The following is a 72089-nucleotide window of genomic DNA, read 5'->3' on the forward strand; positions in this document are numbered from 1 at the left end:
GTAAATCCGGTGGCATTCCGGCCGTCACCTCGGGCGCCTGCCGAACAAATGCAGGAGAGGGCGTTTCTTGCGAACTATCTGCGCGCTTCGCTTCACTTCTGTCCCCATCAAAATCCGCGCTTTCCCTTTCCTCATTTCGTGAATACTGAACCGGTGCCGACTTGAGGCGATTTGCGTGTATCCTTATCAAACGCCGGTTCACGTCTCGGACTCTGAAGTTTCCCGGAGAAAGCTTCTCGACAACCTCGCACGGTCCTCTCCACTTCGTCTGGAACTTACGAGCTAGCCCAATCTGCCTTTGGCAGTTTTCAATGTACACGCTGTCCCCCACATCAAACGGCGCGTCTCTAGCACTGCGATCGTGCACCTCCTTCCTGCGCTTCGCCGCTTTCTTTAAGGCCTCCTTTGCGATGTCCCTCGCCACTTGCAAGCGCGATTCTAGCTCAACCTTATAGTCGTCCAGTGAAGCGTATGGGACACGACGGGGGCCCTCTGGCACTTCACTAGGCTGGTCCGGGTCTCGGCCGTAGAGGAGAAAGAATGGCGATTCGCCCGTGCTCTCGTGTGCTGCGGAATTGTAGGCAAACATTGCATACGGGAGCCACAAGTCCCAGTCCCGCTGGTCGCGCGAAACAAAATGCGACAGGAACCCGGCCACGGTTTGGTTCAGTCGCTCCACCGCGCCGTTGCAAGCCGGATGGTACGGTGTTGTCTGCTTCTTAGCGATCTTAAGCAGCTCGCAAACTCTCCTCATTAGCTGCGACACGAAGTTCGTTCCCCGATCTGTCAAGAGTTGCCTCGGGGGTCCATATCGGAGCACGATCAGTTCGACAAATGCTCTTGCAACCGTGTCTGCCTTCTGATCTGGGAGTGCTACCGCTTCCGCGTATTTTGAAAGGTGGTCGACAAATACTAAAATGTACTTGTTTCCGGAAGTGGTCGTGGGCAATGGGCCCATTATGTCCATACCTGTCCGCTCGAAGGGAGCCGAAACCTCGGGGAACGGCTGAATTGGAGCTGGTCTTCGTCCCTTGGGTGTTTTTCTTTCGAGACAGGAATGACACTTCGCACAGTAGTCTCCAACATCCTGTCGCATGCCACTCCAAAAGTACAAACGCTCCACACGCCTGCGTGTCTTTGCTACGCCAAAATGACCGGCGCATGGCGCATCGTGAAACTCGCGAAGAACCCTTTCTGTCCACGACCGAGGTATGACGACTCTCTCCCAAGCGGTTTTCTCTGGTCTCCCTTTCCTGGTTGGCCTCGTGCGCCGACACAGGGTGCCGTCTTTGTATATGAAATAACCTAGCTGTTCGGGGTGAGACGGTGCGCCCTCTAAGCTTTCGATTATTCGCTTCAGGTCAGGATCTTTGCACTGCTCTGTGCGTAATTCGGCGGGGTCGACTACGGGGACAAACTCATCTATAGCTGCCACGGCAGCTGTGCGGCTGAGTGCATCAGCATTCAGATGTGTCTTTCCTGACTTGTGCTCAACTTCAAAGCAGTATTCCTGCAGGTGTAGATTCCATCTAGCGAGTCGCGAGCTAGGGTCCCTGACACTCATCACCCATTTCAGAGGATGGCAGTCTGTGACTAGCTTGAATTTGCGGCCGTAAAGGTAGCATCTGAAGTGCTTTACTGCCCAGACAACGGCGAGGCACTCCCTTTCCGTAGCTCCGTACTTTTGTTCTGTGGGGCTCAGCTGTCGGCTAGCAAAAGCAACGGGATGTTCTTTGCCCTCGATAACCTGAGATAGCACGGCACCAACTGCGAACTTTGACGCATCTGTGGCCATAACGAAGGGCAAACTAAAATCCGGGTGGCGCAACAGCGGTGCACTCATTAGCTTCCTTTTCAGGGCCCCAAAAGCATTCTCCGCGTTTTCGTCCCAGCGAAAGGCGACATTTTTGGCTGTTAAGGCGGTGAGCGGCTTAGCGAGCTTGGCGAACTCCTCTATGTGCCTTCGGTAGTAACCGATCAGGCCGAGAAACTGCCGGACCTGGCGGACGCTAGTCGGGGATGGAAAATCCGAGACACACCTTAGTTTCTCAGGGTCCGGTCGCACGCCGTCAGCTGAAACAACGTGCCCGAGGTATTTCACCTCGTTTTTGAGGAATTGGCACTTAGAGGGCTTCAGCTTGAGACCCGCTGCTCTTAGTCGCACCAAAACCTGCTCAATATCGCGCAAATGGTTATCAAAACTGTCACTGTATATGATAATGTCATCCATATACACGAAGCACAGCCTCCCCAGAAGACCTGCCAAGATAACATCAGCGGTTCTCTGCCAGACAGCAGGGCTGTTGGCCAGACCCATCGGCATTCTTTTCCATTCATAGTGCCCTGAGGGCGTGTTGAATGCCGTTTTCTCGGCATCTGCCGGATCCATTGCTATCTGCCAGAATCCCGCCGCCATGTCCACTACCGTGAAGTACCTGGCAGAGCCCAGCTGAGAAAGCGTCTCCTATATATTGGGGATGGGGTATGGATCGATGCGAGTTACGGCATTTAGTTTGCGGTAGTCCACTACCAATCGATACGAGCCATCTGGCTTTTCCACTAATAATGCTGGTGCTCCCCAGGGTGACTTTGAGTGTTCGACAATGCCGCGATCAATCAGGTCCTGCACCTGCCGCTCCATCTCCTCACGTTGGGAGTAAGGAATCCTGTACGCACGCTGGTAAACGGGCGATGAAGTGCCGGTTTCTATCCTGTGCTTTATAACGCCACAGCAGCCCAAATCCAGGTTAGACGCGGCGAATACCTCCGAGTAGTCGTTCAGCAAACCAGCCAGAGCCTCCCTCTCCCTGGATTTTACGTGAGAAAGATCGAACGACACCTTTGGAGCAGCCGAAGGACTAGCATGCTCTACAGTTGCGAGTACCGTATCGGTGGGCTCACGTTGCTCTATCGCAGAGGTGAAGAAAGCCAATGTTTTGTTCTTGGGAAGGCTCAGTGGCTGCTGGCTACAGTTAACCACCCGTAGGGGCACTCTGTGGGCGTCATTAACTGTCACGAGGCACGCGGCTGCCTTCAGGCCATTGCTGAGAGAGTCGACCGGCTCAAGCACTCCCACGGCGCCGCTCTCTACATCTGAAGGCACAAACGCGTACAAAATGTGCTCCGACCAAGGAAGGACGACCGCCTCCTCGACCAGCCGGACGGCAACCCGCGAATATACCTTCTCCAATGATCCCACAGTTTGACGGGTGTAAATATCGGTAATGCGAATCTCAGCCCCTCTCCTGTTCAAAAACGGAACTTTTGAGCCGCCCGCATTAACCTCTTCCTCAGAGAATGAGACTACTACCTTCCCTTTTCTCAAAAAATCCTGCCCTAATATACCTGACACTCCGTTTGGCAGAGACACCGTGTCCGGGCATACGTAGCAGGGGTGCTCCAATGCAATTCCGCCGAGAGAGAAGTGTAACCGGTAGAGTCCACTTATGCCAAGAGGATCCCCCGTTATGCCTACAAATTTGGTTGCCATACCACCAGACGCTTCCAACACCTCGCGGTCCCCCTTCCTTCGAAGCGTGTTAAAACTGCTCTCCTTAAGCAATGTCACCTTTGACCCCGTATCTATCAACAATTCCATACAACAACCATTTAACTTGCAACGCACAACAGGGCATGCCTCGTCGGCCACACAAACTACCACCACCTCATCATCTACTGCTCCCTCCCCACGCTCCTCAGGCTGGGGAGGACTAACTAGTTTTTTGACTCGGTATCTGGAGCCCCGCTGTAGGCTTGCTTAGGGCATGTCTCGCCTGCTTCTCTTTGTGGCTCCCCACGGCGCACGTTTTGGCAGAACCTGGCGATGTGTCCGCGACCCTGGCAAGCGAAGCATACGATTTCTTCAAAATCTCGCATACCGCGCCTGTAGCTTTGTGGCGGTCTCCGGTTTCCAGCGAATGAGCGCTGTTGAGCGCGCGCTTCAACCTGGTGTTCTACCTGCTGAGATAGCAGCTGTTCTAAGCGATCTAATCGCTCTGTCAAGAGAGCAACCTCAGGGTTGAGCACCGCTCTCTCTATGACGCGTACTATCGCTGCGGCTGTCGTTAACGCCTCATTTCGTTCCTCATCCAATGCGGCCTCCACGGCTTGGTCGAAATTGCTCGGCTTGCGCGAGAGCACGAACCGGCGCACGGGGTCTTGCAGACCAGCCACGAACAAAGTGGTCATTTCCTCTTTAAGTAGTTCCTCCGCGTATTTCTTCCTAAGCTGGTCTCCTTCCTCCTCCCTGCTTAACGTATCGCGTGCTAGGCGCTGAAGCCGCGACGCAAATGTTCGCACGTCCTCCCCTACCTTCTGTTCGGCGTCACGGAACCTCTGTACCCGCACGTGACGTGGTTCAGTGTCGAAATGCTCAAACGAGAGCTTCTTAAATTCCGCAAATGATTTTGTGGATTTTACTTTTTCGTCTCGCCATGCAAAATCATGAGCAGCTCCTGCCATCTTACACCTCGCCATTCCAAGCATTTGAGCATCGGACCATCCCCCCATTTTCCCAATCTCTTCTAGCATGGAAAAGAAATCGCAGATTGGAACCCCTGTCTTATCTCCCGTAAACGTCGGAATGACGCTTCCTAATGCCAGCATGCTTGCTCCGAGCGACGGCTGTGGAGTGGGAGCTCCCTCAGATACAGTCTTTTTTTTTTTCAAGCCCTCCAGTGCCTCAAGCCTCTCAAATGGGGGTAAAAGTCCCACAATCAGTCCCGTGATTCCCTTTTGATTACAATTTTGAAGTCATGAATGTCACAGCATTCAGAGGACATTTGCTTTTGAGACCCCACTTCTGACACCAGTGTGATGACCCCCATAATGCGCAGGTCCACACGGGACGGAGAGGCAAAGAGACACCGTATGGCTCAGTTTAAACAAACAGGTATATTCAATAATTACACATGATGAAGATTATACATCAGAGGCTGGGGCGTCCGAGCTTACGTGCCGACGACTTCATGGGGGCGATGGAGTGGCTCCGGAGTTGGGCTCGAGCGGTTGCTGGCAGAAGCTGCACGCCGTCGGGGCTTCGGCGCTGAAGGCCCTCTTGGCGAATGATGTCGTCCTGAGCGTGTATGCAGTAGAATTTCAATAGTCGACCGTTTCTTCGAGGATGGTTCCCAAACCCTTCCTCTAGTGTCGTTCGGCTTGGAAGATGAACAGGAGGCGAGCTTGTAGATGATGACAGCAGAGCATAATTTTACAACAGAACAAACTTTGCACTACTTTACTCATCGACCGGGCAGGTTAGTGCCTAAGTAGCATCACATTTCATACTAAGCATGGAGCCCCAGCTCAGACTGAACTGCATCCGTTTACATGCGCTTTTAAGCACTTGATTAACAAAGGACTAAGGGCGGTCATTTCCAGTGGCCCGCCCAAAGCATCAATTCTCCAATCCAAAATAACATGCGAGATGGGGACCACCCCTTGGGCTGGGCTTAGCCTCGACCCCAGAGTCTTAACAATACAGACTAAATAAACAACAAAAATGCCACCACTCTCTCTCAAGTGAGAGTATACACAGGCTCTCTCTTCGGAGCTAATTCACTAGCGCCTGTCTTTCCACATTCTTGGCGAGTACTACCTGTCCGCCATGACAGGTGTCCGTCGCGGCCCTTCTGGGAAGCTGTGGGTGCCTTCCCGGCGATAGCCCACGACAAAGGGGGGGGGAGGGAAAGAATGTCGTCTTCGCGGTTTCGCATAGCGTCGGCTGTGGTACGGCGCGCTCTGGCCCGCTGACAGCTCCCTTGTCCTGGAATGTAACCGGAAATTGGGGAGGATAAAGCCTGTTTCCCCGGGGCGGCGGCGGGACCGGTTTTTCTGGTCGTCACTCAAAGAGCATGGCTGGGTAATTGATGATGCCGCTGTCACGGGTCTCCGTCTATGCCGCGCCGTCGAACGTGGATCCTCGTAGCACACACGGAATGTCACAGCGTTCATGTCACCTAATATAATTATCTCGCCCTGTCTTCCTAGCTCATCAATGTCGCTTGCAATACATTCTAACATTTTCCTGTTTTCCTCTTTGACATTAGCTCCTGTCCACAGGTATACAAAGCCAAGGAGTGTTTGCTTGCCTGCCACTGTTCCTTTTAGCCATAAATGTTCCTTGCACCCCAGTTTAACCTTTTGAAAATTCATACTTTTATGAATGAATGCCCCAATTCCACCCCCCTTTCTGCTACCCTCTATTCTATTGCAGTATTCCCATTCGTAGTCTGGGTTACAGGGCGGCTGCTCCATGTCTCTAAGATGCGTTTCCACTAACCCATATACCATTAGTTCCTCCTGCCTTAACTGTGCTTCTATTTCCTCCCATTTCAGTCTATTCCTGCCACCTTGTATGTTAATGAAACCTATATCTGAATTAACTTGCTGGCCCTGGCGCTTGTGTCTATTTCTTCTCCTATGGTTCCATCGTCCCTTTGATCTTGGTTCTTCCTTCTCTACACTGGTTCCCTCAGAGCTCTGGGTCCCCCAAAAAAGCTGTTGCCTGGCGACCTATCCGACTACCCAGCCTCTTGCCAGTGGCACTACCATAGTGAATGCCATCCTGTGTATAAGGGTGGGGCCTGACCTCGTATACTTCCCTGTTGACTTCCTTCACCGCATATCTTAGTCGTCGACTCAATAACCTAATTACCCTGTTATCCTCAACGACCGTCCTTTCCGTTTCGCCTGCCTGCTTCTCGACCTCTGGAATTGTGCATATGGTCACATGCCCACTCTCAGAGGCCTCTCTAAGCCTATGCATCCCCCCTTCTAACTGCTTCTCGAGATTCTGCTTCTCGAGATTCCCCTGCAGCACTTCATTGAGACCAGCATGGATAACAACAAGGTGTTCGCCATCCAGCCTGCCCCCCACCACCTCCCGGGCTTTGGCCATTGCATCCACGATGCACTTCCCCGACTGGGCCTCCACCTGCACCCGCCTGTCCACCTTCACTGCCGTCAGAACGCCTCCCCCAGCCCTCTCTATGTTCGAGTCCCCGACCACCAGAACCCTCCTGCGATCTAACCGTTCGCTTCCTTACTGCGACTGTTGGCCTCCGGATCGCACTAGCTGTCTCTCCTGCCGCCGCACGCTATTGTCGCGAGTCTCCATACCCGTTTTTACCTCTTTCTCACTCAAAGCTCGCTGCGCTACAGCACTGTAAGATCGACGAGCCTCGTCACCCACTTGACACTGCTCCGAACCGGGGTGCCCTGCCGGCCGCGACCTGAGCGCTTCTACCTGCTTTTCTAGCTGGGTCCGCTTTTCCCGCTCCTCTTTCAGCTCGCCCACAATTCGCTCCAACAGGTCGGCATTATCCCCCTCCTTTTTATTATCCCCCTCCAGAGAAGCTGCCGTCGCGCGCCATCTGTTGGGGAAGTGGCGTAGATTGCGAGGATGAGGAGAGGAGAGTGAGTGAGTGAATAACCCAGCAAACAACGTACCTCCCCAGGAGCGCCCAGAAAGGATGGAATGTCCCAGTCCCAGTACAACATTTATCGAACATTTCCAGGCCGTAGAGGCAGGACACAGAAACACACGCAAAATAGAAGTGCGCCCACTAATGTCCTAGAAACGTTGTTTCGAGGGTGTTAAGCAGAAACAAAAACAAATCATAGCATTTTGGTCCCAGAAAGGTAACTGGGAGAACGTTTTTGGGACAAATGCTTTTCAACAAAAAATACAAATTGACTCCTCGCTCCATTTTCTCTCTCGCGCGCGCCAAAAGCGACGGGGAGAGAAGGTTTTGCGCTTGCACTCGCCGTTTTGAGAAATCAGTTTTGTTCGAACAGCCGAAGGAAGCGCAGTTCACCCCGCATCTCTCTCGTGGGCGGTCGGCTCCATGCTGCAGGCAGGCAGGCGACGGCGGTCTGCCTTTTCATCGCATCGCCGCGGGAGCGGCGGTCACCAACGTGCCCGTCTTCTATATTGTTTCTAACTTCAGCACGGTGCGGAGGTCCCTGCAAGCATCTCCAACTACCAGCAGTCCTCGTTGCGCCGCTGTCCAGCAGAGGCGCAGTAATGGGCCTCCCGTCGCTCGCCCGACTTCCTCGCTGAACGGAAGCCATCTTGCGCACACGTATTCGCGCAGCCCCTAGCCGCTCGCGCGCAAGCCCCAGCGCTCAGCAGCTCTTTCTCTCATCACTTGGCTGTCGTGAACTTCGTAGCTGCGGATTCATGGCAGCTTTCCCGCGCAGCTCGGCGTGCCCACATAATTACTTTTGGAACTGGTGCAGCGGCGCGCGGCGCATCGCAAGTCTTTTGCACAGCTTCACGGCCCTACGCCATAATGGCGCTCTTACAGGCGTCGTTCGCGGCAGCGGATTTCAAGGCCATGAGCGACTCTTAGCGCGCACTCTGCATCCCTCAGCGCCTCCGACGAATGTGGCGTGTTGTTGGTGACAGCGTGGCCGTCCACTGTGGTCATAGGCGGGAGAGATCTTCGGAAGCCCACCAGACTCTTGCTGCGAGTGCCCATGCATTAACCTGCTCTACCTACATTGCCGACCTGCCGCGGCGGTATAGTTTGTGTTGTGTTCGCGTCGCTGACTCCCAACCCAGCCCCACCGGATTACTTGTGCCTTGATCACCTTGATCTCGCCTCCCACGCCATATTCTGCCGAACGCGTGGTCTGCTGTACCATGGGTGCGGCGAGCCAGGGCTCCTACCTCGACGTCCCCCTTTCCATCCGGCTCCAAGCAGTCTTATCTCCACACTTAGTCACAAGAAAATAAAACGGGGGTGTAACGAGGATGTAACGCGTATGTTTGAGCGTTCGCTTTACCGTGAGAAGGCGCAGGACAGAAGGCTGCGTTGAACTCATATATATAGTTGCAGCATTTTATTTCATCCCCGGGTTTCTGTTGGCAACATCGTCAAGGTATGTGGTTTATGCTCGTTTTTTATTTTCGCCTCGTAGAATTATTTTTTTTCTTCCTGTTTTGATAACACGCTCAAGCTTACTCCGAGGCTCGTGCAATAGGCAAAGCGAGAGGGAGGTTTCACCCTGCAGGACATCCGTAACCTGAAACCGCGTATCTGTATCGTACGCCCATATCGTCTTTTCTTTTGGCACCCAGGTTGCTCTTTACATGCGTTTGCTTTTGCGTGTGCATATATGCTTTTGTACCCCTTTAGAATGTTTGCTTAATGTGCATCAACTTTCAGCCTGTATTATGTTTTTATTGCTCCATTTTTTTTTCAGATTTCTCAGAGCTAGAGAAAATTTTGGCCATTATTATTTGCTGGTGTCGTAGTCCTCCGTACATTGTGTGTTAAGTGGTGCATACACATGCGTCTCCTATTTGTATTCATTTAAATGCAAAGAGCATATCTAATAAACTGAAATTACATCTGTATTGCGCTGCTATTTCCTGTTATATGGGCGGGATCGGGCGACGTTTTGAATTCATATTTGCTTTGTGTGTAAAATTCTAGCATATTTCATGTTCTTGTGGCGGGAGCAGCGCAGCACGAAACAAAGAAGAAAGAGGCGGGAATCAACGCTGACTAACAACCAGATTTTAAATCCACGTTCGATCGAATATATACATCTCGCTCGTGCAATAAGGAAAGGACAGAAGCATGACAAACGCATAAGATGTACACGTGGTAAAAGATTAGGACAACGCACGCAGATAATCAATTTCGCTATCGCGAAACGCTATCGAAAGTATGCTGACGCATATACGTCGTTCTTTTGCCCGATGTTGAAGGCTTCTTCAATCTCCCTGGTCCGTTGATCAAAATACGACAGGGTGACTATTGTGTTGATAAGCTGCGGAGCGCATTCATGCTCTCTGCAATGTTTTGCTAATTCACTGCTGATTGCGCCCTTTAGATATCTTTTGTGCTCTCGAAGCCATTCATTCAAACAGCGCCCTGTTTGACCAATGTAGGTGCGTCCGCATGACAGAGGTATTTCCTAAACCCCGCTTTTCACACATTTCACATGTTTTTTGTTTCGGCGATTTTTCTTGCATTGATTTTTCTTTGCTCGCTGTTGACTTTTGCGCACAGGCTTCTTAATTTGTTGGGTGCTGACATGAGCACTTTTACACCAGCTCTTGCGCCTACCTTTTTGAGACTGGGAAATGCCATTAATGTAACGAATGGCCGCGTACGGCTTCCTTTCTTCTGATGTGGTTGTGACATATTTTCTGCCTCTAAGTGCTTGCAGAATCCCTTCCGCGACACTGGATAGCAGTCTCGTTGGGTAAACTGCTGCTCTCAGCCGACTGTTCTGGGCGTTAAAACTGCCTCGAACTTCATGATGACAGGATCTCGTCAATGCGGCTCTCATTGCTACTTTTGCTAAGGACTAGAAGAACTAGGGCTCGAAATAACAAGTGCACTCCCAGAAAACAACGTTATGCGATTTCTTGACTTGACGCTAGCCTTTCTAGGCGCTCACATATGCTGGCGGTACGGACCACGAAGCTAGAAAGGACTGCTCCCCTACACATCTGCGCACTCCAAGATCATCAAGCAGGGGTAGAAAAAAACAGCAATGAGAGCCGCATTGACGAGATCCTGTCATCATGAGGTTCAAGGCAGTTTTGACACCAGAACCGTCGGCTGAAAACAGCAGGTTGCCCGACGTGACTGCTATCAAGTGTCGCAGAACGGATTCTGCAAGCATCTAGAGGCAGAAAATGTCACAACCGCATCAGAATAAAGGAAGCCGTACGCGGTCATTCCTTGCATTAATGGCATTTCCCACAGTCTAAAAAGGGTAAGAGCAAAAGCTGGTGTAAAAGTGCTCATGTCAGCACCCAACAAGTTAAGGAGCCTGTGCGCCAAAGTCAACAGCGAGCAAAGAAAAAAATCAGTGCAAGAAAAAAATACTGAAAAAACATGTGAAATGTGTGAAAAGCGGGGTTTATGAAATACCTCGGTCATGCGGACGCACATAAATTGGTCAAACAGGGCGCTGTTTGAATAAACGGCTTCGAGAGCACAAAAGATCCCTAAAGGGCGCCATCAGCAGTGAATTAGCAAAACATTGATGAGAGCATGAATGCGCTCCGCAGCTTACCAGCACAATGGTCATCCCGTCGTATTTTGATCAACGGATAAGGGAGATTGAAGAAGCCTTCAACATCCGACCAAAGAGCGACATATGCGTCTGCATACATTCAATAGCGCTTCGTGACAGAGAAATTGATTATCTGCGTGCGATGTCTTAATATTGCACCACGAGTACATCTTATGCATTTTTCATGCTTTTTTCTTTTCGTTCTTATACGAGCGAGATGTATATATTCGACGAACGTGCATTAAAAATCCGGTTGTTATTCAGCGTCGTGTCCCGCCTCTCTCTTTGTCTCGTGCTGCGCTGCTCCTGTCACAAGATCATGCACCAACCAGCCCAAATTTTCACCTTGTTAAAGCACATTTGATGTAAACTGCAGGTAAGTCTGAATGGCTAAGCCAGCAAGCATTCACGCGAGTGGACAGATGTATTACACCACCTGTAACGTAAGCATGTGCCTGAAACTTGGCACATATGTGCGCATAGATGCCTGAAGTCTGCACGAAAAAGAAGAAATTATTTTATCGAGCCAGAGCCGAGAAATCTAGCAGTAACCTTTTGGGGCCGTCCCTGGGACGCACAATTTTCTGGACACTAGTTGTAGGGACGTTTTTTGGACGTCTTCGGTTAAAATGAGAACCTCCTGGGGACGTTCCAAATGTCCGGATGGGATATTTCTGGGAGATCTTGAGGAGGTTTTGTGTTTGTTGGGAAACTTTATTGCTCTAATAAAGGAGTCTTGCTGCTTGCCCGAAGATTGCCGATGTCTTCCAGGCTGAGCGTGGTTGGCGCCCCTAGTCCAAGGCACCACTGTCCTTGGCCATCCGGCATGCGTGGCTCACTAGGTCTCTTTGGACCTTGAGCTGGCTGCTGGGAGGAGAGATTTTTCGCTCACGGCCAACGCAGCCGACGACGACACCGGCTTTTCTGCGACACGGGGCCCTTAACGCTGTTGCGTTAACACAACTGGAATCAATTGGTTCCAACTGGACTTTCCAATTGGAACCAATTGGTTCCAATGGTTCTTGGTGAGGAGCTAACGGTTACGGCTGCGGTTGCGGCAGCTCCGGCGGGTCAGGAAGCTAGCTCTGCTCCCGGCGGTGGGGCGGGGGAGGAGCGCCCACCTTTCAGAGAGTAAAAAGGAACGAGAGGAGAGAAGGCGCGAAGGCGCTGAAATTCAAATTCTGTCTATAGATAACTCAGCTTCTACAAAGCGCATTAAAAATTCGTGCTGGAGGATATTCGTGAAGCGTTGTTCTTCAACATATCCCAGGCACATTGCAACTTTAATATTAGAGTCCCTTCCAGAGCCCCTTTGAATATCAATCCCAAAGGTGAAGGAAAAATGTCAGTTCGGAAAAATTGGTTTTGGGGGAAAGGAAATGCAAAATGGTTTTTGGGGAAAGGAAATGGCCCAGTATCTGTCTTACATATCGGCGCACACCTGAGCCGCGACGAAAGGGAAAAGATAAAGGAGGGAGTGAAACAAGAAAGGAAGAGGTATCGTAGTGGAGGACCGCAACGCAAAGGCGCCCGTGTGCCACTGCACATTTTTCTTTAATTTATGCCTTCACTTCACCGCCACCCGTGTGCTTTGCGATGTCAGTGCATGTTAACGATCCTCAGGTAGTCGAATTTATTCTGGAGCCTTCCACTGCGGCACCTCTTTCTTCTCTCAGTACATCATTTATCCCATCTCTCACGGCGCTTACGGCACGGTTCAGGTGTCCGCCGAGATGCGAGACAGATACTGCGCCATTTCCTTTCCCCAAAAACCAATTTTCGACCGCTGCGTCCGCGTTTCGATGAAGGCGAAACGCTAAGGCGCGCGTGTGCTGTGCGATGTCAGTGCACGTTAAAGATCCACAGGTGGTAAAAATTATTCCGGAGCCTCCATCGAAACGCGGCCGACACGGTCAGGTTCGAACCTGCATGGGTACTCCGGCTTCGGCACTGAGTGGGCTCAGTAGGTCGGTTTCAATTTCAGGCAAAAATGCAGTTATAAGCACAGATACCGTTCAAAGAACCGAAAAAGTCCTGTAACGGAAGACGTGACGAAACAAATAGCAGATGTACTGGGGACACTTGCAGTCTTGACAAAATGCGAAGCGCATTCTTATTTGGCTACATTAAGCGAATACATGCTTCAAATCAGGCAACAATGGGATAGCGCTGCCGCCGCGGACTTGGCGGACTTGGGCGGGGAGCGGACTTTAGCTGAGCTACGCGACTCAGTTGTAGTGCCGTATCAAGCGTACCGTAGGTCCTTACTGCTATTGCTTCTTGCTTTTGAACAGACTTCCTCACGTAAGTGTATGCAGAGGATTATTCCCCGCGCTTGTGATCGTCATATAACTGGGAAATGGCCGTGCGTATCCTAGGCGTGCAGTTTCTGGTGGTTGACGTTTTGAGCGGTACGTCGATCCAGTGGTGTGCGTCGTTTCGCGTTTCATGCAGAATTTATTAGACGCAGTGCTTTTAGCCACCGCTCGCAGAAGCAAGCATGTTTCCTTGAAACATCTGCTAAGAATCCCATGACTATCGCTGTGTTGACTAAAAAACACTAACTTCATAAGTTCTTTGTGACCAGAATACGCACCTTTGAATTTAGTCTCATGTTTTCGTGCTTTCTCGTTGGCTTGCACGTGCTTCATATTGTTTTGTGCCCGTTAGGGTAGGGTAACAGTCGCTGCCATGGAGGACGAGAGGCAAGCGGGTGACGGTGAGGAAAACCCGATGTCCCCAAAGTCGCAGCCTGCGAGATGGACACCTAACCAGCACCACCTTAAAGTCCTCATGGGAATGGGAATTAGTCGCAACGCTGCGGTAAAGGTGAGCTGGCGACGGAGCTTAAGTGATGGCGTATTTTTATCGTTTCGTAAACAAAACTGTGCTTTATTAGATTAAAGAGGGACCAATTAGTGATGGGCAAGCATGCCGTAATGGCTATTTAATTTTACGAACTAGGCGGCAACATTTCGTTAGTTTGGACTCTGCCGGGTGCGTCAGTGCCTCATTATTTACGCTTTGAACTGTTAGGCCGATGATGCACCACCTATTTGTTTAAAAAAATTGTTCTTAGTTTTCATCCATGCACTGTGCAAACAAGATGGTTCTACATCTGCTAATTAGCTCTGTGCGAGTAAAGTTAATCATTTAGATAACCTACAAAGCATGTGGCATGCAGTCAAACATATTACTGAAATCCAGTCATTCTGCTACTTTACTCTGCCCTTAACTGCATCTATCTGATTGCATATGGTGAAATCTTTTGTACATTGTGTAGCCAACTTTTTGAAACACTTCCTCTTCAGAGGAACAGAAAAGATGTATTGGTTCATATTTCACATGAGCAACAGTAAAATCAAGCAGTTCAAATAATAAAAAAATGAATGAAAATATAGTGAACTGCCTGTTTTCATGTCTTTTGGAAACTATACTAAAGTACCTAAACTGTACAGCTCATTCTAGAGCTTTGCTAGACAGGACTAGTCTCTTAAGAGACACCACTTCATACAAAAATATGTAGCCGCAGTGATGAAGTTGGGGCAAGAATTGTGTTTACCCATTTGGCATGAATTGCAAGCATGAGCTAAGAACAGTATACTGTATGTTAACCTAGATGGCATTATTAGTAGGAAGTCCCTTGCTAGTCGTGAGCTGTCTGCACAAGGAAGCCCTGTGACACAAACCATTCAGTTGTCTTGCTCTGCCTTGTATTGTAAAGTTTGTGCTAGTTGTAGCTATTGCCATAAATTATTGTGAAATTCTTCAGACTGGAGGAATTGAGAAAAAGATTGCTGGGTCTGGTTTTCAGTTTCACGAAAATGTAAAGAACGTTCATGATGAAGACCTCTTCAAATCACATTTCTTTTCGCAGTGGCAGCACAAACTTAATCTTTTTATTGCACTTGCTTTCTCTTTCTCATTTCACCTTTTGCTAGTAATGATCGTGGTAGTTACAACCTTGCGAGATGGTTTGTTGATGAGGGGTGAGATTACACGTGGTTGGTTGAGAGTCAATGCTAGCTTGCCAAATCACCAAAATGTGACACTCCTCAACACTCGCATTGTTTTTAATAAGGAACGTTTAGCCTACATTATGTATAACTCAGTAGTTTTGAAAGGCCCTGAGACGTTGCCTTGTTGTCAGCTTTCTTTCTTTTTCCTTTTTTTTTTATGGTCATTTGTGTGCTGTAGCTACGAGCACACTTTTTATAAGTAATGATGGACAGCAGCTTCAGCATGCCTGTACTATTATTTAACTGCCTTCAAAAATGACCTAGTATGGTCAGGCTAGAATGAAATGCAGACAGTCAGAGTGACAGGTCAACATTCTTTATACGCAGTTGCTTGTCTGAAATGTGAGAATGATGTGCAGCCACTTGCTTAGCATATATTTGTGATGGTCCTCTGTGTTACAAACATGGGTGAATGAGTCGCTGTGGTGGCTCAGTGGTTATGGGCCTCAGTCTGACCCGAAAGACGCGGGTTAAAACCCAGTCGCAGCGGTCACATTTCGATGGAGGCGAAATGCGACAAGCCCTGTGTACCATACCATGCGAGTACTTTACCGTGCCACGTCAGTGTACATTAAAGACCAGGTGTACCAGTGTACCAGGTGGTCGAAATTATCCGGAGCTCTCCATTACGGCATCCCTCATAGCCTGATTCGCTTTGAGACGTTAAACCCAGTAAACAGGAAAACAAACATGGGTGAATGTAAAAATACGAAAGTATGTGTATGCTGATTTACATTAATTGCTTGCATTCCACCTTGACAATACTGCTGGAAGGATTGGTTCTCATATCTCAGTGTTCTGTATGTTCTTATTAGTGTGAATTTATGGCTTTTCTTTGCCTCCCTCCCCGCCCCTCCTTAGTTGTTATTATTTATTCTTTTTCCAGCCTTAAACTGTCGAGCTTCTCATTCAGTGCCTCCCTATGCATTTTTTTCTCAAAACGCGGTCACCCAAAAATGCAGAGGTTCTTAAAATCGTGGGGTGTTTAAATAGCAGCTGATTATCAGTATAATGATACAGGGAACGTGCTTTGAATGCATGGTACTCATTTGGCTAAGCAGTCTGGTGAGACGCCAGTTAAATCTTTTCTGCTGTTCTGATGCTTGAAGACCAGAGTAAAGAACATTGTCTCCATTGCTTGAGTGTCTTGTACGATCTTCTGTGGGCAACATCCGTCCATGTTCACTTCTTTGCAGGCCCTCTACTACACTGGGAACCAAGGCCCTGACTTTGCAGCTGCGTGGATCTTTGAAAACAATGATGAAGACATTGATGCCCCACTTGATGTGAGTGAAACTAACTAGTGTTATGAAAGTGGAAATTAACCAGTGGGCCAGTGAGGACCTCCATTCTTTTTCTGGCAGATGGAAGGATGAAACATAGGTGATTGTCGGTTCACTGCGTGTGTGGGTCGGCAGTTACTTGATTGTGGGGTGTGGACTTGGTTGCAAGGTACCATATTAAATGATGATGATGAGGATGCCAATTTCAAATGTGGAAGCCCTGTTAATAGTGGCTGCTGCATTGCTAATGTATATGTAGAGCTCTTCAATTTTGGGTTTTACCCAGTTCTTGCACCCTGAACCCATTTTTTGGTTAAGCCAGACTTTCCCCAAAATGACATTCTAGAAAACACACAAGAGTAAGGGAATGAGTTACTCGTTAAGGTATATGTATATATGAATGGGCATAGAGAATAAGTTTTTCTGAACAAAATTGAAGACACCACACGACAATTGGTCGTTATCCTGCGCTTATTAGCCAGAATTATCAGTTAAACTGGTGATCTTAAAGCTCTTTCGGTACTTGTGTTGTGCCAATCAGTATGAGGCCGGCACGATGAAGGAAATGTAGAATTTATTGGCTGAAGTGCTAGAACGTCTGATGGCAGGGAGCCGAACAACACGTGACGCCGGCACGAGGAGCGAGCTCAATTCGACCGCACTTCGGCGCCATCATCTTCGACTGCTGGTGCTACTCCTGCTGCGTAAGGCCGCTGCTGCTGCTACAGGAGGCCCCCCCTGCTAGTGAAGGAGTCCGGTGAAGCTGGGAGCCGGAACGATACTTTCCCCTTCTGAGGAGTGGCAGGGAAAGATGGCAGAGGAGGGCAGCCGGCCGGTGGGGGGCAGAGAAAGCACACATGAAGGCCCAGTGGGTGGGGCATCTTCTTTGAAAGCTGGCTTCAAGCGGTCGATTGAAATGTTGTCAGTGCGCCCATGAATGCCGACGATGAAGAACTTCGATGTTCTTTCCAGTACACGGAAGGGGCCGTCGTAGGGGCGCTGAAGCGGCTCGCGGATAGAGTCTCGGCGAACAAAGACGTGCGTGCAAGTCGCTAGTTCGGATGGAACATGTGAAGATGGTCGAGACTGGCATTGAAGGTGTGGCGCTCTGAGATGGCGGCAAAAATAGCGGAGCTGCGTCACGCAATCGGTAGGGTCGGGACTTGTAGACGAATCGGTAGATTCGAAAAATTCACCAGGAAGACGCAGGGGTGAGCCAAAAACAAGTTCTGCCGGAGTGCAATGAAGATCTTGTTTCAGTGTAGCACGGAGGCTGAGCAGAACCAGTGGTAAGGAGGCAGTCCAGTGGGTGGTGTCGAGTTGGTCTTTGAAGGATGTTTTTAGCGAATGATGGAAGCGTTCGATCATACCGATGGCGATGGGATGGTAAGCAGTAGTTCTAATTCAGGAACTTCCAAGTATAGTCATAAGGTTATTAAAAAGGGAAGACTCAAACTGGGCGCCACGGTCAGTGGTGATGGTCGAGGGAACCCCGTACCAGGAGACCCAGCCGGCGACGAAGGTTCTGGCGATGGTGTCACTGGTGGCGTCAGGCAGAGGGAACGCTTCGTGCCAGTGAGTGAACCGATCGATGCAAGGAGGTATGACTGTCCAGCAGAAGGCGGCCAGGGACCCAAGATATCGATGTGGACGTTGTCAAAACGAGCTGACGGCGGAGGGAACGAGCCAAAGGGAGAGGCCGTGTGTCGCTGAGTTTTAGACTGCTGGCAAGCCAGGCAGGCATGGGCCCAGGCGCTCACGTCCTTGTTGATGCCGGGCCAGACGTAACGCTTTGAGAGGAGATGCTAGAATTCCAGGATGGGACAGGCTGTGGAGGACATCGAAGACAAGACGACGAAAGGCAGAGGGCACCAAGGGGCGGAGTGGCGGTCGAAGTGTATCAGATGATGGGGACAGGGCACGAAGGGAGGAGAATTTCACGGAGAAGCAGCAAACGAGGGTTCTTGCAAAGGTCCATAACTTCAGAGTCGTGTTGCTGCTCTTTTGCAAGGGCGGCAAAGTCGAGGTTTAGTGGTGGAACAGCAGAGGCGAGGGAAGCAGTAACACGTGACAGAGCATCCGCCGGGGCATTGTCAAGATTTCGCACATGTCTGATATCGGTCGTGAATTCTGCCACGTACGAAAGGTGACGAATTTCACGGGGCGAGAATTTACCGTTCCCCGATTTGATGGCAAAAATAAGTGGTTTGTGGTCGGTGACGATGTGGAATTGCCGACCTTCAAGGAGGTGCTTGAAATATTGCACAGACATGTACATGGCAAAGAGTTCACAGCCAAAAGTACTGTAGCGGCTTTCGGCAGCGGAAAACTTGTGCGAGAAAAAAAGATAGAGGACTCGTCAAGAACCATCCACGAGCTGGTGGAGCACGGCTCCAACGCCGGAGTCGGAGGCGTCGGTCATGAGGCGTAGGGGTGCATCAGGGCGCGGATGAGCAAGGAGAGCGAGGTCGAATAGTTTCGCTTTGGCAGCCTGGAAAGAATCCAGAGCAGCTGAAGACCATGTCAGTTGTGCGGAGTTTGTTTTCTTGCCTTGGAGCATGTCTGTCAGTGGTTTGAGGAGTGCAGCACAGTGAGGGATGAAACGGCGATAAAAATTGATAAGGCCGAGAAATTCACTGAGCTTGCGGATTGAGGCAGGCTGAGGAAAGTCTTGAATGGCCTAGACTTTTGATGGGAGAGGCCGGATGCCGGCGCTGTTGACACGGTGGCCAAGGAAGTTGAGCTCCAACTTGCCGAATTCACATTTCGCTCTGTTGATGATCAGGACGTAATCAGAGAGACGTTGAAAAAGCTGCCAGAGGTGTTACATGTGCTGCTCCGTATCGCGGCTGAATACGAGGAGGTCATCGATGTAGGCCCTGCAGAAAGGTAGACCTCTTGAAACTGTGTCCACGAAGCGTTGGAAGTATCTGGCCAGAGTTACGGAGGCCAAATGGCATGCGTAGGTATTCGAAGAGGCCAAATGGTGTGATGATTGCAGTTTTGGGTACATTGGGTGGGTCTACAGGGATTTGGTGGTAGGTTTTGATGAGATCGATTGTAGAGAAAATTGTAGCGCCATGCAAAGCAGCAGTAAAATCCGCGATATGAGGTAGGGGATGACGTTCTGGAACGGTAGTGTTGTTGACGCCGCAGTAATCACCACAGGGACGGCAGTCCCCCGGGGATTTTTTCGGTACCATGTGTAGAGGAGACGCCCATGGGCTAGATGAAGTTTGGATAATGCCGAGCTCCAGCATGTGTTCGAACTCGTTGCGGGCGATCTGTAAAAGGTCTGGAGCAAGGCGACGGGCTCGAACGTGCGTGGGCGGTCCAGTGGTCACAATGTGATGCGTGACCTTGTGTTTGACGGGCAGTAAGAAGTTGGAAGGACGGAGCAGAGAAGGGTATTCATCCAGGAGGATCTCTAGGCCGACTGGTGTGGGCTGGGTATTTTGGCAAGCGGTTCTCGAAAACGGAGGCCCTGAACAGAGCGGTTCATCGTGCCGTCTACGAGACACTTGCTGTGCATGTTGACCAGCAGATTGTAGTGGCGCAGGAAATCAGCTCCGAGGATTGGGTAACGTACGTCCACGATGAGGAAAACCCATCAGAACACACGTCAGAGGCCCAAATTGAGTGTGAGAGCATGTTCGCCGTACGTAGCGATGAGGGTGAGGTTTGCGGCTTGTAGCGATGGGCCAGTGCGGCGAGAAAGTGAGGATGTAATGCTGCAGGGGAGGACGCTTGCCTCTGCTCTGGTGTCGACAAGAAAACAGAGGCCCGATATGTCGTCGTGAATGAAGAATAAGCGGTTGTTCTAAATGGTGACACCACTTGCTGCTTCTAGTGGTGTCGTGGGAAGTTTCCCTGGAAGCGACCGGGAGGGGTACACAGACGCACTGCTTCACCAAAGATGCGGTGATACAAGCACTCGCTGGTTTGAAGAGGTGCGGTAGCACTACGTCGGCAAGGTGAGGCCTGGTGACGCGAAGGCAAAAGAGAGCGGGAAGTTGACAGTGCGGCGATTTGGTCGGAGAGACGCGTGATCTGGGCGTGGAAGTCGTCACGGAGGCTCTGAAGGTCCATGCTGGAGGAAAGCGATAATGGCGGGCTGGGAGGCTGGGATACTGTGCCTGCCGAGAGAAATTGTGGAGTAGGGAACGTCCATGACGGAATCCGCCAGCTCAGCGAGCTTCTCCAAAGACAACCCCTGGGTGGGCACAAGCACCAGGCGGATTGACGACGGCAAGCGCTGAAGGAAAAACTCACGCAGGAAGGCTTGGTCAAAGGTGGCACCCTTGTCGACCAGGAGCTGCTGGAGCCGCCGCAGCAACTGTGTTGGCTTGCGGTCCCCCAGTTCTTCGGAGGAGATGAGCTGCTGCAGGTGGCGGTGTTCCGAGATGGCTGTTCGCTTGATGAGATCAGCAGCCAATGTGTCGAACGGGGCCAAGGCGGGCGGAGTTATGAGGAGGTCGCATACTTCAGCGGCAATCTCAGGTGGTAGCGACGCAGCGATGTGATGAAACTTTTGCGCCTGGGTGTTGATGCGGCAAATAGTGAACTGGCTGCTGACTTGAGCGAGCCAGATTGAGGATCGGCCGGCGAGAACTGGGGAAGGCAAAGGGATAGCGCAGAGACTACAGTGGAGGGTCCGTCACCGAGCATGGCGGAGGCATTGTCGTCGGCGTTGACCATGGTGGGGGCGGCTGTTCGAGCGGACGTCCGGAGTCACCAGTTTCTCACCGGCAGTATGAGGCCGGCACGATGAAGGAAATGTATAGTTTACTGGTTCAAGTGCTAGAACGTCTGATGGCGGGGAGCCGAACGGCGCTTGACGCGGGCACAAGGAGAGAGCTCAATTCGACCGCACTTCGGCGTCATCATCTTCGACGGCTGGTGCTGCGCCTGCTCTGCTGCGTAAAGGCGCGCTCACACTAGCGGGAAGCTTCCCGCACCGGCACAGCGTCAACGTCGACGCTGCCTCGCAGCTCCTCAGAATGACGCTCACACTGCGCACGTTTTCTCGCTGCGGTTGTCTTGGAATGTGGAGAGAGGAGGCATGAGGGAGGACCCGAACGAGCAGAAAGAGAAGGGGATAGTCACGTGACACCAGAGAAGACTGGAAAGTGCACCCTTTTCTCGCGTCGTCGTCTTGATCGTCTGCTAGCTCCCCTCCCGTCGCCCTGGCAAAGCAGCCGCCGAGTGCCCGGCCGGCCGGCCGGAAGCGCGCAGCCTCCACCTCCGCCGTCGGGGTCACTGAACTGGGACCGACGTCACGGTTCACGGTCGGCGCCCATTGGCTGTTCTCGTCACCGGCACGGGAAAAATAGGTACCGAACCCATCGCTCCGCGGGACGACACAGCAGGCTGTCCGCGGGAGAAAAACCGGCTTGGGCGGGAAGCGGCACACGGAAAACGCCCTGCGTTGCGCGTTTTCCCGCTAATGTGAGCGCGCCTTAAGTCCGCTGCTGCTGCTACACCTGTTATTCATGACGTGACCTAATTGGAAGGTATGTTCAAAAAACAACTTTTAGTAGAGAGAGGCCAGAACATGGGTACAGAAAAGGCATTTATTCAGCATCATGCATAAAGTGCTGTCCACACTAACGATGTCCTGATATAGGGCTCTTGTCTATTTAAAATAGCCTCTGTAATGTTTGATGATTATTTTCGTAGTGTACAAGTCGGACAGGTCTCGCATGAACACGAAGTGCTGCATAGGAGATTGGTAATTTACGCAACAAAACAGTTGTAATAGATGAGAAAAAAAAATCTAATTTCATGAACAGTTTTTATCCGTGCAGCCTGTCATTTCCATTTTGTTTGTGAAATATTGAACGAAACATAAGGAATTTTGTGTCCCACACAAAAACATGTGCTTATAGTATATTGATTTTTGCTGCTAAAAAAGGATCCTAAAAAACCCAAATTGTGGTAAATTTTGCTGAACAATGTGACTTGTACTCAAATTTGAATTAAAAAATATCGCCCGATTTTTACACCCCCCCCCCCCTGAATTCTGGAAAGAAATGAGACCTGAAAACAAAGGCCCCAATGTATATTTGACAAGTCATGACCTGAAATTTATTGAGTTCTACTACTGCCAAAAACTTTGGCTATCTTCGTTGCCAGCAGCACGTTTGAGTTTATTGGCACATTAATAGAGGAGGAGGTCTTGCGGTAGGCTAGCTGTCAACAGGCAAATGGTTAAAAAACTAACACATAATGTGTTTAATAGAGGGAAGCAACAAATATTAAAACTATAGCAGCCAACACTATTTATAATCTGTCTATCTTAAGCAAGTCCTCTCAGTCATGATCATGGAATGGTATGCAGAAGGAAATAGTCCAGTTTTTGGCACGATGGCACAAATGTTTTGAGTGGCCTTGAGTGATTTGCACATCAGTGGCATCCATATGTGGCATAATTTTTAATGTCTTTTACTTTTCACTTTTTTTATGCTGATATGTTGTTTGTTCAAGTTTTCTTTTTGTAATGTTTTTTGTTTTAGAGTTATTGTTTCATTAAATATTTTTCACCAAATATTATTTTTTCCTTTGTGTATGTTATTGTGATCTGTTATCTTGAACCAGTGTCCATGTACCATGTCCCCCATTGCATTTAATATCATCATACATAAATGCGGACATTTGATCAGAGCGTTTAGAGGAAAGCTGTGGTCAAGATGTACTGCCTGCCTAACACACTGTCTACCAGACACACAGTGGGGATGTGGCATGGCCTGAATATGTTTGACCTGCTTTTTGCTGTGGAAAATTTGAATCATAGTTCCTTACCTGAATTGCAAAGTTCACGGAAGCTCACCTAACACGAATGAAAATGACATGACTCTCGTAATGTACATTGAAGCTGGGACTTTGAGCCTTGGATAGAACCGACATCTGTGGGCACAGGGTTTAGTCGCAATGAGCACGCGGGTGCCACAGACATGTGTATTGAACTGCAGAGCACTATCACCCTCTTTAAGGCGGGTTCAAACGAGCGGACCAGATTGTAGACTATCTATGTGGAGCACCTACCACATGGCACAAACATCACTCCTCTCGGTGACCTTGAGTGTGCTGCGCCCATTCGGACTCTGTGCAGGACATTTGTGTCCACTCAGAGCAGTGACGTTTGCGTCACATGGTAGGCGGTCCACTCAGATCATCTGTGATCGTGTCCGCTTGTCTGAACCCACCTTTAAGGTGGGTTCACATGACAAACCGTTGGCCCGCGGACCACCGTGGGCCAGATGTCATGCAATGTCCCACTTCTGCTTCATGAGGTTCTTACCTAAGCCAAGATGTTAGTGGGCATTGCATGGCGAAAGACCGCGTGCACTCTTCATCCGCTTATCACCACCTGCAAAGGCAAAAATCGGAGGAGTGGTGTTAAGCGGATGGCATGCACACGACCTTTCTCCGTACGCGGTCCAGGCACAGAGTTCACCAAGCTGAAATGGGACGTGACACCATGTCCACTGGCTAATGGTCCATCATGCGAATCTACCTTTACCGTGCAAATGGATCTCCAGAGCTGCAGTGGCTGCCACCCTCCACATTAAAAATGTTGACCTCTTCTAGCCAGTTGCCATAAATTTGTCACATTCTGATTGCTTGCCTAAGGTAACACCAAAGCTTTGTATGTGTGGTTATCATAGGTGGACATCATCCTCTGAATGCTGGAAAGCAGGGGAAAAAAAAATGTAGTGTCACCATTGCTTTTGTGTGCGAAGGAGCACGAGCAGCGTCCTTGTTAAAGACAAGGTTGCTAGTGTCAGCCTATCACCTCTTGCATATAGTTCAAAATTTTGCTTTCTTTCAGCACTTTTGGCCTTCTGTGATATAGCTACAAATCTATTCCTATCGCAGCAATTTAGCTGAAACATTGTTTCCTATTTATTCTATATACTAAGAAGTAGGCTATGACATCGTGTCAACTTTTTTTGTTCAGCACGATAAGTTCAGGCTATAAGAAATTAAATGGAGAAAGGCTCACATGACTATTGCTTGGGAGGGCTTCAGGATTAGCGGGCTTCCCCACATAGGGAAGGAATCTTAAAATTGAGGAAGAGGAGGACAAGTTGGTCAGTTTTGAACCTACCTTCAATAGTTCAATAGCATCTTTCCTCTCCAGATTCATGACTTATGTTTTCGTTTTCTTGTGCCATCTCCACTCAAGGCAGGAGTGGACAGGGATGTAAAAATTATGTCAACTGGTAATACAAAACTTTGCATTCTTGTTGACAGTACATGTGTAAAAGCACTGTGCAGGTCAGTGCAGTGACAATCCAGTATATTTTTTCAGTTGCCATTAATTGTGAAATTCAGAAAATAACCAATGAATGTCATGGCACAGGAGTGCTTGCCAATAGCAGCTGTGTGGTGTCCTGATTTGTCCTTGTACCCAGCAATAAAATTAAAGGCTATGCAACAGTTTTTAAAAGTGGTAAATAGGTCCACCCACCCACTGGTTACATCTTGTTGTAGTGAATATTTTTGCCAAATATTTATTATTACGTCCAGCAAAGAATACAGGTTCATAGTACGGTTTCATATCTTGCAGCTATCTCAAGATTCTGCCCTCTTTCTGGCTATGCATCTCTGTAAGTGGCTGCGTAGAGAGGGCTGTTTGGTGGCGTCCTAGATGCATCACATCTAGTGCCATCCCACGAATGACAGGAGGCAGTATTAGAAGAGGTATACAAAACAAGCTGTTTAGCAGCATGCTGCATGAGTTGTCTCTGAAGGCATAACATGCTTTAGGTACTAGGTTGGCACAGTCTGCTAAGTATCTAATTTACAAAGATGCTGCCATGGTGGCTCAGTGGTTATGGCACTCGGCTGATGACCTGAAAGACGCGTGTTCGATCCCGGCCGCGGCGGTCGAATTTCGATGAAGGCGAAACTAGAGGCCCGTGTCCTGTGCAATATCAGTGCGCGTTAAAGAAACCCAGGTGGTCAAAATTTCCAGAGCCCTTCACTACAGGATCCCTCATAGCCCGAGTCGCTTTGGGACGTTAAACCCCATCAACCAAACCAAAGATGCCTGTGTCTAATGTGATTTAGTTACAACTGCTGGGTATCTTGTCTTCGGCAACACACTGCATGCTTCTTTTCGGGTGGCCAGGATTCCATTCCAAGCGTTAGTTACTAAGAAATTAGAAACTGAACAAAACGCAGCTTGATTATATGTGCAGAGTTGCGACTGGCAACGCAAGCAAAGGGACTAAGGGAAAACGTGAAAAGCAGTGAAAGGCAACTCCACCGCTGCTAAATGGTTTGAAGAAACGTTTGTATGAGAAGGCTCATGATGCATTGCCACTTGTTGGTCGAGACATACTTTATCAAATATTGTGCGGTATTGATATCCTGTCACCAGGAACCATAGTCCTGGTGCCATGTTCGCCACCTGTTCCATGTTCCATATGTTCCAATATCTTATTTACTCATGCTGTGAAGAAGAAACTTGATACAAAAGTTGCTAGTATTTTGGAATTGGCAAGTGCGTTGCCCCAGGCTAAGGCAATGTGAACACTTGCATTTCTCTCTCCAGCTGGATCCTTTAGATGAGAGCGACACAGAAGATGATGATGCTCCGGAAACATACAAGATGGTGTTTGCTGTGAACACTGAGCTGGAAATGGGCACGGGAAAAATTGCGGCTCAAGTTGCACACGCCGCTGTTGGCTTGTACCGGATGCTTTTACAGGACGAAACTAAGCATTGCAACATGCTGCTGCTCTGGGAAGAGTATGGGTAGGCCACATTTTTTTTTTCTTTTGAAAGTTTTCTTTTGGGTGCCAGGACTGAACAAGGCATCCAACCACCTTGTTCAAGTAGCCTTACAGCTTGCACCATCATGTTTTATTTCTATCTCTGCACAAACCAACTGGGTGCTACACTTTGACTTTATGCCGCTGGGGAGACATTCCCGGTAATCTTTAGGTGCAGCATCTTGTGACAGCAAGGAGGGTGCAGAGCCTCACTTTATCCCCTCACTCTGCTGCTTTCAAATGACAGGCCCAATCTGTTGCCTTTACATACCTGATCTGACAGTCCCTGGAATGTGGAACATTATGCTAACCCGTCATAGTCTCTCTTCTCTGTAAACTTAAACTGCCACCCAACTTTCATTAGGCTGCAGCCTCATTCCTTTCGTTACATTTGTGTTCTTTGTTTGCCTGTTGTTTTTTTTTCCCTGTTTCGTGCTCACACTACAGTCATGGCTGCTGTACATGCAGGTAAATATGGTATCCCAGTGTGTATTTCAGTGTGTATTTCAGTGGGGTCAAGTCAACAGGGTTTGCTGTGATTTGTGCTCTCAAGTTGCATTAAATTATCGATATTGCTGCTTCAAAGTACATCGTCATAGTTCCACTTCATAGCTACTCCACAATGCTTATCTTACGGTTCTAAGGGCTGTTCCAAATTAAATCTGTGCTGCCCCACCCGTGTTGGCAGTCAGAAATGAAAACATGTGACAGGTCATTATGTAATTCTTTCTCATGCAGTGGAACAAAGGAGAATTCGGCTGTTTCGCATCGCTACTCTGCGTACATGTGTCTCTCCATCTGCCCTGTCCCAGGCTTCATTGGTTAAAAACAAAGCACCAGCTTCTATTGCGCATAGTTCATGCTGGTGACGAGTAGAAGCGATAGATGGCAGCAGCACATACCAGCCACTGCAGAAGCACAGTTGGTGCCTCGTCGAAGCGGGTCGCACCCGCATCACCCATGTGTTTTAGCTTTCAGCCAGTTTGCTTAGTAGCAGGTGAATTCTCGTGCGCTCTGCAGAGGGTGCCAAAGCTTGTGAAAAAGGTGGAGTCATATGGTTATTAGTGGTCCAGCCCTTAGTCTATAGAACTGAGCAAAACCAGCGATGAAATATTTTGAGTCTGGACCTTGTGCTTCTCATTTGACCTTGCTGACTTTTGTGCTGGTAGTCACCAAATGGGCTTTCATTTATTCCACTGGCTTAAAATGTTATTGTTTTACAACTACAGTAGACTTCCTTTAAGATGAACTTAAAGCAAGCATGAAGATTTGTTTACCTTATCAGAAGTTCACTTTTAACTTTTATAAGATGCAAGCTGTGTGTGTCTCACATGCATACAAATGGTAAAATTGCGCTCAGAAAAACTCTAGATATTGAATGACATAACTTTCAAGCCGTTTCGACTACTGGTTTTGTAGAAGAAAGGGGTACACAATTTTACCAATGACTTCGTAAAAAGACCTCAGATGTGGTATGTATCCTTACCCCAGTCTTCTGGATGTATTAGACAACTTGTGTTAGAATTGAAAATTGCTTCAGGAAGTATTATGAGGCAGCGTTGACTGATGGTAAAGGCTTTTTCAAAGCTCAACAATTTTTCAAAATTTTTTTTTCTTACCAAGATGAGTCTCATTGAACTGCACACCTGCGCTTGTAAAACACACACAGAGCACCAAGGAGGCCTATTAGCGAAATATAAAAACACCCTGAAAGGCTTCTTTGATATTTCGAAATATGGTACATAGATGCATTTCCCGTTTGCTGGCACTTGAAGCAAGTGGGACACATGTCCCGCTTTTGCAGAAAGGGTCAACAAAAGGCCCCCCCCCCCCCCGAAAAATTTTGCGAGTGCGCTAGGTGTGTCGTTAAAGATATATTGCATGAAAACTCATAAAATGGCCTTGCAGTGAGCGGATAATAGCAAAGAGAGCATACCGTATTTACAGGATTGTAAGTCGACCTGCCTTTCAAAATTTGAAAAACTGAAGTGGGGTCGACTTACAATCGAAACGAAAACATGGCACTATAAGTAAAGGCGAGACAAACGAGATAGCGGGCATGCTACAGCGTGGTTTCATTTTTGCTGCGCGGCTCCGTCGCATCGTTCTTGGTGCTGGCCTTAAGCAGCTACTATGTGAACGTGCAGAACTTGCATCCCCAACCCGCGCGGGCAGCAGCCGATGGTGGCTATTGATAAGCAGCACACTGGCACCCAGCACTCCCCACACATGGCTGCAGACTGCGGTTGCTGATAAGCAGCGACGGCCCGATAATGCAATCACGTTCTACGGGAAGCTCAAGCGTCCAACAAGTTTTCTTTTTTACTTTCAAATGCGCGCTCGGCGCTCAAGGGAGAGCTGATAGTTGATGGAAGGGCCGCTGTTCCCGTCGAGGTGGTGCCCCCCCACTCGGAATGGCAGCGGTGCCGGGGAGTGTCGGTAGCCAACGGAAGAGCCGACGCCATTCACGCGTAGTTTCTCTTTGGCTCTGACACATTTGACTACTGCCGGCTGCGTTTCACAAGTTTTTAATGTAGTGCTTCATCAGTCGTGATTTGTGCTCTAGGTCTGGCAAGCGACCGGCGCTCGTTCATGGCTACATTCAAGGTGGCTGACATTCTTTACACTGAAAAAACAAACAGCTGTGTGCCGGGCCGCAAGTTCGACGTTCGCAACGGGTGATACAAGTGCGGCAGCTGCAGCGAGGAAAATTTTGAGCTGTTCCACGCGATGTCATGATGTGGCTGTTTGCGAAGTGCGGTGGCTGTTTGCGAAGTGCGGGATCTCGCCGGACGACGACACTAGAGCGACGTGCTGTGGGATTGCAGCAGTGATCATGATGGCAACGCTAGCGAGGACGATAACGCAAGTGTGGACAAGTAGTCCAGTGACTAATACATTTTCGTTTTGGAATGTGCCCATGGGCACGCCCGCGCCTGGCAGTCCATAGCGGCTGGCAATAAACGGCGGTTGCTGGATAATGCCATCGCGTCAACTATTCAAGGCCAAGCTTAAACAACCTCGAAGTTTTTTTTTTTTTTCAGAAATGTGATTTGGAGGGTTGACTTACATTCGAGGCGACTTACAATCGTGTAAATACTGTATATTGCGTTAGTATATGCATGAGTTAAGTGAGCTGAAGATTAAGGGCATAAAAACAAGCTGATATCATCCCACCTGAAAGCGGCATTCTATTATTATTTTTTTGGCACATTATTATTATTATTGCACATTGTCTTCTTCATCACCTAATACTATTATCAAACTAATATTCGTCCTTTGAGCTGTGTGGCGGTACTGACAGAGATGTGCGCTGCATACATTGGCGTGAACAACGCTTTGGCAGAAACACAGCACTAGAGCAATACACATTGAAGTTTACAACATTGCTGCAGAATTGCAGCACAGGAGCATAGGCTGCCGGCATACGTTGGCATTGACGATGAAAAAGTTGAAGAAGTTCACTCCCTAGGTCAGTGGACACCTCAGTTCGCGCTTTCAGGTAGATGTTGGTGGTGTCCACTTGCAGAAATCTGCGCTTTCACACAATATTTCATGCTTAGGAATGCTAAACTACCAGCCATTTTTATTATTTTTTCTTCCCTCAGCGGTGTCACGTGCACGCTTCATGAGTATCATAGCATGAGATCGTTGCCATGGTTTATTGTTGCTGTGAGAGTTAGTCTTGCCTGAAGGGCACAAAAAAATTCATCTTAAGGAATTTTTTTTACGCTGAATCCTGTGAGAAACCAATCAGACGGGCTCGCGTTCCCCTCTTCCTGGAATTCGTCTTAACCAAGTTTGTCTGAATGGGAGTCTACTGTAGCTCTGCTTTAATATAGGTCATCGTAGTGGCACTAATGGTCTATGCCGGTTTATTGTTTTCAGAGAAACCAAGATTGCTTTGCGAGCCAACTCAACACAGCACCTGCGTGAGTTGGAGAAGAAGGCTGCAGAGCTAGGCCTGAGCTCGTACCTTGTCCAGGATGCAGGAAGAACACAGGTATTGTTGCTTTTACATAAAGTTATGCATGTGTAGTCGAGGCCATAATGTACAGTCCTCTCCATACGGCTTTGTAGCCGTTTCGCTGCGCTTGGGTGGATGTCATTGAGTAATTTCTCTCTTATTAGAATCTACTCCAGTGGACCTTGGGAAACATTTGACCAGCAATGTTCTCACATCGAGTTATTGATCAATTTGCCCTTGCCCAACCATATGCTAACCAGTACGGTTAGCTCAGTTGGTAGAGGAACTACTCTGGTGAAGCGGCGGTGGTCCCATGTTCAAACCCCGGACTGGGACGAATTTTTCTTTAACTAAGAAAATTCCTGAATGGTGGAAAAACATACTGAATTGCTTGCACTCAAGACAAGTTGTCCACTCTTTTTCCCGATAGTGCTGCTTTCCCAATAGGCTTAGGTATTCTCCTGCTGAGCAGTGTTTAGGCATGATGCCCAACCATGGCAGCCATATTCCATGGAAGTAAAATACGGAAAAATTTCATAATCGTCATCCATTTGCCTGGTTATGCTCACTGCATGACAAAGGCCTTGCCGATAGATCTGTCAGCTCTGTTCTGCAAGCTGCAGCCACCCTGTCTCGGCAAATTTTCTAATTTTGTCTCATCACCTCATGCTCTGCCATTTCCTGCTACATTTTCTCTCATTGAAACTCACTCGGATACCCCTAATGTACCAGAAGTTATCCGTTCTCAACATAACATAACCTATCGTATCTCTTTCTAAATTTCACTCAAGATACCATTAACTTCTGTTCGGTTCATTCTCAAATCGGCATTGTTCTCATCCTGTCTGTTAAAGCTACCCCTGTCATTTTCCTTTCCATAGCCGGCTGTGCTGTCCCGAATTTAATTTCAAGCCTTTTCATTAACCTCTCATCAAGTTTCAGGCTCATAGGTAAGTACTGGCAGGATACAACTCTTATATAACTTCCTCCCGAGGAATATTCGTATGTTGTGTTCATGACCTGAGATTGCCTGCTAGACGCATTCCACCTCATTTTTACTCTCTCGGATATTTCTTTCTAATGATTCCTACCTGCCGTCATTTCTTGGCCCAGATAGATGCACCATTGTGGCGCATTACCTTCATTACTTGTTGCAAACTGCTGTTTCGTTCCCAGATTGTTGGACATTAATCAAGTTTCCATCGTGCTGATAATTTATACTTTTCATATTTGGATCATTAATAATACTGCACAGTCGTCCCGCAGACCTGCCCGAAGCACTTGAACTCCACGATCCACTGTGTGATGATGATGATAATGATAGTGTGGCCTTCCCTTTGAAGTGGCCGGGCACCTAAAGAAAAAGTGCCCTGGCCGGATGGGAAAAGAAAAAACTAAAACAATTTGAGAGCAAAGCGGCAAACACACACACACAAACAGCAGTGAAACTATCAATGAAAAACAGTTGGCTAATGTCGCACTAGCGTCCACCACTCAGTCAAGCGGCGCTTCGACGCTGCAACTGCCACTTTATTTGCCACACCCGTTTTTGCCGTCTCCGTTAGGCGAGCAGAAACACAGTGCCTGCGGGAACATAGCATCCGCCTGCGGTGGTGTTGGTAGCTTCTCGCAGCACAGCACAATGTGTTCCGCTGTCTCGACCTGGTCGAGACGCATGCCCTATCTGCAGGGCACAAGCGACATCTAGTGAGAGCGCCTGGTTCAAGCTAGCTCAGAACATGCTTAGAGATGTCCTATCTTGAACTAGGTGGACCGCTAGATGTCACTAACCTGTCACTAGACAAAACTAGCCTGTCTTCTTGGTTTATTGAAGTATAACATTACTTTGATTCCATGTGCAAGGTGCAAATAACCTTGTAAAAAGCGTACAGTAATCAGTCTATCAGTAAGGTAATCAGTCTATAATTTTCAAGTCTTTGTCACCTTTTTCATGGAATAACACAATTGAACCCTGCTACAACAAAGTTCTTGAACCACACTGAAATTTCACATATAAATTTTGTTCAACTGAAATCAACCTGGAACAGCGACAGGCTGCAGGTAGTGAGTGAGAAAACCTTTCTCCAGAAATCATTGAGCTTTGGTAGCTTTTGCTCCGTGAATATAATTGTCATAGCACGATTTTCACAGTTTGGTTAAATCTTGATACACTAATCCCTCATAATAATGAAATCGCATTACTTGAAATATCTCTTTATTCGAAATTTCTTCTGGTCTGGACCCAAACGCATGCATTTTAAGCCGCATTACTCGAAGCACGTGAAGAGCTTGACCCGCTTAGAGCGAAGCGGTGAGTGGAGGCATCGCCGAGCGGTGGCAACCCTTTTGCTCATGCAGTGTCAAATTAATATGGCTGGAAAATTAGTCTCATGCAGTCACAGAACAGGCCACAAAAGTACCAAACCTACGATCAATGACCTGCCTAGTAACGGGTACCAAGTGAGTGCCAAGTGCCCCCAGCTGTTTACAGCAGAGCGAACGGAAGTTGTCAAATTCCATGGTGGAGCACGCTCGAATTAGTCGCAGTCACATCACACGAAAATAATGTTTTTGTGACACTTCGCGCTGCCAGAAAACCGCGTTCTCTTGGATGCCGAAAAGTGGCCAAAACACCGCGGGCAGACTTGCGCCATAGCATTCCATGGGGTTAACTCGATGGGAAAAAGTTTACCGCTCTGAAGATGTTTACATGCACCCAACAGGAATGCCATCGAACAAGAATGCCATAGAAAAAGTAATGTGGATTAGCTCAGCTAACCCAGGATATACAAAGCGAAAGATGTCGGCGTTCACTGTGTTCATTGGTGTTGACAATGTTCTAGACGGCGATGGCTTTGAGGAAAGGAAGTGCGCATAACTGGCTCCCTAGGTATCATGTGGCCTGAATGCATTAGCGCTGACATCGTTGTGGCTGACATGTGCCACTGCAGCAATAGCTAGGCTGCAGCATTCATTTGGTGATCAATCTCTCATGCCACCTCTCAGGGTGGCAGGGAGGGCGCGCTGCCTATCCAGTGTGCGGAACAGAACAGAAAGCAATCAAAGCAGGCTTTTGCAGTTGGACACCAACATCAGTCACGTATATGAAAGGGAGATAGAGGTCTCCACTGACCCACTGTGCGCCTTTCCTTTTGTGAAAATGAACAGCCTTTGCAAAGTTGTCAATGCCAATGAACTCTATAAGGACTGTCAGCTCACTTGTTTTGTTTGGTTTTTGAGGAAAGGAAATGGCACAGTAACTGGCTCACATATCTCGGTGGATGCCATAAAGGAAGGGTTAAAGGAGGGAGGGAAAGAAGAAAGAGAAAACTGAAAATTGAAAGTTGGATTTTGAGGAAAGATGCAGCAGGGGCGGAACACCTGTGGCTCTGGCACAGGTGTCTCTGGCTTGGTGCTACTAGTGGCGCATGCGCAGTAGCAGTAGTGACTAGGGAGCAGGCATGCGCAGTAGTGACTAGGGAGCCTGAGAGAGAGAGAAATATCTGCGGTGCCTCATGTCATGTGCCTCCTTGGAGCGCCGCCACAAGTCTTGACCAGTAAAGCTTTGGCTTTAAAAAATCATCTGCTGATGTAGAACGCCATCCCTCATGTAATGCCCCATACCTGAGGCCTTAGAGGTGTGCTGTGAAATAAATAAATGAATAAAGAAACAGAACATCGATTTCCTTTCTGTGGAGGGCCTCCTGCACTGCCTCGCTCTTGTGAATGGGCACCTGGTCGAGGATCAGCAGCCGCCTCCATTACCTTGGTTGGAGCCCTCCGTGCTATTCAAGGAAGACTGGCATGGTTATCCACCCTTTCTTCGAACAGGCTACTCAATATGTTTTCTAAAAGGAGTCGAGATTTGGCTTTATTTCAGATTCTGCCAAAGCTAACTACACCAACACTACAAGCGGCCACCAGCATGCAATGAACCCACGCAGTGCTCTATTCTAAAAACGCACCAATACAGGTGAAGACGTTTTCCATAGTGGTCGTAAAGTGGTGCTGCTCTGCCAGCCGCATTTATTCAGTTAACTTCTGTGAAAAGCGTTTACAATAACTTTTGGGGTGAAGTTAGTTCATATCAGACAAAGCAGAAGTACCGTATTTACTTGAATGTAACGTGACGGGTGACTTTACATGCTGCCTAGCGGGAAAAAAATAAAAGCACGAATGTAACGCGAGGATTAGGGATGCAAAACAAAGTACCTTTAATAGACATCGTGGCCAACAGGTTTACTCATCTTCCTCGCTTTTGGAGGCCGACTTCTCAGAAACGGAGTCCTCCTTTTCGCTATCGAACTCTCCCGGTAACTTCTGCCGCATCGATGTTGTTCGCCGTAGAGAGAATCCATTCATCTTCATGAACATTTGGGCCCACCCACGAGATGCTCTGAACTTCCCATCTCCCGAGCAACGTCTCTAACATTCCCACGGATCAGCTCGACACTGACCCCCATGAGATGGTTGCGCTGCTCTATAACAAAGTCTGCCACTTTTTTCTCCAGCTTGACGTGAAGGCCGTGGCAAGGCTCACGAAATCCTTTGCGGTCGGTCTCACATTTAAAAAGCCCCTTCCGCTGCAGCCGCTATCCGCGGACGGTTGACTCTAGTTGACTCGTTGATGTCAAGTCTTCGAGCTGCCACAGAATTCCCGACCTCTTAGGCTAACAGGATCGCTTTTCTCTTAAAATGAGCGCCGCATTGAGCACGACGCGTTGCCATCGTGTGCACTGAATCAATACACCGCGAGCGACGCCACAGGAACACGACGCGACAATGTGTTGGGCCCGATGTCGCAACGAGCACAAAAAAATGAGAGAACAACGCTGACAACGCTTTGACTTTGGATGGATGAGGATTTGGCTTCACTGGTACTCATGTTGCCAGCATAAGACCGCAAAACTGCGGTAACCGAAACCAAGCTGATTGCTTTAAAATGGCTGCACCGCGGCACTGCTTTAGGCCAATCGAAGTGTGGTATTCGATTATAACGTCAGGGTAAACTTTAAGGAGAAAAAATCCGGGGAAATAAACTCGCGTTACATTCGAGTAAATACGGTAACAGGAAATGAAAATGAAAATTTGTTTTTGGAGAAAGGAAATGGCGCAGTATCTGTCTTGCATTTCTCAGGGGGCATCTGAACCATGCCATAAGGGAAGGGATAAAGGAGGGAGTTAAAGAAGAAAGGAAGGAAGAGGTGCTGTAACGAGTAATTTCTACCACCTGGGGATCTTTAACGCGTGCACTGACATCGCACAGCACATGGCGCCTTAGCGTTTCGCCTCCGGGTTCGAACCCGGGAACTCCGGATCAGTAGCCAAGCGCCCTAACCACTTAGCCACTGCGGTGAGGCGAAGTAACCTAGCGAGTATGTGGAAATTGAACATCTGAAATTTGAAGTGCAAATGTACCCTTGGGGGGAATCTGACCCACCGGTTCCTTGAGCACATCAAGAGCAGGCAGTTTGATGCCTGCAGCTGTTGCATAGAGGCCGACCATCAGTCCTCAACAAATGCTACCTGTGTTAACGATGAGAATACTGGATTCATTGGCAGCGTTATTTGTTCGCTTGGCTGAGCAGTCCATGCGTGTCACGAGCAGCCTATGTGTGTCACAAGCAGTCCATGGGTGTCATGTTGCATTTTTTCCTGCTTACAACGACACGTTGAAGCAGGCTTTCCAGCGTGCCATGTTATGGTTTGAAGCTTTGAAGTTGCCGAGCTTCATTTGGACCATCAGCTTGCATGCATGTTCTTGAAGGAGGTGGTTGCTTACCACTCACCCCGCTGCCCACTCAGGATCAAAGTCCATGAGTGCTTTGTCAAGCCCTTCGGTGAAAACCAGCTGTCTGTTCTTCATGGCTGTCTTGAATTTGTGTTTGCTGTGGTACTGTTGTAGAAAGGACTGGTAGTCGTCATTCCATTTGCGAACGCGTTTTCTGTCCATCTGGAAATGTTTTGCAGTTTTGCTGATGTCTCCATTTTTGTGCCTCTGAATAGTGCAACTGTTTTTCATGGTCGATGCTGGACGCGAGCGCTGATGAACACTTGTGTGGCATGCAGAGGAATGAACATCTGCTGGTTGTTCATGACTTGTTTATATCTCCCTCATTTTTTTGGTATGTACCTGGATGTCAACTTCGGTCTTATCTTCCCCTTATTTTTCCGCTATCCTATTCTTCCCATCTACTGCCACTCCCCCCCTTATCCAGACTCTCGCCAGTTATCATTTACTGGGACAATTATCATCTCAGTAAACTTTCCTCCCTTTTCTAAGAAAACTTGGGCTACACGAATATTTTCTAACGATTGAATACTGTGCCAATTTTTGGCGAAACCACAACTTCTGGGAAAATTATCTGAAAATCGAGTTCAGAGTGCCAGGAAAACAGTGCAAAGACATCCTCTTATATTTTTTCTGTGTCGTTTATCGTGTCGACCAATCATATTCAGATGCTACTAGGCTTGGACCTGATGCGAAATTCCGCAAATAGGCTTTCCTGTATATGACACAAAATGGCCGACCGCTCGCTTCGAATAATTATGGTGCGAAAGCAAATTTTTTGTTTATTTGTTTGACCCTTCCATATTGTGTTACATACCTAAAGCCCATGGCCATGGCATTCGTCCTATCGCCTTCTTAACTCTCCTAGCTTGAGCTCCACCACCTCGTTTTGTTCAACCATGATATGCGAAATTTTGCACCTGTGAAAATATAGGCGTCAAACAATGCAAGTGATTGTGTAAAATTCCTGCCTGTTGCGTAGTGCATTGTAACCGGTGGACCTCTCACGTGTCTGTTATGGCAGGCGTAATGACTGGATGGCCCCTGTTGCTAGGTCAAAAGATAGCCTTGCTGCATATTTGATTTCTGAGCTTCACCGTTAGCCCACGGTGACAGCAGCTGTCACTTTACGCTTTCACTGGTCGTCGAGAGTAATTACTCCGAACCGAGCTCCGCGCCTCTTCTGGATGCTGACTGGCGTGTCACTAGTCATTTCTTTTTCCTTCCTAAAAGCAGTCTCGCCGTTTAGCGACACCTATGTGTGTTCCGCTCACTTACTTCCACGTTGTTCTACCAGCACGCCGACACTGCACGCTCATCGTGAGCTTTTTGGTGTTTGTGTGATGGAGCTGCCTCATGAGGCTGCCCCGCATTTTCTCATTTCTGGCAGATATTTTTTTTTTTTTTTTCAGGGGGTGCGAGGCATCCTTTAAATCGACCTTCAGATAATTCAGGCAATTTTTCCTGGTCCCTTAATTTCACATTAACTTTTACTAGCCGTTATGTCACTTTTATTTGCGTAGTAATGTATCACTTTATGGATTTCATTTTTCGTGGCCTTGTCGTATATTTTTTTTGGTATCGTGCCAAGTCAGTCTAGTTTCGATTTCAGATGCGCAGTATCTTGAAAAAAAAAAATTAAGGGCAACAGCATTTGCTGCTTTCATTTTCGAAAATATTTTTTTCCGTTCTGAAGAAATATTTGATGTGCAAAACCATTTTTTTTTTTCATATTCAAATTTGAAAATTTTAGTATTCACACACCCCTGAAGAAAAAGTGATAGGGGTTTAACGTAGTTAAACCAAGTAGACGTGCAAAAGCATGTGTTCGTTCTTCAATTGGAGGGTACACTTATGCTCCGCCATAACGGTATGACGCGATAGCTTTAGTGGTTTAATGCCCATATATGCAGAATTGGTCATTCTCTGGTATTGGTCATTGGCGAGTCCTCATACCACTATCATCGCAGTGGTGCAGCGGTTAAGCGATGCGCCACTGCACTGGCAGGCTACTGTTTCTATCACAAGCCACTGGTAGAGATTGTGCGGCCCATTTTGCTCTTCCCAAGCAACCTCTCATGACCATTCATTAATTGAACTGCCACCTGCCTCCCATTGGGTACAGCTGGAGCAACCCTCCTCCAAACTTACCTGAGCTTCCTCCCATTGGCTGCAGCTTGTGCGACCCTCCCCTAAACTAACCCGATCTTACCACAGTAACTGAGGTAAGCTTGGGTTAGTTTGGAGCATGGTACAAGAGAAGACAAGATTCTTGTTGAGGCTTGTACGTCTGGTGTAGTGCTTTCGCACTGAAACCAATATCCCCCACCCCCCATCTTACCGTAGTAGCTCGGGTAAGCTTGGGTTAGTTTGCAGCATGGGATAAGAGAAAACAGGATTCTTGTTAGAGTTTGTACGCCCGGAATAATGCTTTCGCACTGAAACTATTATCCCCCACCCCCCATCTTGCCACAGAAATTGAACAAGTAGTAGGGGTGGTAGTATTATCTCTTTTGTTTGGAATGAGTCGCCGGGCGGTTTTAGTGGACAGATGGATCATCCGGGGCCATCGGACCTTTTCGGGGACGGAACCTTTCGGGCTTTCGAAGGCATTGAAGCAGACATGATTTTTAGGGGGTGAGCAATGTGACATGACTTATATTAAATTAGATATTTCACCCCCAGAGGTGGGTGGGCAATATTTCAGATGGGGTACGTGTTCTCCAGGAACTCTACGGTGGAGAACATGTGTCCGGCTTTTGATTTATTATTGCAAGTTGCACTTGGGGCGTTCTAACAGCGACATGGATGAAACAGGGCCATGATGTCGACTGAGAAAAAAAGTTGCTCCACGCTTATTTACTTATTTTTTGGTGTCTGCTGTAGTTGCGTTTCTCTCATTTGAGAAAGCTTAAAAACAATTAACCTTCTGGCTGGACAGAAATGAAAAATCCCTGCGCTTTAATTCTCCAGAGTTCTTCGATGACTGCATGAGAAGAGGAATTTTAACTACTGTATTTACTCGTCTTTTCTAATGCTCACTTTTTTTTCTGGGACAAATTGCCTAGGACATGCACATTATAATTGACTACGAAAATGAAACTACGCCAGCAACACCCTGTTGTCATCAGCATCGCAAAAATGGTGGCTTGGTACTTCTTGCACATTGATTTTGTCAGTATCGCCTACTGCAGTCTTGGGATACTGAGAGGCCTCGCGCGCGTTCGAAGTGTCCCGTCAGCTAGCCGCCAACCTGCACTTGAGCAACATGGAAACGTCGGTTACAAAGATGCGTCGAGTGAACTCGACGCTGGGTTAGAAAAAAAAAGCAGCCTTGCGTACAGGAACTTTTTAAGCATACACTGGCGCAGCCGGGTAGCCTCGTGCCGAACGCGCAACCGTCGCTGACACTGTCGTGCAGGGCACTTAAGTGTGATGTTATGAGAGCGCTGCATACGCATTGAAATAAGAAGGTAATCTTGCGTACACAGGCAAGTGGCAAACGGGAGGCTGCACATGCATATTTCTTTATCGAAGCCTGAAAATCTGGTGGGTGTTAAAAAGGAGTAAATACAATACCTCATTTATAGACAGGAGTTAAATCAGCGTCACTGACACTACAGTGTCCAAGCAACTTCTGATGCACACGCCCAGCCATGTTGAGCGCTCCTAGAGAAAAAATTAAATGGCACTTTTCAGTGAGTGAAGAGTGGCAGCGAAAGACCGCTCTTGTAGGTTTCAAACCACAAATTCCTGCTGCAGGCTGAACTGCTGTGGTGTTTTAGTAGAGCTTTGCAACACCAGACGCACGTCTCGGCGAACACACACCGTTGCTTCCACCAAAAGGCACTCTGGACCTGATCGGTTTTCTATTACCGCTTATGACTCAACATCTGAGCCTCGTAGAAACTGCCAAATAACGTCCTCCTGTCAAGTAACATTGGTGACATGTCTCTCCAGCTTCTCCATCCTGCCTGTATTTTGCGTCCAACACCTAAGTCAATTTCTCCATTGTTGCATTCTGTGGTCCCACGGTACATGCAGCTGCTTACTTACCTGATTGTGCCCTTCTCCAGTATCAGACCCCAGTATTTCTTGCGTCTGAAATTTGCATCCACTTTTGTGGCAGTTATGTAGAAGTGCCTAAAGCTGATATGCTGCTTATACTAGCTGCATTGCATTACTCTACACAAGTGTGCAAGTGAAAGGACCATAGGCTTCATGGCGTTGCTCTTCCTGAACAAACCAAAGACAGCTTTTAGTTCACCCCATAAGCACATTACACTTTGTACATGTAGAGATGCTTCCAGGCGTTTTACTTTTAGAAAATTTGTTGATTGGATTGAAGGATTGCAGTCAGGAGAACCCGAGCAGAATTTGCGTGTCCAATGTTTTTATGCAGGCATTTTACTTTTAGAAAATTTTTTGATTGGATTGGATTGGAGGATTGCAGTCAGAAGAACCCGAGCAGAATTTGTGTGTCCAATTTTATTATGCTGCTTTATGTTCTTGAGCATATATGCATCAACCGGCTAAGATAACTGCTGCCTTCGCCATCATGTTGAACCACCAATACATTGCAACAGATAGATTTCGGATTGAGATTTGGTCCTTTTCACCCCTTAAAGCAATGCCGACAGCCAGGTGACTCTGCTGTGAATGTCAGGTAGGGAAAGTTACTGCCTGGTATTGAGGGCATGACTGATGCACTTGATCACTGTGTATATGACGAAGTAGTACCAGTGGCCCAAGAACTCCACGTCATCTTGTGACATGAGTGCCAACATCCAGCTGAGCGCTGCACCAGTTGATCAACAAATCTGCTTTTATCGACCGCCGCTGTCTCCAAGCACACCGAGTGACGCAATGTTCTTGCGCGTCCTGCCATTGTGACTTGACTCTGATAGGACCATTATGCATGCTAACTTGGAGTATGGCTGTGCCTTTTCAGTGCCAAGAAGGGATTACAGTTGTAGAAGGGTGTGCACTTTAATGCAGGGATCTCAAGCTCATGGTGCTATGCTGGCACCATCGGCAAACATTTGTCTCCCACTGGATGTCATGTACACAATAAGTCATGATAATCATGTCATGAACACAATAAGAAAATATAGTCAAATACTTAGGGGAAACCCCCAGGTGGAGTAAATCTGTTATTATTTAGTATCCTCGGAGTGTGTAGGCCTAGGAATGACGGAGAGTGGTACGAACACCCGTGTGATAGCACACAAGTGGACTTCAATCAATGCGTCGTTGCTTCACACCTGGCTAGACCTCAGATCAGGGCCAATTTTTCAACTATGAAGTTTTGTGAAAGCTCTATAGCTTTTCCTTGCTGCCATAAGGGTGCACATGGGTGGATGCTAATGAGTAATTACTCCCTTGTTACAATGAGAAAACGTGGTATGGATGGAAAAGAAACAGAAATGTTACTTCTCGGCGTTACCAAAGCAAATGTTGAAATTATCAGGGCCAGCAGGCCGGACGTAAAGCTCTGCGGGCCGCATGTGGCCCACAAGTCGCGTGTTTTAGACCCTTGCTTTATTGTGACTGTCTGCTGCTTGCCAGAAAAAGAATACAGTCTGGCCTATTTGTAACAGCTACTGTAATGAACGGTTGCTTGCTAAGAATGAAGGTGGTGCTACCATCAGAACTTAAATACCATCAGGATATGTATTAGGAGAATGGGACGGCATCCAAGATTAAATGAACAACCGTGACTGCATCAGTTGGTAAGAGCGAGGAGGTGCTGTAAACTTGCCCACACAGCCGAAAATCCTGTTTCCCACAACAGTGGTGACTGAAGACAATCTCCCCCTGGTCAACCCCCCCCCCCCCCCCCCCCTAAAAAGAAAAAAAAATTAAATGCCACAGTGAAATGGTAGACAACCGCCGGCAGAGCACGTGCTGACAGGCTATAATTTCAGTCAGTGCGTGTGTGCTTCTCAGTGAGGTGAAGCATCCAATGTAAAGGAAGCAATCTGCTGGATATGAGACAGAGGCAGTTTTTATAGCATGAAACTACTGCACACCATTGGTGTCAACCATTTATGTCACTTTGAGTATTTTGAATATCAATCACGTGGCGTGCCTTGCTGTCCCATCTGATCACGTGGCATGTGTCACGTGCCCGATCTGCTTTCTGTGCTGCCACTGTGCGCTGGTTGCGTGCTGGCAACAGATGGTACAGTTGATATGCTCTGCGCACATGTGCACTGCACTAGCTTCGTCATCGCATCTTTACAAAGTTGTCGAGGATCGGAGGCTCCAAAGCTGATTTATATCACGAGTCTAAGGGCTGCAATCCCGCCTAAGATGATGGCGGATTGTATCTTCGACTTTTTGCCACAGAATGCAAGGTGTTCTTTAGGCGGTGGGTCATCCAGCGCATGCTGATTGGCTAACCAGGTGCCGACGTTCAAGTTCGGATCTCTTCATTGATGAGAAGGGAATAAGTTTGTGCACCTTGATTTCGTCTTGAATATGGACGTGTATCACGAATTGCTTCCGCAAGGCAGTGTATAGGTTTAGGAATGACGGAGAGTCATTCAAACACCTGCGTGATACCACGCAAGTGGATTTGAAGCAGTGCATCATTGCTTCGCACCTGGCCAGACCTGATGTCGCTGAGATTACTGTATATTGCTACGTATATGTCAACACCGAATATAGGTTGACTCGAGATATAAGTCGATGCTGACACACCCCCACCCTCTATCCTCTCACACCACCACTTCCTGCTGATGCACTCTGCAGAATGGCATTGAGGGCATGCGTGCAACTCAAAGCAATAAATGTGTAACAATACAATCGCAAGACAAGCATTCGGCAGCGAGTGGAGTTTAGAAGTTTAAAAAAGGCATTCCGTCCTGCCTTCAGCACTCAAGTGTGGCAGGGCTGACTTACGGCAAACTGAACTACCAGTGGTCCTATAGTTTCGAATTCCAATGCGACATGCGCCCCGGAGATTATCAGAAGTCTGCTCTCACGCTACCTACCGCTCGTCCGAGGAAGTGACCGCCAGTTCAGAGGAGCCGGGTTAACGACGCACAATTTGAATTTCCTTTGGTGGAACTGATTTGCACACGAGATATCTATTTTTTTTTTTTTTTTGTACACGCAGAGCTCCATGCGTCTTGCTGGGAAGAGCACTGGCACAAGGTGCATACTGCGTGCCTTTTGTCTGAAGCTACCTTAGGTGCTTTAGACGCAGTTTTGCGTGTTGCGAGCAGATTATTTCTATATTAGAAGTGTTTAACTTCAACATCAAATGGATGGTGTTTTCTTTTACTGTGTTCACATTTTTGTTGCTTATGGCACTTCTATCTTCGTCCCGACCAGGCCGATAGTACTTCTAATAAATAAATAGATAGGTTGGCTCCGTGCGTAAGTTGATCTCCCGATTTTGGATGGCTGCTTTTCTAAAAAAGGGCCGACTTATATCGGACAGTATATGGCATTTCGTTGGTGCTGATGATGGCACTGGAATTGCAAAGCCATGCTCTGACGAAGCCATTGTATGCGAATTACAAGCTCAACATGATAGCCAGGAATATGATGAAGATGATTATATATGAGGCAACCAACTTACCACCAAATGACATGAACGCATCAACTATGATTAATTATTCCAGTCCCTAAAGTAGCTCTTTGGCAGCAAGGGTCTTGGCAAGGACCGCATGACCATGCTGAATGAAGAGTTTTGAAAGCTTTGTGAAAAGGTCTGCAGATGTGCATAATGGAGTTCTCTTTTTTTTTTTAAGAAGTAATTGCCTCTTGTGTATGGCTTCGTAGTTTTGACTGTAGTATAGGAAGTCAACTTACTGCACACTTCAAATACAACAAATACAGTCCACTTGATTGTTATGGCCATTATAAGTGGACTCGAAGGTAGCTTTTTTTACCTGACTTGATAGGTGAATCAGCTTTATCGTCTGCCGTACTGTGAGTGTGGTTTGCTGCCTGTCAAAAAATTTTCGTAATGAACCTGCTGACTGCGAGAATGGTCTATGCAGTCTAGTGGGCAGATGGGTTTTGCTCTACAGTGGAAGTGCTGTATTGGCTTCAGTATGGCACTCTTTACTGGCTTCAGGTCTATATTTTCAAAATATTGTTACAGGCATGACAAGGATGACTTTGAAAGCTTGGAGAAAAAAAAAACGAGGAAGAAGTAGCCATGTTAGTTTTTCGTGGGCTAGCGTCTGCCAGCTAGCAGCTGCCAGTCTATGTGTGCCAGTGTGTTGAATAGTAACTTTACGGACGTTACAGTTTGGTGGAGGTTGTGGATTTGATCCCCCAGCATCCTCAGTGGAACTGCCACAGCCCCTGGAGCCTCGGCGCAGCCGTCGCCTTGCCGGACTTCCGCCACTGCCAGTCACCGTGCAGCACAGGGATGAGCATTGCTCAGCACTTCAGGACCCTTTACGCCCAGCTGCTAAACGACCTGTGTCGACTCCCAGCCGACCTTCTCAATCATACCGGGAGCCACGGCCATTCGCTGGCACAGCAGGCGAAAATGTTGATGACTGGCTTACCAACTACCATTGGGTGAGCTGATACAACTGGTGGGACTCTGCCACTCAACTTGCCAACATTGTTTTCTTCTTAACTAACACCGCCCTGTTTGAAAATCACGAAGATTCGCTAACCACATGGGAGCGCTGTGTCATCGAAAAACAGTGTTTCGGTGACTCCGTCATGCGCAAGGAGCGCGCCGAGCAAACACTCACTCGGAGAGCCCAGCTGCCCATTGAAACATGCACTACTTTCGCCACAGAAGTCCTCAAACTGTGCAAGAACATCAACTCTCTCACGGCCTAGGAATATAAGGTCAGTCATCTTTTGAAGGGCATTGCGGATGAAGCCTACCATTTCCTCATTGCCAAAGATCTGGTGACCGTCTCCGACCTCATATGTCACATCCGCAAGTTTGAAGCCCTAAGGACACACTGCATAACACCAAAGCTTGGGCAGCTGGCGAATGTAACCACTGTACCCAGCGTTGACAATAATCTTTGCTTGACTATCCAGCAGATTGTACGTGAAGAACTTTACAACTGAGTCCCCACACCCGGCATACATCACCTGTGGCCTCTGACCCTTATATTTTGCAAAGGGCCGCCTCCACGCTGCCTTCACTGCCCGGCCTACCCTCCATCAATGCAGTCTCCGTCACTGCTCCCACCGACTGCCCGCAATCATGTTTCGACCCTCGTCTTTCTTCGCAGTGTTCTGATCCATGCTACAATGCTTCCTCGCAACCTCTTGTTCTTCCAGACGACAACTTCGGCTGGCTGATCAACGCAACCATGCATACGGCTATTCTACGCCTCCTGAATTCTGTGAACCCTTTCAGGGCCTGCGTTATTTTCGCCCCACTCCCGTTTGCTACTGGTGTGACATCCCGAGCCATATTTCATGATGCTGCCACAGTTGCCCACCGTCACAGTATGGGCTACCCATGAATCCTGCCTCACCCCGTGATCGCAACTTCGAGACCCCTTGGCACCGGCGCCCCTTTCACACAAGCATTTCCAGTCTGACAGAATCCGGCACCATTCCCCGGTCTCCGACCGAAGTTCTACCCCACTGTCCACCTCTCATGCACGGCATTCGCTACTGCCAGAAAACTAGTCACTGTGGCCGGTGGAAGTGAGGTCGCTGGACACCATTGACTGCTGACTGCTCACATTTATCCCTCCTTCTGTTGGGCTGAAAAACAAGATTCATGCGTTTGTAGACGATGTTTCAACTCTGGTGTTAGTGGTCGCAGCTGCCACTATTTCTGTTCCGAGTTTATCTTTTAAGTACCTGTTAGGACTCAAAGTGTGTCATTTTGTAACATGGACCCCCATGAATTTTGATAAGTCACATGGGCCACCAGTTAACCGCTGACGTTATCGAGGAACTCCTCTGTGTGTGAATCACATTTCCGACATTCGACCCCATACCATCCTCAGACCGATGGGTTAGCAGAGCACACCAGCAGTCTCACCAATATGCTTTCTATGTACATTGCTTCGAATCACAAGAACTGGGACTCTGTTTTGCCGTTCATCACGTATGCTTTCAACACTGCCAGACATGAAACAACAGGCTACACTCTATTCTTCCTTCTTTATGCGCATTCCTCCCAGCATGCTCTCTATGCCATTCTCCTTTTTTTCACCGATGGTGACCCGTGCTTAGCATATACCGTACTTTCTGCCTGGCTGAAGACGCTCGCCGGCTTGCCCGCCTGAGGACTCTCGCATCCCAGGACTGCTCAAAAGCTCGCTATGACGGCCACCTTCACCATATCACCTACCTTCCTAGCGAATTTGTCTGGCTTTGGTGACCAATCAGAAAGCATGGGTTGCACCAGAAAATGCTGGCACGCTACACTGGTCTTTATGTCATCGTGGACCAACTCGGTGACATGAACTACTGCATTGCAGGCCCTACTGCCAGTGGTCAACATTCCGCACAAACTGAACTTACACACATTGCCCCAGTTGAAGCCCTGCCATTCTCATGACAATGCCTCACTCGCCCAGAGGGCTTCGTCTGCGGAAGGGGAAAGTGTTAACAGGCGCGACGACAACGACTCTGGAAGCTAGGAGAAAAAACGAAGAACTAGTGCATGTTGGTGTTTCGTGAGCTATCATTTTCCAACTAGCGGCTACCACTCTGTATGTGCCTTGTTGTCTAATTACTACAATAGGTTTATTAAGTTAGAAAGTAAGAAACTTTATTGCTTGGCTGGACTTGAAAAAATTACACGAATTGCTTGACACCAATTGGGCAAGCCTATGGATGCGACTTGCACGAACAGCATTAGTCACCTGGTTGACATTGAGCACTATATTTTGTTTAATCTATTGGGTATTGGAGGGCTTATGCAGAGCTCTCAAACATTACTGGAATGATCACAAAAACCTCCAGAACAGATCTAGTGGATTATTATGTGACCAAAAAAATTGTTTGGTGTTTGCTTTAAGTAGAATGCACACATTGCTACATCCTAAGGAAAATTCTTGAGAGCACTGGCTTGCTCTAGGCATGACGAAGTAAATGTTTTATTTATTTATTTGTTTATTTATACTGGTGGTGCAGCCAAGACAGGAGTTGGTTTTATTTACAAATGTACGCACCTTTGCAACATATTAGAGCGAAAGGTCTAATCCAGACGTTCAGAGCCTAGCAAGACCATCTCTTGCTTGCATGTGCCTAGCGCGGGCGCTCCTCATCATCGTCTTCGACACAGCACTGCCTAGCGCGAGCGCTCCATTTTGCGGCACTGCCCGCTCATCTTTGCTTTCTATGCAGCATTACTCCAGTAGTTCTGACCAGAGCAAAATCATCTGTTGCGTGTCTGCTAAAAAAAAAGAGAAAATTGAGTCAGTCATTAGATGTATGCCTCAGTTTCAGTTATTCATGTATGAAAAATCAGTAAAATCTTTTGGCCCGTGCTTTTGCTCTGAAAATGTTGTAAACCTACTCTTTCATTTTTTTACACTTGGAATAGAAAACATTTAAGGTCCTTATAATTAGCAGCATTTGGCACATCAGTCAAAACACATAATACAACAATTTGCTGTATCAGCAGATTTTTAAAATCTCGTTGTTATTAAGGTTCAGTTACAATCGGAGCACTTTCCTTTCGGGTGACCCAGCTATTCCATTTGCGCTCAACTCTAGATTTACTGACTTCAGTATGCAATACATTCTTACTGTACCCCTTCTATTTCCGCTGTATGGCACTGTGTGAAAGTCTGGAATTCTTGAACCACATGGAATGATTCCAGAATTGTTCTAGCTTCTCATGTGGAACTGCTGCTCCGCTTCATAAATTCTGCTGCACCTGACTGTTGCAGCAGGATGTTATGTGCCTCTTGCTCTTTGTGTAGTGGCAAGTTACAGTTGTGAAGAACTAGAACTATGTACCAGGTTCTCTGGACCTCTGGATGATTACATAACTTTTCTCTTCGTTCCTTATCAGGTCCCTGCTGGATCAACGACTGTTCTGGCGATAATGGGGCGAATGGACCTCGTCGACCAGGTCACTGGAGGCTTGCGGCTACTCTGAGGGATTCTGCACTCTCGATAGGAGTGAGCGGCCAGAAAGCAAAGAAGCCTTGTGATAAGCCAATGTTTCTGCGATTTCCAGCCCACTGACCCCTGTCTCTGAAGCCAAACAGGCTGCAGCTTCTCCTCACCCATCTGTGTTTCTAATTATTTATGTGGAAGTTTTTTTTGCGGTGTTCCTGACAAGCCGGGGCTGTCTTTCAAGTTTGGTCAGAGCATTGTGCGAATAATTGTAAGCTCTGCCTCTTGTTCATGGCTTTTGCCAAAGCATATCCTCATCGTACAGTATTGTCAAGACAGCAAAGGCTTTATTTGGTGCTTCTGTAAACGTATGGAGGCAAAGTGAGGCACTGTGGTAGTGTACATGAGTGGTTATAATGGAGGCAAGGGCTGAGTGAAGCACTTGTATTTTCTTACATATGCATTACATATGGCTGTTATTATAGTAAAATAGCATTCCATGGCAGGCGTTTCTTCTACTATATTGTAATCTTGAAGGCACGTAGCTGTGTACAACGTTATGACATGCTTTTGTCACAGTGCTTGAGCAGTGTTGAAATTCTGATTGTACCAGGGAGCACAAGTGTTTTCATCGTTCACTTTTGTGCGGAGGAGCCAACTGTAGGGGCTTACATTTTCTAAGAGAAACATTAAAGCTTGAACAATGCAAGTCGGGCGTCTTGCTTGCAGCTTTGTATTGAAGAAGAGCATTTTCTATTGCCGATCAAGGGTATCTTGAAATCTGACAGTCCTTTCTTCTTTTTGCACACATTTTCTAGTCACTTTGAGGGACATCTTAGAGACTGCTAACATTCAGGGACATTCAGGTGCTTGTATAGTAATGGCTTTTATGTGTTAGTGGCATGCCAATATTGGTCTAGTTGGGATCCATTTGTCACATACAGCACAGAATAACTCATAGGACAGATTAGAATGCTCAGCCTGTGTTCACTATGTGCTGCACTATAAATTAAAATAGTTCTTGTTCGTCTTGTCATATAGAGGTATTTCTTGCTCATAAAAGCAGTTTTCACTATACAGAAGGGCAGTCGCTGCGCTGGCTCTGTGGTTATGGCATTTGGCTGCTGACCTGAAAGACATGGGTTCAATCCCGGCCACAGCGGTTGAATTTTGATGAAGGCGAAATTCTAGAGGCTCATGTATTGTATTATGTCAGTGCATGTTAAAGAACCGCCAATGGTCAAATTTCCGGAGCCCTTCACTATGGTGTCTTTCATAGCTGGAGTCGCTTTTGGATGTTAAACCCCCATAAACCATAAACAGAAGGGCATAGTTTGGCACAGGTCTGTTTTTACCCACAAGTTTAAACTGAACAAAAAGAACCATGACACTATTGTAGTACTGTTAACTGGTATTTAATACAGTATTCTATGCTTTTTTTTACCTTTTTTTTGCATCCAGTTAGATTTTCAGTTTTACGCAGCTGAAACAATATGGTACTCTGGGATGAGTGCTACTGGCTGGAAGCCGCATGTTGAATGAAGGTTAGTTGTTAGGAGCTGATGCAAAGACATAATTTGTTGGTGGCCTTTGTGTGAAGAGTTTGAAACTTTTTGCACTGCTGACAACTTTTCTTTGAGCTCTACCAAGAAACCTTGTCTTTGGCTGCCACAACTGCTTCAAGGAAACTTGGCTTTGCTGCACAGAAAAATGGTCCCTGCAGGATTTTGGCAAAAAAAAGCTGACCATTCCTGCAGAATTGTAGTTCTAAAGCATATCCTGATGATGGTTGGTAACTAGCAACATGTACAGAAGTATGATTGTTTATACTGGCAACTGCAAGTAGTATTTCCAGTGCTTGTCTTTCTTCCTGCAGTAATACTTGAGGAAGACATGTTATGCGAAGTTAGTGCCTGTGAAACAGCTCTTTGCAAAGAACACTGCTGTGAAGGTACTGTTATGCATAAGCTCATTCATCCATTCCAACTTCATACTTCTATCTTTGAAATAGTTCTCTTGCAGGCAGATTATTGTGTGTTGTAAAGATCACACCTTGCCTCTTGCTGTGAGTTGACCCATTTGTGCATTTAATGGCGTCTTGACAATGGAGTAGCATTTCGTAGTCAAATGGAGGAGGACATCGAACGCACATCTTTTCAACTGGTCATGGGTGCTGTGCTTTAGAAAATTGATTGCTTTTAAATGCTGCGATATAGGAAGGCAGTGTCCTTAATCATATTTTTTAACCAAGAACATGTTTGTCTGTGAAAAATAACCACGTTAGCTAATTCAGCTGTAATGTTGACAGCATTTAAAAACTTTTTCATTATCTGCTTACAAGTTATGATGCTTTTTCCCACTCACATCCTGTAGCCCAGCACCCTTTGAACAGATGCTGTGCTCTTAGAGAAATGTGTTAATTCATTAATGAGCTTTGTCATCCAACGCGAGATGTATGATGAATGGAGTTGTGCAGTAGTTTTGCTTATTGCATTCATTCACTGCAGTGAAATTTTGAGGATCTGTAAGTATTCTAAAGTACTGATAATCTGGAGCCTTCTAACTGCGCCCTGTTTGAAAGCAAGTAGTGTTCCTTGGGCGCATTAGAGTGGGTAATGAAGCAGTCCATATATATGCAATGTGGTCACCTTGCATTATCAGGTTTTTTTCGCTGTAATAATGGTTACATGCTAACAAGCTGGCTTCATTCTTCAGCATCTATTATTTAAAAACATAAAAATAGTGCTTGCACTGACTGCACTAAAGTATGTTGTTGGAAGTGTTGCAGCTTTTGAGATATTGTCATTGCAGATTAGTATATACAGTCGACGACCGATTTTTCGAACTCTCTTGGGACCGCGAAAAACGACCGAAAAATCAGGCAGTCCGGAAAATCAAATTTCACTGAAAAAGTCACGAACCTAATACCATTATGCCGGAGGAAGACGTCAGTCACATTGCAAAATCAGGTGTCCGAATTTCCGGTCGTTGACTGTATAAAGCTTGTGTGGTGCTTTGGTGAGGGTTATCACTGCAGTTTTTGCTGTATTGTATAAACAAAACTAATTTGTTTATCTCGCAGCATACTATTAGCCCACTTCCATTTACATCATGTGTCATATGCAGTGAGAGTTTGAGCTATACCCGCAAGTTCTGTAAACATTTGTTGGCATTTTGCTGAGCTGCATTTTGTGAATTTTCGTAATGCAGCAACTGCTGCGACAGTAACGTTCTTTTTTGACATTTTTTTTTAATTATCATTCTGGAAGCAGTCTGGTTATTTGTTCTTGTTCTTTGTCATCACATATCATGGTGATTGTTATTGTTTTAATTTGACAAAAGCAAACTCATATTTTGTCGAACAAACAGTTATGATTGAGGTAGTACATTAAAGTTTCTGCTTACCCTAAGCCTTGCTATACTGTCGAGTTGTTCTGCTTTTGCCATGTGTTATTAGCTTGACTAGACCTTTATAAGGTTGGGGGTTTTGGTTAGGTTTGGTTGGTTCCGCACTGCACGAACCTGATGGTATTTACGAGGTAGTCTGGTCATAAATAGTTCCAAAAAAGTTGACAACACTAAGCTTGCTATGCCTGTAAAGCCCAGTTTTTATATGGTGACAACAGTTACCTGTGCCTGGAAGGAGCTTTGGTCATTAATGAAGGTAATGCTTCACTTTTCTCATTATGGCCTTGTAACTGTCATTTATTTGTCTCGTCATAATCATTTCACATAGCAGGAATACGTGATGTTACTTCAGTTATGTACCTTGGAAGTTTGGAATTCTTAACCACTGTTCTTTGAGAATGACACTTTTGAGCTGCCGTATCTGCACTTATGCCATCCTTTAATGAGCATTAAACTGCAGTGTACCAGGTTGTTATTAACCTTCGGTAAATTTGGTTTTGTTGTATTATTAGACCTTAAAAATTTATTTGCTGAGACTGGCATATTATGTTAGCATCAGCACTAAAATTGCTTTAAATATGTTTACTCTCCTTTTTGCTGGTAAAACTGATTCTTGAAGTTCTTGCCAAACATATAGTAGTTCTTTTATTAGGCATTAGTTAACCTGTGCCAAATATTTGTGTGTTATGGATGAGCCGTTGGCCCTGCTTGGTGCAGTTTCAAACTATCAGTTGTGATTCAAGCTAAAGAAGGGTGTTGGTTGGTTCTGTTCAGAAGGCTCAGGTTAGAATGAAAGCACTAGTACACTTGTCTCAGTGAAGCCTTGCTCTATTTAGTCCTTTGCTTTGGGAGGCCTTGCTCTTACTGCTCATCTCATCTCCTCTGCACATCTCTCACACATGAGCAAGCTCTCTACAGTATTCTGTGCCACTTTTTCATCTCGCAGTGGCATACTGACTCAACAGAATGCGTGGAGTATAAGACCTGCTGTTTCCCATGATTTACATTTTCTGTTAGGTATGGATACATGTGCATGAGGCACAGGAGGCATTCTTTCACTTTAATATGATTAGCTAATATAGCAGGTGTTCAAATTTGATTACCAGTATTTTTAGTTTACGTGCTGCACCATGAGCTCCAATTTTTTTTCCCTTAATAGTGCGGTCATTTTTTAAAAATAATTTCTGGTCTGATAACTTGAATCATAGAGGAACAGGCTAAAGGCCTTCTAAGACACTTGATAAAGGCCAGTCCTCCTCAAAAATTATGACAAGAGATTTGGCTGCTGTAGAATACAAAAATAATGTCATAACATATGTCCCAAACCCCTTCACTACAGATTCAGCAGTTTATATAAAGCAAGTTATCTACCTTTATGTGTTGCGAACATTTATTTAGATGCCAACTCATTTTTTCAACATGCACTTAATCTGGCCCTTTGTGGTCCCTTGGTGTTACAGGTGACTGCAAGGTGCATTGCCAGTAAGTTGCTTTGCTGGTGATGCCACAGACGGAATAACACTGCCTTTCACTGGGGACATGGACCACATGTGCAGCGGCCATTATTAGAGTTACTGTCAGGGACTCCGGGAGAGGGGGTGCAAGGGGGTGGGTTCTGCCTCGTCAACATTTCTCCAGTAAAGGCAGTGGTCCCCCAGTCTCCAGCTGTTCACATTCAGATCAGACTTCTGACAAACTCATTAATTCAAGGATGTTATTTCTGTAAAGCACGGTATGGTTAAACTAGTTGGCTTTGTAGCCAGTCTTAATGCTTTTAGTTTGATTAACCTAAAGCAATCACATCCCAGCAAAATTCATTGACTGACCAACCCCTGGTCATGGGCATGATAAGCAAAATTGAAACAGTCTACAGGAGCTCAATTGCTCTTTGCATGTATGTGCAGCCAGCATCGGATCAAATATGAACAAGACATTGAAAATCGAAACAGCAAAATGAGAATATTTTATCTGGAGAGGAATTAATACTAGCGCACCAAATTATCACTAGGATGATTCGAAGACTTTTGTATGGAAGTTTCAGTGAACCCAGACTGTGCTCTGGTGTTCACATTTTAGTTATCCTCTTTGCATTTCATTTGATGCCGATTGAACATCTTCGTAAAGCTGTGCATTTCATTTTAAGTTTTATATGCATTGAAAAAAATAGCCTTTAAACAGTGCAGACTAAGAACAATGCAAAAAAGTATGAATTGAATAAATATTTAAAGAAAAAAATTGAAGGTAACTCACAAGCTCCGTCTGTAAAGGGTATGGTGCAATGAAAGCGAAATGGGTTAATTCCATATATGCAGAATTGGTCATTCTCTACATTCATAGATCCCTGGGAGTCCTCACACCACTTCTGGCACAGTGGTGCAGCGGTTAAGCGATGCGCCTTGGCCCTAGGATATGGCAGCTGCTGCCACTGGTGGGCTTTGCGTGACCAAGTTGTCCTTCCCGAGCGACCAGTCATCAATTTAACTGCCACCAGCCATGGTGGGCAGTTTGCTTGCAATCTGGTGGGCAGGTTGTGATAACACTGCTAGGTCACATGACTTAGGTGGCCCATCTGCCTCCTAAGTTGCTTCTCTGGGGATTTTTCATGGATTTTTCGCTCATGGTCAACGATGCCGACGACAGCGGATCTTCTCCAACACGAGCTCCTTAACACTGTCGCGTTAATGTTCAGTAAATAAATAAAAAAACGAAATCTGGCATGAGCCTTTCCCCTAAAAAAAGTTTCCGGAGCCCCTGTTTACAGCAGACCTAGAGTTGCGCCTAGGTCTGCTGAATTTCTGCAGAAAGCATCCAAGTTATGCGGCAAAGCCGCATTGGGAGACAAGCTTTCCGAGCCTTTTGCTCGGTATAATTATATAAAGCAGCAATGTCGACGGTAAAATATGGGAAATGGGATTGCCAATTGATGGATTTCCCCGGCTTAATTCAGCGTATAGCGTCTGCAAACGCGAAGTGAGGCTTTGCCGCATAGCTTGGATGCCTTCTGCGGTAACTCAGCGCATCTACGGGTAACCGTAGGTACTTGCACAGTTGACATTTTTAGCATACCGTGTACCGTGCTGCCGTTACCGAAGTACCGGGAACCCGCCTCCCACTGGTGAGCACGCGCTGATTCAGATTGGTCCCGATGCTGCAGGTGCGCGCGCGCCTGCCGAGTACCTGGCTCAGCCAAGGCGATTTGCGCATGCGCACTAGCTGCGCTCGTGCTCCCGGTACTGCGGTAACGGTAGCATGGTGCATACTAGAGAGTACGTTAAAGGTGTCTAGTAACTCTAGCCGTTTTAACGCCGATGAAAGCAACCCAAAGGGACTCCGAAAGAAATCGGTGGTTGTCGCCGTCGTCTGAAGCGGGAACCTTTCATGGGAGAAGTAAATACATGTGCAAGCCCAGGGAAAGGAGAGGCTGGTGGGGAATGGCTTGTAGAAAATGTAAATATAGGGGCAGAAGCTCCTGGGCGCATAAGGAGAGGGGGCATGGATCAGTGCGTCATGGAAACATTGTTCAAAGGCTCAGTACATATGAAGTGCATGGGCAGATTGTTGGGGTAGGCACCATGCATTTCTTGGCTTCCTCGTCGGGAAAATGCGGACAAAACGGTTTTCCAACTTTCTTACTCGAAAAGGTTGGGCGGGCGAGCGGTAAGGACAGATCCCGATGAAAGCGTGCTGGAGCGACGGTGTCACGTCATCTTCCTAGCAAGTTGTCACTCATTCGTAAGTACAGGGGGGGGGGGGGGGGGGGGGGATTCTTAGTATTATTTAGTGAAGATGCCCATCACTGCATTGCATTAGGTGCCTTCGCGTGATTCCTACCTCTTTTCGTTTGTTTTTGTGGCTAGACTCACTTGTCACCCCTTCTAATTCTATCTTTCGCCGACGTCAGTGCAAAAACTTCCATTCTTGGAAATATCTCGGAGAAAATGTAAAGGGCAGAAGCACCTGTGCTCGCAAGGATGGGCGTATGAGTCGGTGTGCCATGGAAACATCTTGTTCAAGGGCTCTGTACGGGCGAAGCGCAGGGGCAGGCAAATGGGGCAGAATATACTGGCACCATGCACTTGGCTTCCTCGTCGGAGAAATGCGGTGCAACGCCCCCTACAACTGCAGCAGTTGTGAAGTTATTTCAAGTTTTCGCCGTGTGGTGTACATGCGCGACGATTTGCTGCCAGCTGTCGAAAGCTGGTGGTACCGATCACTTAAAAACCAAGACGCTCCGTCCTCCGCCCCCTAGCAGATTCTCCGCTAGCATTCGCTGCTCGGAGCCGTGGCGCCATCTGGAAATCGATGAGGCCACCTCGTGGGCGCCAAATTCAACACTGGATCTCGGAGGCTGTGACCATGTCACAGCCAAGGGCTCCGGAACAGGCGAAGCAGTGGGAGGGGGAGTAACACTTTTTTCTCCCCGAGAGAGAAATAACTTTAATTCGCACCCGTCAAAAATGGGGTAGAAGTCTATAGCCTAAAGCTCCATTCATTCCCCTAACCGTCTGCCGGAACCGCTTGGAACTAGGCGGCGGTCAGGGCGAGACCGATGACTGCGTTTTTCTTCTGCTTCGTGGTTGAGCAATAAGGTCTCCCAGGATTGTACATTTCTTTCCACTTCGATCAGGATCTCAGGAAAAATAAAATTTGTTTTTGGGGAAAGGAAACGGCGCAGTATCTGTCTCGCATCTCTGCGGACACCTTAACCGCGCCGTAAGGGAAGGAATAAAGGAGAGACTGAGGTAAGAAAGGAAGAGTTGCCCTAGTGGAGGGCTCGGGAATTATTTCGACACCTGGGGATCTTTAGCGTGCACTGACAGCGCACGGGCGCCTTTGCGTTTCGCCTTCATCGAAACACGGTCGGGTTAGAACCCGGGTACTCCGGTTCAGTAGCCGAGCGCCCTAACTGAACCACCGCGGCGGGTAAGAATCTCGGGGAGGCGTGCAATTCCAGGACATTAATAATGTACACAGGACAGGCTATAGCTATAATAAGCTTCTTAGCCTGTTTCAAACCTTGTGATCACATCACAACTAAACACATTGATTGCCAGACGCCATTTCACCACCGTGACTAGCGGAATCGAGGCTATTCGGAATCATTAACGTGCTCTGCGCGATGATGTCAGTGCACGTTAAAGATCCCCAGGTGGTCGATATTATTCCGGCGCCTTCCACACGGCACCCCTTTCTTCTTTCACTCCCTCCTTTATCCCTTCCCTTACGGCACGGTTCAGGTGTCCGCCGAGATGTGAGACAGATACTGCGCCATTTCCTTAAATAATAATTGGTTTTTAGGGAAAGGAAATGGCGCAGTATCTGTCTCGTATATTGTTGGACACCTGAACCGTGCCGTAAGGGAAGGCATAAAGGAGGGAGCGAAAGGAAGAAAGACGTGCCGTAGTGGAGGGCTCCAGAATAATTTTGACCACCTGGGGATCTTTAACGTGCACTGACATCGCACAGATCACGGGCGCCTTAGCGTTTTTCCTTCATAAAAACGCAGCCGCCGCGGTCGGGTTCGAACCCGGGCCATTTCCTTTCCCCAAAAACCAATTTTCTTTTGGCGTGTACCCGCCGCGGTGGCTCAGGGGTTAGCGCGCTCGGCTACTGATCCGGAGTTCTCGGATTCGAACCCGACCGCGGCGGCTGCGTTTTTATGGAGGCAAAACGCTAAGGCGCCCGTGTGCTGTGCGATATCAGTGCACGTTAAAGATCTCCAGGTGGTCGAAATTATTCGGGAGCCCTCCACTACGGCACCTACCTCTTCCTTTATTCATTCACTCCCTGCTTTATCCCTTCCCTTACGGTGCGGTTGACGTGTCCAACGATATATGAGACAGATACTGCGCCGTTTCCTTTCCCCAAAAACCAATTAATATTATTCGGCGTGTGTTACCGATAGTGGATACTTTTGTATACACTCGCACCCATGGTGAGGCGAAGAAGGCGCATGCAGACCAACCCTGAAATGTGCGAAAAAAAATGCACTGGATTCCTTCTGGTTACGTCTATCCAGAAGCCAATGTACTGAAGTTGTGAGATACACGAGTGTGTTGCTGAAAGCTGAGTGCACCAAGAAAAAGAAGAGCTCGCATACAAGCCGATCAGTGCACTTTTTAGAAACATCTATTGAGCAGACTGCACTGGAGTGCTTGAGGATACTTGGTGACGTGAGGACACAATGTACACCTGTGGAGTGTGCTTGATAAGAGCCGACACTGGCTTGAAGCCTTCTAGCTTTGATGGCTTGCATTCTAGCTACCGTGAATCGTACTTGCTGAGAAGATCGCTTTCGGCGGCTGAGTAAAAATGAGTCATGCGGCAAACACTAGAAATAGATCTTTAAAAAGTGTACAGCGACCTCACGTGTTGTCTGCGCACGTTGCGATGCAAGAGGGCATTCAGATGCAATTGCAATTTGTTTCTGTGTCATCGCGACGCTTAGCACTACAGTTGTCTGCGCACGTTGCGATGCAAGAGGGCATTCAGATGCACTCGCAATTTGTTTCTGTGTCATCACGATGCTTAGCACTACGAAATTTATTTTTTGGAGAAATGAGAAAAAGCAAGTGGTGTAATGTGGCCAAAATCAAAGTACTACAAGCAATTTTTTTTTGTTGAGGAAGCAATTCATTTAAGCATAGGGATATGAAATATTGCATCTGAAAAAAAAATCCACTTTTAGAATGCTCGCCACTTGTAGCCGCATTCTCATGAGGAACAGAACAGCGCAACACTGCTCGCTTCGGCGTTCCTTACCGATTGACAGGTAAGTTTGGTGTAATGGCTAAACCTCAGAATCAAAGCTTTATAGAGAGCGTCAAAACAGGACGGGAAAAGAATTGAAGGGCGCACAGCAACACAAGCGCTGACTTTCAGCAGTTTATTTCTCGCTGAGGCACGAAATATGTTCACGCATATATGTACGTTGTATATATAAAAATTGTACCTCGGCAAGAAAAAAAACGTTGGATGTCGGCGCTCGTGTGTTGTGCGCCCCTTGTCCGGTTTTGGTTTCGCGCTGTTTGTGTAGCTCAACCGCGAATTATTTTGGAACTGAAAATTATAACACTAACGAACGCACTTTTCGTTGTTTTCTTTGACGCAGCCGTCATTCACAGTTTCAATAGTTGCTGCAGTAATTATTTCATACCTTATTTACAAGCCCTTTTACACCATGTCTGCTTTTTTTTTCCTGTTTTCCACTCCTCGAGGTAAAAAGAAAAAGCTTTTTCAGAATTCTCTTTTTTCGAGCTCTCCCACTACCACCGAGCGCCCGGCAACAGCCTGCCCGCCACCACATTCCCACCCTTCGCGACGCCGCATTCCTTTTATCCCCACAATGTCGTCATAAATACGCAAGCCAAACGACACCCTGTTACCCCTAAAAAAGGAGGAGCTGAGCCGGCTCCGAAACGTCGGGATGTTTAAATTCATAAGTTTTGGTTTCAGACATTTCGCAGTTTGCTACAACCCGTCCCAACATGCTCGGACGTGTCTGGGCCAGCGCGGACAGCCACTGATGAGTCACCCTCTCGGAGCCCGGTGGTCGGAGGGGGAGCAGAGAGCAAGACGTAACGATTGGGTCTCCGTCGAGAAGCCATCCTGCTGTCGGTCTCTGTGCCAGATCTTTCTACTGTCGTGTAAATATTATATATATATATATATATATATATATATATATATATATATATATATATATATATATATATATATATATATATATATAGATATATAGATATATATATATATATATATATATATATATATATATATATATATATATATATATATATATATATATATATATATATAGCTCTTTTCGTTTGCTCCGACGTCGACTTACTCCGGCTGTCCTGCCATTGTGTGGAGTCCACGTCGCGACTTCCAGGGAATTCGGCCTCTCTACCGTGACGAACACACCGTCACTAGTTGAGCATACTTCAGTCTCGCACCTAGCATCTGCCCCGGCCTCGTTATCTAAGTTGGCAGAGTGACTGGCCCGGACCGGCGATAGTCCCGGGTTGGATCCCCGGACCAGGACATAAATTTCCCTTTAGCTACGCAGTTTTTGTGAAAGCTGTATAGTTTTCGTGTGTAGCTGTATGATAGCGCTTAAATGAGTGCTAATGAGTAGTTACTTCCTTATTAAGATAGGAATAGTTAACGCGTCTCCGCTTTAGCCTCTAGGCTGTAACCGAATGCGGCGCCGATCAGGTTCACGGGTGAAATGCGTCTTCCGGCTAAAACGAGTGCTCATTTACGTAGGGTTCGGATATGGGCTTTGTTCGATACTATGTTTGACTGTGGCACTAGCCTATACAACCTGCGAGGTGAATCGAAGTACTTCGAAGACAATGCTGGATAAATGGACTCTATTCGCTCGTGGACGATGGTATGTTGACGTGAGATATACTGGGCGTTCCAGCGAAGCCGGCCGATAATATTTCAAAGTCGGCCTTTTGAGGTGCAAGTACAGCTTCTGCAGCTCATAGCAACACTAGCAGTGGCGAGCGTCAGGAACAAGAAAATCGTGTTAAAGAAGTATGAGCACTAAATTTTCAGACTTCCTTTTTTTGATGATAATGGTGTGCATGGTCTCAGGAATAACAGAACTGAAATAGCAGGAGAACAGCGTCGCAACTAAGACTGCACAAAAACAAGGCATTGAAATGAAAATTGAAAATTGGTTTTTGGGGAAAGAAAATCGCCCGGTATCTGTCCGACATCTCGGCCGACTCCGGAACCGCGCCGTAAGGGAAGGGATAAAGGAGTCAATAATAATAATAATAATAATAGGTTTTTGGGACAAGGAAATGGCGCAGTATCTGTCATATAACGTTGGACACATGAACCGCGCCGTAAGGGAGGGGATAAAAGAGGGAGGGAAGAATAAAGGAAGAAAGAGGTGCCGTAGGGGAGGGCCCCGGAATAATTTCGACCACGTGGGGATCTTTAACGTGCACTGACGAGCACACGGGCGCCTTAGCGTTTTTCCTCCATAAAAACGCAGCCGCCGCGGTCGGGTTCGAACCCGGGCTGTCCTATTGCATCATGAACAAACTTACCCAAAAATCCTTTATTATGCACTGAAGTAGATATGCAGAACTGTCCTAGAGTTTGTTTCCGTACATCAGAGGTCAATGCTACATATTTAGGCAGACAGGAGCGCTAGCTTCTTTGAGCGCACCGCAATGGATGGACAGATGAAAGCAAAAGTGAAAGCTTTACTGGCCGCACTCCGAGGAGGCACATGACGTCACAACGCGAGCCTCACACATCTCGGTGGACACCCGAACCGAGCTTTCTTCTTTCCCTCCCTCCTTTATCCCTTCCTTTACGGCGCGGTTCGGGTGTCCACCGAGATATGTGAGACGGTTACTGTACTTTGCACGCTCGCCGCGCCATCTGGCTTGACGTCACACCGCGCGGCTCGCCGCCGCCGCCGTTTGGTATGACGTCACACCGCGTTCCTCGTCGCGCTCGCCTCCACTCGCTTCGCCAGCTTCGTCGCATGCCTGATAACATGTCGGAGGATTGGAAAGGAGAGCTCGCGTGCGCCGCAAGCACAGTTGCGTCGTCTTCAATGCGACAACATAGCTAGACAACCAGACTAACCTGGACTTGCAATCAAGATTAACCAAGGCTAACCATGCTATGCTTTAGCTTTCGCTGCGCATATCCTGGCGTAGCCGAGCTAAGCCACTGCCAATTTTTATTGGCTTGCAAGTTTGGACCTTTTAAGGTCTCAGGGCCACCGCACAGCCGTCACATTACTCGCATGTGTCCAGGCCACGTAGGGCCGTGGCACTGACACCCCTGTTCACACAGAAGAGTTGGGTGTCCGGGTCCTGCGACGCAAGGAGGGCCTTCCATTCCTCCCATGTTACGATGGCGGGCTGTCCCTGCGGGGGAGGATAGGCAGGGCAGCCGAAGAGGATGTGGCCCACGGTGGCGTGCGATTCTCCACAGAGAGTGCACTCTGGGGAAACAGGGCGGAAGTAGGATAGAAGCTGAAGGGTGGGAAGAGTTCGGGACTGGAGACGCCTCCAGAGGATTTGTTGGTACGGAGGGGTGGTAGAGTCAACGGGCGAGGCGCGCTTGTTGTATGAGTTCAGAGACCGCGTGTGCCCGCTCCCTCGAGTAATCCTGGCTGAGGTCGCCATTTGCCCGGCAAATAAGTCCTCGGGCTATGTTGTCTGCGGCCTCATTTCCGGGATTGCCAGAGTGAGCCGGTACCCATACGAGCTCAATACGCCTATCGGAATTTAGGGTGCACATTCTCAATATCTGCCACGCGGGGGAATGGACGCGTCCGCGGGCGAAGTTAAGACTGGCTGTTTTGGAATCACTAACTATATAAGCCGCATTTGTTTGGGCAATGGCTAGTGCTATAGCAGCTTCCTCTGCTTCTTCCGGGGTACAGAAGGGGTCTATGAAGTGAGTGAGGGGGGGGGGGGGGGGGGCTGCTGGATGGTAAGCCACAGCTACTGAACGGCCTGGACCACACGCGGCGTCCACCCAGCGCACCGCAATGCATTCAACGTACGTGGTAATCTCGCGCCTGCATTAAGCGCTCAGCATTTCTCTCTCCTCTACTACTTGCCCTCTACCTCCCTCCGCTCCCCTGTAAGTGGAGAGAGGCATTTCTCTCTCTCTACTTTGGCTCCTGCCGACCTAGAGGCTTCACACGCCAACACCGGACACTTTTTGCTATAATGAGCGTTCTAGTACTGACACATTAATAAAGCTCACAGGGCAGTCACCGTCTGCACCGCCAGTTTCAGACAGCTTCGGCGGAACGCACTGCTGAATGTTACCGCCTACGTCGTTTTGTCTCAATATCGGCACAACGGCCTGACACCATTTGTCAAGAGCCCAGGAATTTGCTTCTAAGCCGAGTTGTGAAGCTCATGTGGCATCCGTGGCAGCCCTAACTTTCGGAGACGTGAGGACGACAGCATCTCTCACCATTGAGATTTGGAACGCTAGTGATGCTAACCTCTTGGTGTTTCGTTTGTGGCGCATAAGCAACGAATGCCATCATGCGTCAATGTCTGCTTGGATGGAGGGAATTAAAGTTGGTTTTAGAGGAAAGGAAACGTCGCAGTAACTGTCTCACGTATCTCGGCGCACACCCGAACCGCGCCGTAAGGGAAGGGATAAAGGAGGGAGTGAGAGAAGAAAGACGTGCCGTAGTGGTGTGCCCCAGAATAATGTCGACCACCTGGGGATCTTCAACGTGCACTGACATCGCACAGCACACGGGCGCATTTTAAGTGCGGTACCTCTTACCAACGTTTGTCAAGGACGCGTCTGTCTGCAATGAAGGTCAAATTCACCAAAACTTACCACGTCACCACTGTGACATAGCGTCAGTGGGCACGTAGCGCCTCAGTTGATACCTATAGTACTTTTGATCCGTTATATATGTGCCAGTTAGCGGTGTCGAAGTGCCCCCCCCCCCCCCCCCCCGGGACCACAATTTACATAAAATTTCGGGGTCACCCGTTTGACGCAGAATGTTCGAAGTGGTGTCAAATGACGGCATGTTTCTGAAGATAAAATTACTAATTGAGATGAAGCCCAATAAATTTGTGGGATTTGCAACGACGACATTTCCGCCCCCGAACCGTGCATTCCGAGGACCTTCAGACGGCCAATACGGCCACACCGGTTATCGCAGGGTGTTCTGCATGGTGTCAAACGATTCGTCGTGTTGTGATGCACGGGTTTATAAAATTTACTAACATAACGAGTGAACATACTGGAATTAGCGAAGGTGACTGTAAATCGCAATAGTAATAGAAAATCCTATTTTCTTAGAAGACATGTTTGCGGATGTTGGATTTGTTCTTCTCCACGTTTGCTGAGCGCACCGATGTAAACACTTGAAGCTCCTGTAGATAACGCTCTTAAGTCGAACGCTGAGACTATGTTGGTGGAGAATTTTTTTCGCATTTCGCCTCCATCGAAACGCGGCCGCCGCTATCGGGTTCGAAGCCGGGTACTCCGGCTCAGTAGCCGAACGCTCTACTCACTGAGCCATCATGGCGGGTGATGGAATTAAGAGATTTTTAAAATACTGTACTTTGTTCAGAAGCTTCGCTTACGCTAGGAAAGAAAGTACGTAAGAAATTTCAACGAGTGATTTTTGTCGTAACAGTATAGCTAGGGTGGAATGGGATGTGTCCATCATAGAATTGTTTTGGAAAATGCTTTTCCTATGATTTGCGGCGACCACCGCTCTGCATAGTTTACATGTAAGTTAATCTTTTTTTGCAAGAGTCAAGTCGTGGGGTAGATGAGTGTGTCCGATACGAATGCGACATAACATGATTTAGGTGAAGCGTTCTAGGTGACTACATCATTGCTATTACTCGATGATCGGCTTCAAAAGGTGTTGTTAAGTGTCTACTTTGTGTCTACTAAATTTCATGCAAATCTTATGTGATATATTACCTACTGTATTTCAGCATTACGGGCTGCTGCGGCCTACGCATTTTCGTTGCCGGTTTTATGAAGCTTCCTATTAAAGGTTCTACTGCATTTCTGGAACGCAGTGTTGTGATTATGCTGGGGAAGTCGGTGTAGATGGTAATTTTTTCAGTGTTCTTTTATTATTTTGCTTATAAATTTCGTTTTAATATATAACTACATTATTTTGTAGATGTTTCGGTAATGAACGGATTTTGAAGGCATGTGCGCATGTGAGCATTGTTGCTCTGACTGCTGTTATTCTGTCTCATGGTTCACTGGTTTGCACGTAAAGATTGTCTATGGGTGACGCCCTGTATGCGCCACTTGAAATACGCAGGCCTAATTAAGTTGTGAGCTGGTACCAGTCGTTTCAAGTATAATGACTTGGAAGAAATATACACTGTGCGTGCGTAATCTAAACAAGACCCTACCACAAAGTGTTGGATATGCAAAACAAAAGTCCTATCGGAACCCCAGCGGTTTCGTGAATTTAAGCACTTTGAGGACACTGAGGGTTCAAAAAGCTTTTTCTTTAAGTTATTTATATGGAGTAGGAATCTGAGTTCTTTGTCAGAAGTTTTTTCTAAAAATGTTCTTGTTTAACTGCTAATGATGTTTCATTTATGGTCAGAGGGGGATCTGTCTATAAGCCCCTTTTCAGTAAAAACAGAAGAGCTATAGTTTTCTGCGCTGAAAACTTTAATCCATTTCTGTTTGCTCAAATACCCACTTTATTGATAGCTATCTATACTTGCCTCTCGTATGTTGATACTGTAGAGAATGAGCACGCAATTTAGAGGTAGTGTACATGAATCGAATACAAAATGGATTTTGGAACACTTTTCCTATGGAATTCATGTTTACTGGTACGAGTGTGGCGCTTAAAATGCATCACTGAGATACAACATTCTCCTGGACGAAGTTCATTGATAGGGTGCATGCACCTAAGCGTACCTAGTTCAATTGAGTGGTCGGCCAGGAAGTCACTCAAGCAGTTCAGCATAGCACCGCGGATGCAGGTCTCCTAGGTCGCGGAGTATGTTGAACCTCCGTGGGTGGTGTCGTACTTCTCCTCCAAGTCGAAGAAGGCCGCAAGACAATGTTGCATGTATGTGAACGCCTGTCGGACGCTGTTTTCAAAGCAGACTTTGTGATCTGCTGCTGAACATGCTTTTTCTAAAAACCACTGATATATGTCGATAACTTGGCAAAATTAAAGAACAAAGGTTAGTCTGACGTTCAAAATTCTTTCAAATGATTTTGAAAGACAACTGGGAAGTGCTTTGGGCCTGTTACTGCTATAGGAATGGGTGGTGGTTTTTCGGGTTTCACGACAGGTACTGTGGCTGTTTTTTCTATGCCTCAGGTATATTACCAGTGACCCAAATTTTTTAAAGAATATAAGGACAGCCTTTGCAGGAGACTCCAAGAAGTGTTCAGGCATTTTGTATCGTATGTTATCCGGGCCTAGTGCTGCCTTTTTATGAGCATATAGTACTCTATTTCGTTTTTGTAATGTATTTAGCATACATGCGTGCGCGTAGGGGGGGGGGGGGGGGTTGCGTCCCCTCCCTCTAATCATCTGAGCGGGTTGCCAACTCTACCCCATACCTTTACTCTGTCGGACCTTTCTCGTCATTGCTTATAGTGCGTTGTTATGGCCATGCATGTTTTTTGAGGATACTCATGACATCGTCTTCCAGGGGATGCCGAGACACTCTGGCATTGTCGGAAACGACGCAGCTGACGCTGCAGCTCGATCAGCTCACGGCAGTGCCAACATTGTCCAGATACCATTGACGAGAACCGACGCAGCAAGACAACCGCGGATGCTTGGCCGAAGAGAGCTTTTAGCGTCATGGTCTTCTACTGGCAACACCGCATGCCGTCTGCACCGCGTAGACCCCTTACTCCGACTCAGTCCTCCGTCCGGCCTCTCCCGCTGCGATGCTACGCTGTTGTGTCGCCTGTGGCTGGGAGCGGCGTTCACAAATGCTTACTCCCACTTAATCGCAATGGCAGACTCTCCTGAGTGTCAGATCTGTGGGTGCGACGAAACTATAGAACTTTGTAACTGCCCTCGGTTTCAGCGTGAGCGTGCACTCCTGGCCGCAACACTCCGCCGTTTAGATCCTCGGCCCCTTAGTGAAGCCAAGATTCTGGGCCCTTGGAGTAAGCCTTCATCGCAGAGGACAGCTTTGAAGGCACTTTTAAAGTTCTTGAAGGACTCAGGACTGAGTGCAAGGTTGTTAACTATCAGTGTGTGCCCTGTGTACCCTGCAAGTAATGGCCAAAAGTGATCATCTCCCTTTGTTCCCTCCCCCTTTCTATCTCTCCCTCCGTTCCCCTTCCCACGTGTACGGTAGCATACCGGGCGTTGCCTAGTTAACCTCCCGGCCTTTCCGTTTCTCTCTCTCTCTCTTTCTTTCTCTCTGGCGGCCGAGGACCCGTGATGTTGCGTTCCAAGAACTGTTTACTTGCCGGGTCACTGAAGCAATCTCTTCAGGTTATTCTTATTTTTTAGCTGTTTTCAAAACACAGATGTGTCGTATATTTTCTGCCGTTTAGATAGAACGGAAATTCCCGCGGAAGCGCGTTATTACACTGACGCCTGTGAGGCCCAGGGTCTGCTTTCCTCCGCTGATGTTGCACAAAAAAGTAGGAACTACTGCTGAATATTATTTCGTATATTTTGCAATTCCATCACATTGAAATAAACGTTTTATAACCATTCCTCATCTTCGCGCTCAGTTTTAACCGTTGGGGCCATGGTGGGAGTGGTTTTCATGGGCGAACGCTGCAGGTAAACCTGGCTCCCCCTAATGGAGCACCCTGCGCACGCATGTTATTAAGCTGGTTATGGGCTTCATCCTTGCTTGCTACCGAGGCAAGCTTTTGTTTCCCTACGACTGTCTGTGTAGAAGTGGCTAATTTTCGCTCGGTGTGCACTACTTTTTAGGCGCGGATGGAGTCAGTGCTATTCGCCCTAGCAGCCGCGTATCACACCGCTACATGTCATTCTTACTTCTCGAAGTCTCGATGAGTGGCAGGCAGAAAATCTGGCAAGAGGTAAAGCGAAGTTATGGAGGTGACAGCGGCAAAATGTTGGCTTGATATGTTTGTGTGTTCTAAAGTTGTTTGTGCAACGGATGTTGATAGAAGAGGAAATGTGAAGCGAGAAAAGACACCATACAATATCCGGACCTGTTCCGACAGTTAGTTAGAGGAGAGCGAACTGTTGATTGAAGACTTATTTTTGCTATGAGGCTTTTTCGCCATTTTTGCGGGTATTACGTGCTTGGACCCCCCCACCCTTGTAAACATCAACACGTTCTCGGCTGTGGGATATTGCGAAAAACTACCCACGATTTTTTGTTACTTTTTTTCTAATGTGCATTCTGGTATCCACCATGCTTTCTCTTTTCCGTACAAGGGATGCTGAGGTTTGAGGTATAGCTAGCAGTGCTACGTACAGGGTTTCACCTAAGATTTTACACAATTTTTAAATATAGGCCTTTGAGTTAGAAGAACGCTTTTTTCGGCATAGCATTGTCAGCTTTGTAATACATCAGAATACAGCTAAGACGCACTAATTATCAGGCTGGTTAACTAATATTGATTAGTAAACTTTTTAACTCTTACTGTTCTTCTCCTTCATTATTAAGAGGCGTGTAGCCCACCGTAATTAATATCGATATCAGGTTTTAAAATTTAGAAAACGCAGTTACCCTCGGCGATGTGGCCCAACAAATTTTGGCTAAATCGTGCCAAAATGCATGCGCTTTCGAGAGGCTTGCAGGCAAAGCAACCTCTGCAGTGCGCGTAACTCGTCGAAATAGCCAAAATTTGTTGGACCACAGCTCTGAGGGTGACCGCGTTTTCGAAATTCTAATAACTGATATGGATGTTAATTACGGTGGGCTACACGTAATTAACAATGAAGGAGCCTAAAAGTAATCATTAAAAATTTGACTATTAAGTATTAGTTAACCATGCTGCTAGTTAGCACATGATAGCTTTACTTTGATGTGTTACACAGCTGACAGTGCTATGCCGAAAAAAGCGCTATTCTAACTCAAAAAGCCTATTTTTTTTTAAATTGTGTAAATTCTTTGGTGAAACACTCTGTATATTATGAAAGCAGTAAATTTGTGATTTAACTCTTCTGTGGTGTGTTCTTGAAAGAATTCCCTATGTAATGTGGCATGTGTTGTAAAAATGACTAGTCAGCCAGATGAAGCTGCCAGCGTCGTGATCTTGTTGGAATGATAGGTGCTGAAGATGGTAATCTTATCACTGCTGGTAAATATCACTCCTCGGTTCTGGCAGTCTTGATGCCATAGGTAGCATAATTCTCGCTTAGTTGGCGCCCTCACGTTTCCATCTTGTTCTACGTGACACTGCGGTAATACAGGGCGTTCTATGTCCGCGACTATTGACGAGGGTGGCGCTGGTGAGCACTATAAAGGTTAGGTTACACACTACATAAATACCTCCAGAAGTAAGAATTGGACAGCCGCCATAACTCAGTTGGTAGAGTACGTACGCGACACACGGAGGTCGTGGGTTCGTATCCCGTTGCCGGATATTGCTTGTTTTTCTAGCGATAGCTACATTACGCTAGTATTTCGGGCCTTCAGCGTGGCGGTGGCGGAGCTGCCACGTGGTCACGTGGTTAGTCACGTGATGCCTGGTTGGTCACGTGGTGCGGACGAAGACGAAGAAGGAACGCCCAGCGAAACGAAGCGGCGAAAGACTGACTTTGCAGTTCGACTGAGCGAGTTCCGCTCGGCCAGCTGTAGCAATCGCGTCATTCCATGCAATCGCGTCATACCAAAGCAAAACCACAGCCATTTTTTTCTTCTACTTTCTAACCAATTAACTTTCGGGCCATTTGTTATTACACTACGTATTTCCATTGAGCAACACCACAAGTTAAGAAAAACATTATGCTCTCCTTGGGTTTGATGACCGTTAGCTTCCTTAATACTTATTTCACAAAGAACCCCTCATTTCCGTACTTGCCTGCTCACTTCCGTGTTGGTAATTTATAAATTAGAACATCCCAATATAAAATATTTAAAGCAGCTCATTTTTTTCAGGCTAAGACAGCAATACGTGCTCTGTCCTGTTTTCATTATTCATATGTTATCGGAGAGGGTCAAATCTTCAAATATTTGCCATTGAAATACCCAGCTACCAATTATGGTTCTGATAGTTGTTCGAAAAGGTCTTTAGGTCCTGGGTTGTTTTTGCGAGGTGCAGTGAACTGTACACAGAGCTTATAGCTATATTTTTGTGGCTGGCAACATTAACCGCGAGAACCTCAAAAGTTGTGCTGAGTTGTATTTCTTGTGCAGGAACGTCGCTTTGGAAATAATGGAGACGCCTCCTGAACGTCTATTAGCCTGCTCTCGGTCGCGACGAACAGTTCTGCAATGCTTCAGGGTATTCGTGTACTGTAGGTGTACTTTCTTTTTCTGAAAACATAATGCTATGGGTGACATTGGTCGGAGGATGTCTGTGTTATCAATGCAGTTCTTAATTGACTTCTGCAGTTCCACTGTATTGCAAAAAAAAATACTTCTTGTTTGGTACAAAAGGAAATATTAATTCACACATTTTTTTTTGGACCCGTTATAAAAGGTTCATCTTTCTTTGCACGCTCGAGAAATCTGTCTACATGTGCGTCCGTGGAAGGACAAAATATATGAAAGTTTTTATCTTCCAATAAAGTGAGGAAATGGTAAGAGATTAAGACTTCTTGTCCGCCTAAGAGAGACGGTAGCAGGGCGATCCCTTCTCCAGCTGTTGTGCTAGAGATATGAGTCGAAGGCCTACTTGGCACCTAATACTCTTAGTTCTTTAGGCCTTAATGGTCGAAGGCAAAGGAAACGGTCGAAACCCCTCTGGTCTTTTCCGACCCTCGACTGTAAGCTCACAATTCCCCATGTGAGCGCAAAGCGTAGCTCTCCTTCGGCAGCAACGCGTTCGCTCGTGCTTGAACATATGGAGACAGAGTATGTCCGCCATCTTCAAATTTTCACGGATGGTTCTGTGGAAAAGGTCAAACAAGCTAGCGCAGCGGCTTTTTACATTCCTCCTTTGGACTTTAAGTGGTCTCTACGTTTTACTGCTATCGTATCCTCCATAACGGCCGAAAGTGTTGCTATTGAGGCGGCTTTACGGAAGTTAGGTTCTTGTCCGGCTCAACCTGTTCTCATCCTAACTGATTCAAGAACTGCCCTTCAGAGGTTAGAGCGCGGATTCCCTACTGATGCCTTGTCTATAAGCTCTCCACGCTTGGTGCAGAATCTGCACAGCTAAGGTTTACTCTATATTTTCAATGGGTGCCCTCTCACATAGGACTCAGAGGCAATGAGGTGGCAGACAGTCTCGCCCATAAAGCTCTGTCAAGGTACCCATCTAAAAAAGTACCTCAAGATGGAAAGACTTCAGAGAAACGGTGCTCGATCATTTTAGTACCATGTGGAGTGCGCCCCACAAGCCATGTGTGACCAAGAGACTGAGAAGATCCCACGGCACTCTACTACATCGAATTCACGCGAGCTCTGCTCGCACTCCTGCCTGGATTCATAAGACGGGCATGGCATCGTCTCCGCTGTGTTCTTTATGTGGTGTGTGCGGGGATATAGAATGTTATATTATGAACTGCCCAGAGTGCAACGCGGAAAGGTTTGTGATGTTCGCTTCCTTCAAAAAGACAGGAGCCCTTCACAGTACAGTTCAGAACATTTTCTACCCGAGTGGAAACCAGACATGCAGAAGGGAGGCTGCACGCCTTCTTTTAACATTTCTGCAGAACACGGATCTTGTTTTTAAATGGTGACAGCAGGAACGGACTATGGCCTACTGTGATTGAATGTGTGCGTAGATGGTGTCTTCCGGAGTGGAACGTGTTATGCTGTGAGTGAATGTGGGCATGGATGGTGGCACTGGAATGGACTATGTTCCACTGTGACTGAATATGTGCATAGATGGTGACTTCTGGAGTGGAGTGTGTTCTACTGTGAGTGAATGTGTGCATAGATGGTGACTGCGGGAGTGGAATATGTACTATTATTAGTGACTGTGCGCATAGCGGAGCCGATCCTACATGTTTAGGTCATTATAAACATATAAGTGACGCTACGGTGGAGCAATTGCCGGCATAACAAGCAAGGCTAATCCCACCTGTAGCATTCAACACCTCAACTCAACATCCTTGAAATGCCGGACCATTGGCTGATAGGGCTGTATTTCCTCCGCGGAATCGTAACAATAAACAATTTAGGTATAGAGTGTTGAATTTAAGGAGTAACTAGAATAACTCAACATAAGCACTAGTCACGAAAACAATACTTGTCATAGAGACCCGAATGAAAACAGACAAAATACAATACAATATAAAAAATTTTTGCGAGATGTCCGGTGAGAGCTTGTACACAGGCGAAGTCTCGCTAGCTACCCTTGTTATCTACTCCATGCTAGATGGATAAAATTTTATGCGGGTACTGACAACAACATTGCACGCCATAAAAGCTAACACCTTCACGTGAGCACTGGAACTCCTGGTACGGTAAATGTGGAAAGGCGACCACAGTTTTGTTGTACTTTTTACATAAGATGCAAACCGGGCCCAGTGATTCGATTTGTGTTCCGTTCACCCGCTACTTGTGTAGTGAAAATCATAATTAGTGGTTGACATCAATGCACAAGAGTAAGTTGAACTTCTGAGTATTTGTTTACTACTTCTTCAATCAGAATCCGCCTCGTACATGTACGTGTTCTGTATTTTCTGTGTTGTACTTCTCTATATGCACAACTATACAACTATTGTTGTCATTTTGATATGGAGTTTGGTTTTTTTTTTGCTTGCTGTTCTCATATTACGCATTTAATTCTGGTTGCAAGGGTATCTACGCACCACACAATTCGAGCATAGCTCGGGTGAAGTTAGCGCTTGCGTATGCGCTCTCGCCGTTACGTGCCGGGCTGTGCCTACGCGCTCTGAGGCGTGCTTGTGTGGGTTTCATTACAGAGTCTCGATGGCTTGCGTGGCCGCCCTTGTAGCACTCATGTTTTGTGCACAAATATAAGGACAAGGCTAGGTGGGCGGATGAGATTAAGAAGTTTGCGGGCATACGGTGCGCGCAGCTGGCAAAGGACAAGGTCAATTGAAGAGGCCTTTGCCCTGCAGTGGGCGTAGTCAGGCTGATGATGATGATGGTGATGATAATGATGATAAGGACAAGGGTAGGGGATAGCAATGTCGCACTTATCCTC

The 72089-nt window shown here is 47.1% G+C and overlaps 1 protein-coding gene and 1 pseudogene across 1 annotated transcript; one reads left to right on the plus strand and one right to left on the minus strand.

Annotated features, from left to right (window-relative positions):
• Positions 1 to 13209: 13209 nt before the first annotated feature.
• On the plus strand, positions 13210 to 51322 carry LOC144128339 (putative peptidyl-tRNA hydrolase 2). The gene is made up of 6 exons (XM_077661671.1): positions 13210 to 13347; positions 13714 to 13872; positions 16259 to 16348; positions 25908 to 26110; positions 30016 to 30130; positions 47866 to 51322. The coding sequence occupies exons 2-6, from the start codon at positions 13735 to 13737 to the stop codon at positions 47950 to 47952; spliced, it is 633 nt and encodes a 210-aa protein (XP_077517797.1). The 5' UTR covers positions 13210 to 13347; positions 13714 to 13734; the 3' UTR covers positions 47953 to 51322.
• On the minus strand, positions 34365 to 36249 carry LOC144130362 (uncharacterized; annotated as a pseudogene).
• Positions 51323 to 72089: the final 20767 nt, after the last annotated feature.

Source organism: Amblyomma americanum, chromosome 4, assembly GCF_052857255.1.
Source record: "Amblyomma americanum isolate KBUSLIRL-KWMA chromosome 4, ASM5285725v1, whole genome shotgun sequence".
NCBI classification, from domain to species: Eukaryota; Metazoa; Arthropoda; class Arachnida; order Ixodida; family Ixodidae; genus Amblyomma; species Amblyomma americanum.

What these genes read in the sequence shown, in the direction of transcription:
- LOC144128339 (XM_077661671.1), top strand. Translation starts at nt 13,735, where the DNA reads ATGGAGGACGAGAGGCAAGCGGGTGACGGTGAGGAAAACCCGATGTCC. An exon ending in ACATTGATGCCCCACTTGAT is followed by an intron (nt 16,349 to 25,907) that starts GTGAGTGAAACT and finishes TTCTCTCTCCAG; the next exon opens with CTGGATCCTTTAGATGAGAG. An exon ending in AGGATGCAGGAAGAACACAG is followed by an intron (nt 30,131 to 47,865) that starts GTATTGTTGCTT and finishes GTTCCTTATCAG; the next exon opens with GTCCCTGCTGGATCAACGAC.